The 55,449-nt window shown below is 41.1% G+C and overlaps 1 protein-coding gene across 1 annotated transcript; it reads right to left on the reverse strand.

Moving 5' to 3' along the window:
• Positions 1-297: 297 nt before the first annotated feature.
• Positions 298-53,406, reverse strand: F5 (coagulation factor V). The gene is made up of 25 exons (XM_060234621.1): positions 53,123-53,406; positions 46,427-46,518; positions 44,600-44,722; positions 42,137-42,349; positions 40,585-40,728; positions 38,835-39,056; positions 35,623-35,788; positions 29,420-29,597; positions 28,269-28,371; positions 27,634-27,845; positions 26,699-26,849; positions 25,827-26,039; positions 20,986-22,954; positions 17,934-18,093; positions 15,746-15,982; positions 15,211-15,412; positions 13,472-13,651; positions 12,661-12,777; positions 10,146-10,217; positions 9,142-9,230; positions 7,251-7,403; positions 5,034-5,178; positions 2,930-3,078; positions 1,730-1,912; positions 298-612 (listed from the first exon to the last, which is right to left on the reverse strand). The coding sequence occupies exons 1-25, from the start codon at positions 53,296-53,298 to the stop codon at positions 466-468; spliced, it is 5,796 nt and encodes a 1,931-aa protein (XP_060090604.1). The 5' UTR covers positions 53,299-53,406; the 3' UTR covers positions 298-465.
• Between the last annotated feature and the right edge of the window lie 2,043 nt (positions 53,407-55,449).

Consider the following 55,449-nt stretch of genomic DNA (forward strand, 5'->3'; position numbering starts at 1 on the left):
GGGAAAAAACCCAGTTATAGATCAAAGCTGTGGTGTTAGCATGCTAACACACTAATATATTAACGCATACTAACAATGCAATCTTGACTTTAATGGACTTAGATGGGTGTAACTGCTTAGGACTGGACTGTAAGGAACACATTCTAGATGAAAATGGCAAATATACAGCACATCCCTAAGTACACTGTCTGGAAGTAAGTCCCATCGAATAGCTCTGAGTAGACCTGCTTAGGGTTTCTCGGATAATTGTACATGATCCTTGTATTATGTAATCTTTAGTGTAATATGTACAAAATGTATTTTAATTGATATTTATTTACAAAAGTATTTCCAGGCCATGCCTGAAATTCCCTTGGTTATACACCAGAGAATCATGACAAGAGTGTTGTTTTGTTCTTTTTATACTGAAACTGGCTACTGCAGACTTAAAGCTTCTTCTTAATTTGACAGTCCTCTGTCCAACTGCTAAAGAATATTGCAGCCAAAAAGTTCCACCCGAAGAGCAATACTCTGATTCCACATTTTGGGAATAATGCGAATGAACCTAGAAAATATAGGAGGGTTGAAAAAGTGCTTGATATGTCCATGGCTATTAATATTACCAGTGAACACCTGAAAGTAAACAGAAAAGATGTAATTAGTGAGACAGTAGAAAATGTGTAAAAAAAAGAAAGAAAGAATTCACACAGTTTAAATATGCTTATAAATTCTTGCAACAGGACACTCGACAGAGTGGACATCTCAAGTTTAAATAAGGTCTACCTCCTTGTTGCAGAAAGGGGCAGTGCTGTGTGGAGTTTGCCACAGATAAAATGTCAGTTCCAAGAACCTCACACAGACACTCCTTCCCTCCTGGCCCCTTCAGGCCACAGCAGGCAAGGGCTTTAACTGGATGTCACCACTCTGGTTCTAGGGCTTTACTAAAGAGGCTTTATTATAGAGCTTCCAGTGATTTCTAGAACACCCCTGCATCACCTTCAGGCTTCCCCCAGATGTGATGTAGCAATGTCCCCAATATCTTCACCCCTAGCCCTCCAGCCAGTCTTGGCTTGGAAACCCTATGGATGCCACTCTACTCCCTAGCCTCATGACACTTCTCCAAATTAATATGAACCTATAAAGCTGTCTCACACAGAATCAGACCTCTAGGCTGTTCTATGAGCCCAATATTAGCTACTGAAAAGTTCCTCACCTTGCTTACCCTTGCTTTTTTTGAATTTTGAAAACAGGTAGCAAGTGCTGCATCAAAATGGCTGCTGGGGTGGAGCAAAATCAATCACAAAATGGTTGCATGTTGGGATTGTCCAAGCCCAGTAATGTCCTATGATATATTCGAAAAGAACCTTATCTAATTACTCTAATGTTCTGTGCATATAATTATTGATTCCCAGTTGGCTGGTAGCAATACATCTCAAGTTGAGAAATTCCTGGAGATCTGGAGAAATTCCTGAAGATTTGGGGTTGGAGATTGGGGAGGGCAGAGTTTGGAGTGGGATGTAATGCCATAGAGTCCATTCTCCAAAGCTGCCGTTTTCTCCAAGGGATGTGATTTATGTGGTCTGGAAGTCAGTTATAATTCCAGGAGGACTCCAACATGGAGGCTGGCAAGTGGCAACCATACTACTGAAGGACTTAGCTATTTGTAGATGTTGGGGGAGGGTAACAACATTTTTGAAGCGTAACATGCTCCTGAATTTAAACTAAAAGCATACATAAAGAAAAAAGGCACCTTTTCCATGGAAGTTGAGCTATCCAAATAAGACTTCCATGTTGAGTCATTATCACTGTAATGAATGGAGAATGTTTTGACATACATTTCAGTAATCAAAGATTTGGCCCCTTGGGTTATAATTGCTGTTATCTTCTTAGGTTGATGAAGATCGATCTGCAGCCACTGATTATTGTTGTTCGACTATAAAGGTAATAAGTATAATAATCGTATTATGTAACCTAATAGCCAAATTGGTAAATATCCAAAATATGCAAATGATCCAGTGAGTTCTACAGAAATGCCAGCGCAAAAGAATTATAATGACAGGATGAAAAATGCTGCCCATCATTGAATACCACTACAGACTGGGGGGAAAAAACATATGGACATAGGATGGAAAATTCAAATGACCAAAGGCCTGGATCCAGACCAGGGGTGGCCAAACTTGCTTAATGTAAGAGCCACATAGAATAAACATCAGATGTTTGAAAACCACAAGACAGGAACATCAGATGTAGGAGAGAAGGAAGGAAGGTAGGTAGATGGGGAGAGAGATGTGAAAAGAAAACAACTTTAAATGCATTCTCCAAGCCACCAGCTTGGCTTCCAAGCCACAGTTTGATCACCCCTGATTTAGACTAACCTTTCCATGAGCAAGGACTACCCTCCATGGAGTGTAATTTTTACACCTCCCTGCTCCAGTGGCAGCCCAAAATGCTCCCCCAAATCCTATAAACAAGCAAATCATTATCCTTGAGTAGATATCCTAAGACACAAGGAAATTGATCCAACCCTAGGTTTCTATTAGAATGGTCATATGCTGAAGAATGATGCCTTGGGAAGGGACAGTGGTTCAGTGACCAAGCTTGTGCTTTGTGTGCAAAATCTTACAAATACCATCCAGCTGAAAGATGCCAAGTAGCAAGCACTGGGGAAAATAATTAAGTACATACTTACAAGTTTTTATTGCTGATTGCCTTTTTGGCTTTAATGGTTTCCTTTTGGAAATAAATAGTTAATATCTATCACTTAAAATAAGGGTGGTCTGATGGTAAATTGTACTCCAATGGCCAATTTCTGCTGGGGTACCTAATTGTTTATGGAATAGACCCTCTTTCAATGATAGCCATAAAAATGTTTTATTTTTTTTTAAAAAATATGCATTTAGCTTGTTCATTATCAGCAGCAGAAGCATTAATTCCACAGTTTTATCTTTACCTTTGCTTGCCAGGCATTCACTCGCCCTTTTCTATTGAGGCGGGCAAGGGATGGCTCCCATGAATATAACCAATTCTTCTTATAGGAAGAGGCTGTAATCTGTGCATCCTTAATAGCTCCATTTTCTAAACCCAGTGGCATAGAGCAGCCTGTCAATAAAACAGCAACGCATTATTGTTTGATCTCTCAACCATCAGAACATGTATTCCCAGCCTGAGAACCCCATTTCTATAGCTGATTTCTTCAAATAATTCTACCACCTAAACTTCACTTTTTTCTTTTAAAATCTTTCCTATTCCTCATACTTAATGTTTCTGCCACAAGAAAAGGAATATGAGAATTGTGTAACCATAGCATTATCTAGCAAGAGCCCCCTAACCTTTCCAAATGCATGTGGATCATCAGCCAAACTTTCTCCCCCTCCATCTCTTGCTCCAAATAGAAATGTCAGACAATGGAAGCTAAGGTGAAGAAAGGGAAAAGGCACTTGTATGGTGTGGGCAAGTGAGTGACAGAAAACAGGAAAGCAGTGCCAATGTACATCTGGAATTTTCCTCCTGGCCAGTTTTCCCTACATATGATTTCTAAACATGCTTATTCAGAAGTCTTGAAGCAGTTGCCTTTAATTTACTCTTCTGGATCCCTTGCCTCTACTGAGGTAGGAATATAGTTGGGGTATAACATGTTGATCTGCATTGTGAATTCTCAGTTTAGAAGATGATGGAAAATCACGGAAAGCTAGCTTGTGGCATTCGATAGAGCCTTTTCTTTTTGTTTGGGCTAAATCTCAGTGCAGGATGGCTGCAGGTGATGCATCCATGGGGATGCTCCACCTGCAGCCCATCCAGTAAGGAAGTGGAGCTGAGCTCCGCATTCCTTTGTTCAGCCCTTTAACTGACGTTTTTCCCCTCCTCACAGCTGAGTGGAGGTGCCCCTTTAATAGCAGGTCAACTGTGATAGGGGAAGGGGGCTGTATCAGTAGTGGGCTGCTTGGGAATGTTGTTGTTGTTTGTATCCCACTCTCCCTGAGCCTGGCTGTGTGGGAGCAGTCTTTATTAGGTCCATGAGAACCATGTTGAGTGATATACCAAAGGGAATTTCCTTCCTTTTTCATCAGGTAGATGTATTTCAGATGAAAGCTCAGTGTTCCTGGTCTGAACCAGAGGTGGCCCCAGAAGTAGAATTTGTGACCAACTGTGGCTAACGGCATAAAGTCTGGCATAAATGAGACTGGTACTTGCAAGATATACTGTTGCCAGAGACTTCCTGCTAATGGTAGATTCTGCTGGCCAAGAGGAAGGACAAGCTCCTTTTGGTCCTTAAGACAGGACAGGGCTGCATTGAGGAAAAAAACTGAGAGACAGTACCCACCTCCCTCTTGTGCCTGTGGAAAATATTGTAGAATCCTAACCACTGTTATTAGATGCCCTCCACCATCATGCCAGAACACACAGGTTTGCTTATCTCACCCTTACTCCAGTACATAGTTTTCTCTTCCTCCATTTTTGCATCAAAACAATCCTGTATGGTAGTTGAGGCTGACAGAGAATGACCGGCTGAGTGGGAAATTTGATCTCCTAAACCCTAGTCCAACCACTCTAATCTACCCAGAATTTAGAATTAAACATAAAGATGCAGTCCAAGATATAAGAAGCAACACATAATTTGTAACGGAAGACATTTGCTTTAAATATCACAGATAGGCATTTATAGCTTTGCTAGTTACAGAAGATCTGTAGTCTGAGGAACTGCAATTCTCTCTCTCTCTCTCTCCGCCTTGTTGGCAAATGATACAATAAGCCCCGAACAATAGCCTTGGCGACATTCATATCAGCAAACTGGGCTGGGAACTCACCTGAAGGTACAACATGGTTTGGGAAACAGGAACAAGGTTTCAGGGCAAATTCAGGTTTTTCCTAGCAGGGCAACATACATCTGAGATGATTTGCTGGAGTCTGGAAACAGCAGGCAGGACACACAGTGGGTATGTGACACCCACCTTAGTAATGGAAACATGCTAGTTGTGTTTAGGTCTATGCAACCATCTATTTATTTTTCCCATTAAATTGATAGTAAATAGATAAAATGAATTTTCAGGCCTTACCTTCTATTTCACACCCCAGCAGTTCCATACGAAGTGTAGGTCTGTTATAGCATACAGTTGGATATACCCTAATATACCTAGCAATTATAGGAGGATCAATGTGATTTTCTTTTATTTCAGTGCCATCAGAGTTACCTTCAAAAAACTAAAGGAAAAATGTTTGTAAATAATTATACAATATTTGTTCATTTTATTGTCAGCTTCCAAATCACTGGCTGCAAGTCAGCTTTTGGAACAACCATGTCTGCAGTCAATATGCATGAGACAGTGGCAATTTAAATACACATGCAAGATGAACATCTATATCCCCGTTGGATATATGTGTAGATCATTCTAGCAGAATACTGTATTTATATTACATGGTTGGCTGTATACAGGACACTGCATTATACTGAATGAGACCAGTGGCCTATTGAGGTTAGTATTGTGTACTCTCATCACCTGCTACCTGATCCGTTTAACTGAAGATGCTGGGGACCGAACCTGGGGCTTTCTGTATGCCAAGCACATGCACCACCACCGAGCCATGGCCCCTCCTCTGCAGTGACAATGAGAACCCTTAGCTAGGTGAGGATTAGAATTTGTTACTTATTTATGTAGTACCGTAGACAAGTAATACACACTCAATGGCTTGGGAGCCACGTGTGGCTCTTCGACATGCCACCTGTGGCATTTCTGAGTCCTGTTCAAGTTTCAGTAAAATTGGACAAGGCCCTTGCCCAGCGTGGCTTGTAGTCAACAGGTGGTTCCTACCTTGAATACCTACACAATACCTATCAATGGGCTAGTAGTAAAGTGTCCTGATGTTTGATTGGGAAATTAGACAGGAAAATTACCCATCTACATGAAATTAGTTTGAAGATTAAATCCACAGTTTAAAAGCACTGGGATGGGTCTGAGATATGAGAAGCAACCCTGTGTTGTAGGTCCTACTCCCTATTTCAGCAGGTTTCTTTCTCTTCTTGCATGATTGCTTAGGTTGCTCACAGCTAACTGGAACTTGGAGAACAGGAAGTGTTACCTACAGACACTACAGTCTTCAGGCTGCCACCTGCTGGCTGTTCTTCCACTTAGGGTGGCACTCCTGGCATTAGCCAGAGTTTGGGCCCTTTCCATTGTGGCTCCCCAGTCTTGTTTGTTTGCCAGGGCTTTTGATGACTATGAACAGCAGACATCTGTTAGGTAGGGGAGGGAGGCATTTGGGGATTGTTATTTTATTTTGGATTAATCTGTAATGCTTTAATTATTACAGCAAGTTACCTTTACCAAAAGGAAATATAGGGCGCAAATATTTTAATAAATACATTTACTTCCCTAGGAATATTGTTTTAAAAAAGAAACAATTTAAGCTGCTTCCTATAGCTAAGAGTGAAGGGCTAGCCATAATGCAAACCGGCAACACTACGTAATGGGACCAGCCACAGCAATGATTTCAGGTTCTGGAAACTTGAGCCATTTCCCAGGCTTGCATAAAGGCCTAATGAAGGGACTTGATAGAGACACCTGTACATGGCCAAACATCATATCCCAAAAAAGCCAGAGACCAGGAACATTTTGCAACCCCACAGGGCATACAAACACTGGGTTAAATCCAACCATCCTCCAGGTAGCTTTCCTGCCCAGCCTAAAAGCGGAAGAGGCACTTAATTTGGAGGAAGGCTCATTAGATTGGAGGAAGACTTTAGACTTGAACCAAGAAGAAAGAGGGGTATAAATATTTTAATTAATAAATACATTTTGCTCAGAGGAATGGTAGGATAGGATCCACCCTACTGGCAGCAGCCAGGCAGTAGCAAACAGAAGGAGGGGGAGATGGAGATGGGAGAAAGCAGGGCTTTTTTTTCTGTAGCAGGAACTCCTTTGCATATTAGGCCATACCTCTCTTATGTAGCCAATCCTCCAAGATCTTCCAGAGTTCTTAGTTCAGGGCCTACTGTAAGTTCTTGGATGATTGGCTACATCAGGGGTGTGTGGCCTAATATGCAAAGGAGTTCTTGCTACAAAAAAAGCTCTGGGAGGAAGAAGGTCAATGGCCAGCACTGATGGCAAGTGGACATGGGGAACAGGAGAGCTGAAGATGGCAGGAGAGGAAGGAGTAAAGGGGAGTTGATGGGATAGCACTGGGGGAAGGAAAGGCAAACAGGGAAAACTGAAGCTGATCGCAGGAGGGAGAACAAAATAGGTTATATGTGCTTCAAATCCAATGAGCATACAGACCTGTGCCCCAGTACTGTTTCCTCTGAAGGCAATCCACCTTCTCCCATTTTTGCTGTACACAATAAAATATTCCTCTGTATACAAGTGCTTTGTTAATTGCTTGGCTCCCTGGGTCTGAATCCCTGTAATTAGAACTTCCCTTTGTAGGTCCACCTGTACAACAACAAAATAATGGACCCATATTATTCCAATTTGATTCTCTGTGCTCAGGTATCCTTGAGAAACTGTTGCCGCTTGATACGTGCTGCTGATCCATGGCTATTTATACACAAGCCCTGCCATGTAAAGTGGAGTTAGGGTGTCTAATCTTTTTTGTACTGAAAATGGAATGGACAAATGAGGGGAGCCAGACCTCATCCTTGCCTTACCTTGTTGCACTTAATTGTTTGAAGCAATTTTCTGACAATCCAACTCACTTCTAGTATTGGAGCCAGAGTAGGGGGAAAACCTTTCAAACACTGGAGCATAGGTGAAGGAGGGGATGGGGATCTTCTCACTCCATACATAGCCCTCTGAAAGCCAGGTATTTCCTATTTAACATGTTATGTGAATGGGCAGAGATGTGAATAAACAGATTTATGCTCCACCCCACCAGTTTTGACTGTAGTCAATTTCTTTGTTAGAATTATCCATAATTACAGTAATAAAAACATTTATTAAGAATAGCATATCACATGCAAAATCAGCCTTTGCTACATCAAAGTGTGCTGGTTCCTTAACCATTCTTATTCAAATAAGCAAAAGTCAACACATACACAAGATGCTACCTCTTGGTCATACCTTAGACACAATTCTTTGGATCAAAGTCATATGGTGTTAAAAGACGGGGAAAGCCTCCATAATCACTATGCAAACTGAATCTCTTTTTTATCTAACAGTGCAAAATCTTAGAACTGGATTGGATCACAGGACAACTCTTGGTCAGTGCTGTACCTCGTGCCCACATTCCACATAACTTGTGACATCCCACACCAAACATCATCTGCTTTGTATTGTGGCCTGCCAGCTGCTTTACAACCTCTCCCAGCAGCAAACATAGTAGTTCATTGAGCAGCTGATAGCTGATGGGCTTTGTATGCTTTGGTTGGTTAGATCTTGACCACCACCATGACCACCAGCATCCCAAAACCACCATCACAGATCCAATCCATGGCGCTAGTACAGTCTCATGAGCTATAAACTATACCATTACTAGAAGCCCAGAAGAGGTAATGCTCACATGGCCCATACTGATATAACCTTTGGCTATTCCAACTGATTCTGTCCTTCAAACATTACTGGAGCAGCATGTGGATCCAGCCACGCAGCAGTTATACACCCCCTCAAAATGTATTAATGAGTGAAGAGTTGTTCTTAACTATATCTGTTACAGGTGGAATCTGACATGAACATAGATAAGCACATTGACACCCAAACATTTGGTTGGTCTCTATGGTGCTACTGGACTCAAATCTAGTTGTTGTACTACAGACATGGCTGCCACCTGAAACTATCTTGTTGAGACCTTGGAGACACAAGGTTCAAATCTCTACACTGCTATGGGCGCTCAATGAGTAACCTTGGGTCAGTCACTTTCTCAGCCTACCCTACCTCACAGGGTTGTTGTGAGGATAAGATGGAGGAGGGGGAAATGAAGTGTGCCACTCTGAACACCTTGAGGGAAGAAGAGGATATAACATGCACGAAATAAGTGTTCTATCCCAGCTAAGAATGCTTTGGTATACCCAGAAAGTGTATTCACCCCTTTGGCTTCAACCAATCTAGTATCTATGAATAGCCTTATAAAATGTGCATTATGTATGTTTCCAGGTGAATCCAATGGAAATTGCTCAGATCAATACTGCAGAAAATCTAGACTATCCTGCAATGCAAACATAGCCCAAACGCATACCTGGACCCAGGAACCATTTTCCTTCTCGGTGCTCCATGCATTGTATTTCCCAGTATTGTATAATCTTGCCAGTCTGGGCTCCCAGTAAGCTGGGTAGGAGCAAAAGAAGGAAGGATGCTTGTAAGAATAAAAGAAAATAGAAGCACTGTGATCTTTTTGCATGCCTGCTTTTGTTTTAGAAGAAATCAAGGCCTTGAAATTGACTGGTTGATTTTTCAAGGGAGGAAAAAAGGCATTCTTAGAGACAGTCACTTGTAAATCCATTGCTAGAGTAAAAAAATGTTCTTGAGTGCAATCTAGGACATGTTCACATACATAGCCTGTTGAATTTTTTATGCCATCTTGTATGCCTGCTAATTAATGTATGTCACATTTCTGTTTGTTTTTGCTTGGTTAGTTCTGCAATTAAGGAAGACAACTTTTTCCAACCACAGTGAAAACTTGGAAGTGAAAATATTAAGCCACACTGAATAAACTCTGCTGAGGTGTTCATTAAGTAATGGCATGTGGTATCATGGACATTTATTTATTTAAATTATTTCTTTCTTCTCTATCCAAAATGTTTGAGGTAGCTCACAACTTCAAAACCAAAGCTAAAGCAATGCTGAAATAACAACAAACAGCAGATTAAAAACACCATTCAGGCAGCAGCAAACACCATGAAAGCAGTAACAATCAAAAGAGTGATGAAAACCACCAAAAAAAAAAAAAGCCAAAGCACAGGCTTATAACATGGACGCTAACCAAAAGCTTGACTAAACATGCATCACCTAAAACTGAACACAGCTGGGGCCAAGCAGACTCTTGTGGCAAGGCATTCCACTAGAGATAATGTTGCATCTTCAGATGCCACTCACTTCAGAAGATACAGTGGCATCTGAAGACCCCCAATACCCATTGGGAGGGGAGAACCTGTGTTCCTGGAAGGGTGAACTAAAAAGGTAGAGCAGGTGAACATATTCAGTATCCTCTCAGACATTTCATAGCTGTGACACTCAACTTACGTTTGTGATCAGAAGCACTTATTTGTGAATCTTGTACAATGCCACTTGCCAGACCAAAGGGTAACTTGCATTCTGTAGAGAAAGATCACAGACATTTTACTAGCCATATCTGCAAGGTTTAGGAATATTGTTCCTTATTCCATGCAATAAAAGGGGTATTTCAAACAATCTTTTTGTATACAAAAATCCACTGGGAACCTTACCTCTGCAGTCCATACAGGAAGATACATACACAAAACACATTTGGAACATAATCCTATTTTATTCTACTTCATTTATATCCTGCCTTTCTCCCCAATGAGGATCAAAGGTTGCTTACATTACATTATTCTCATTTCCTCCTTTTTAACCTTCACAACAACCTGTGTGGGAGGTTAGGCTGGAAGTTTGTTGTGACTGGCCAAAGGACACCCAGCAGGTTTCCGTGGCAGAGAAGGGATTTGAACAAGGGACCCTCATCCTAGACTAACACAGTAACCATGACACTATACTGACTATCAGGCTCTTGGAAATGATGCAAAAAACATCATATGAGGCTGTAGTGGGAACAGGGAATATGAGCTCTCACATGAGTTTGTGCAAAGGTGGGGATGACTGATTCACTGTCTAGATACAGCCCCACCCAGTTCTATTCTGTCTGAAGTATCCGCCAACCTTTGGGAGTGGCTTTTGGGGCAACACAGAAGAGGTCCAAAGTGAAGGTACAGAAGAGACAAATAAGCTCTCCATAAACACTGCTCAATTTACCTCACAGCATCATTTTTGCAGTATTTAATGCTACTATAAATACTCAAAGTGTGTCTGTTTCATGATATTGTTGCTTTGATTATGTGACATTTTATTTAATGCATAATTTATATAAAATGAGTTGAGATTTGTTTTTTCTCATGTCTGTTGACATTTGTAACATATAGCCATTAACTTTTGGATTAAAGCAGGACTTCCTTTGTGGTGGTCCTCACCGGTACTAAGTTTTCTCACCTGGGGAGGGGATCTCCCAAGTCTTGAGGGGGGAATTGGTGAAAATCAGTGCAACCTAGTATATGAGTACTGGCAACTCCCCCCTCCCCCCAAAATGAGTCATAGTATGTAGCACTTCCTTTTTCCCTGGGGCAGTACTATAGGTTTTTGTTCCCTTGGAATGAAAGAATATTGAAGAGCTCTGGGGTTGGATCCAGCTGCACTAAAGTTTACAGTTGCACTAGTGCTCTTAGATGAATTTGAACTTAATGTATCCACATTTGTGTTTCCATTTGTAGAAGATGCTGTGCAACCAATTCCCAAGCACTATAATATATAAGGGAAGATGTGCTAGATGTTTGCACAAGTGGCACTGCACTGCTTATGTTTTCATTTGTGCATCATTGGATCCTGTTCCTAGCCATGGTGTTTTTGCAGTGTTTGATTATTCACATATGCGGAGTTCATCAGAAAAAAGCACATGCCCAAAGCCAGGCAGCTAACTGCTAGTTTCCCAATTAGAGCAACTGAAAGCCAAGGTATTTCATTTGCAGCCAACTCATAACTCTTTGTTCCTCTGCCCAAATTCATATTGCAAGAATTCCTTCTAGCTGTCTGCCTTTTCTTTCTCCAACTGTGTTGGGTATTGTATGCCAAAGGATGGCACCATCAAGAAAGATTCAGCCCTCTGCTGTCCTTGATCAGCCATTAAGTTTGCTGGGCCAAGCCACAGGCCTCTTCAAGCAGACCAAACTTGTAAGAATACTGATCTCTGTGAATTTTAAATGGAAATCTCTATATAAGTACTTTAGTTTAAAGCACTGATTGTGGCTTGGATCCTGCCTAGAATTTCCACAAGTTCAAAGCAGGCAATTCTCCTCTCCATGCCTCCCTGCACAGCTGCTTCCAATACATATTCCAGGGAACACAAACTCCCAGGAATACCTTGGGGGGAATTAGAAGTCTTCCACAGAATAGGGAATCAGTTAAAAGAACAGCCCTTGAGCCCATGGAAATTCTAGGCAGGATCCAAGCTATATCATTGGCTGCCATTGTTTTTTGATAACAAAGCAGAGATATGCCATTACATCAATATGACCTCACTGTACTCAGCTTCCTCTATTTATTTTCTGTCACATGTAAAGCATGTAGCAACTACATGCTTAGTAAGATGTTCCCAAGAGACACAGGAAGAAGGCCTACATCAGAGGCTGCCATGCATTTGAAGCAATTGAGTAGGTTGGCCCTGCAGTTGTGACATTCCTGCATTCTGCTGTATGCAAATAGAGCCTCAGTTTCCTTGAAGCATTCCTCTTCAACAAGTAGTTTATTCATTTCTGCAGCTGAATATCTAGTCTAAAGTAGACCTGTTAACACATACTAATTCCTCCTTGCCCTCTGCCACCTCATTTATTCTGGATGCATAATTTGGGGATGGAGAGAAACAGAAGTGGGGATAATTTACGGAATTGGGGAGAACAGAAATATGCATAGCCATTAGATAGCTCAATACTTCCCAACTGTGCAATGAAATTTGCAGATTACGCTCTGTTACCTTTATCAATAACAAGAAAAGCAGTCTGCATTCCAGCTTGCTGATATTCACCAACTTCTGTGTCCAAAAGCCACACACCAGCTTTTGATGGCTTCATTTGAACAGTGCGGAATGAACCTTGAAAGGAAAGAGAACATATTTGAGTATATGGTTGAGGACTCATGGTGCGACCACCTTATAAAGCCCAGCAGGCATGGTTCTAGTTAGTGCCTACAAAAGAGACATGCATACCCCAGCCTGGGAATCTGAGGCATGTTGTCTTGAACTTCATGAGGGAGGAAAATCAGGCTATAAATTATTATTTTCATGTAGTAGCACATTGGCAGCAACATTTATTGCATCATCAGTGCACAATAGGCAGGTCCCTGTCTACTAAGAGCTTACAGTCTAAAACAGGCAATATTGAAGACAATGTTGAGGACATGAAAGGGGAGAGGGTGGGGAGAGAGAAGTGGGGTGTTTCACTCCTTTGATATTTGCAAGCATGTGAGTAGTACAGAAATAAGGACTTTATCCCTGATCAACAAAGTTACATAATGCTGGTCTTGTTGTCTCATATGAACACAGCCTTTTAACAAAAAGATAATTGTTAATTCTCATACTGCAGAGATGAAGAAATTGAAAACAGAAAAGAGAAGATGAGTTGCCACTGCAACAGAGAGGGCTAGTGAATGAGTTGGAAGCAAAACCCACTGTTGTTGCAATAAGCCAAGACAGCTCATACTGATTCATATGGTTAGAACTGACTGGATTCATTCTAGCATTATACAGAACAGCAGTTACTTCAAAACATGGATTGGATTATATTTACCAGGAAGAAGTGGGTAAATGCCAAGCTGATGATTTTCCATTCCCTGTTCTGTGAATGTCTGACCATGAAAATGAACCACATGAATATCTTTTGGCCCACCAGTGTTCAGCAGATGCCAATTAACTGTCTCATCCTGATACATCCTCAACCCTGGCAGTTGGTACTGGATCCCATTAATAGCTGAAAGGAAAATATTTCAGCAAAGATCAAAGAAATTGCAAGCAAATATAGTACATCCTATGGTAATCAGATATCTTGATACACATAGTATCACTACAATTGTCTGTAACCCAATGAATTTTTCAAGCTTCCAATACTTATGAAACTCATTGCCTTGATTAAAATATTATCTTTATGGCAGAAACCAGATAAATAAAAATATTGTAAATATATACTGGAGATCTAAAAGTTTCATGGTTGTTGAGGGAAAACCACGTCCTGCTCTTCCTGATTGCAGCCTCCCATGTTGTATAGCTTTTGTCCATGTACATCCCCCCAACTTTCAGCATCACCATTTCAACACACCCAGGGGGTTGCTGGGGAAAGTGGAAACAAACTTCTGCCAGAACTTTCTGCTGGCAGTACACAGGATTCAAGCATGATATTCTGGATCAAATCCCTAGAGAGTAAACTCCAATTTCATGCATGGAGTTCAATATACAGTATTATTTGTTCTCACGAAAAACAGTATTAAAAGAGTGAAAATTCTGGTGGGAATACCTAACAAATATGCAGGAATTTCAAGGACACTGAACAATCATAATCTCCACTATTTATTTATCTACTTCTCCCACCTTTTCCCCCAAAGGAGACCCAAAGTATCTTACATTGCTTTCCTCTCTTCCATTTTATCCTAATAACAACCCTGTGAAGTAAATTAGACTGAAATTATGTGACTGGCTCAAGGTCACCAGCAAGCTTCTATGGCAGAGTATAGATTTCAAGCTGGGTCTTGTTGATCTTAGTTTAACACTCTAACCACTATACCACACTGGCTCTCTTAGAACAGAATGCCATTTCTTCAGTGTAGTTATTCTCAAAAGAAGTAGCCAGGATTTGTGTTTATTACCTGCTATGATTTTCAAATGTTTCCAAAAAATATCATACTTAGCTGTATAAATCTCAAATTGTATATATGGATTCAAAGTGAGTACAATCATGCCAACAATAAGAACTTCAACTCCTTCAATTTCCAATGTGAAGTAAACAAATGATCAACCATTCTGCTGAAACAGAAAGGAGTATACACATGCTTAATTCAGAAGAATTGTGCCCATCTTTGGGTTACAAAGACTGCAGTCTTCCTCTTAAACGGAGAGAATGGATTATGACGTCTGTATGAAGTGGACTGTAAATAGTGCTCTGCAAAGCAAGTTCATAATTTTTTTTTGTTTTACTAAAGAGTGTATTATATTAGTGAATACAGATACACTTAAAAGTCTAACAGTAAAAGAAATGAAGTAAGAAATGACAAACCAGTTTGATTTAATAGTGGAACTGGTTGTGATGACACAATAGAAAAAACAGGGATCTGTGTTTGTAAACTGCAATTATTTGTAGCATAAATGATGGCACATTAAAAAATCACCTGCAAATTATTCATGTACACAAATTATTATCATGTAGTCATCTCCCTTTCTCTTTTCTGTTGTTAAGGGCTGAGTTATTCTTTACCACCATTATAAAAGACAAAGGTTATAAAAGACAAAGATTATAAAAGACAAAACATTAATCTATACCAGGATATGTATGGCATCTTTCAGCATCAGTTTTGTCTGAACATGTCCTCTTAGCCTGTTTATTGAAGTACCAGCTCTTCTTTTCATCAAAGACCATAAACAGCAGGACAAATTCCCGCATATCTATTGGCTTATACTCGTCCAGCATTCCTTTTTTACAGATCAAAATTGGTCCAATCAAGCCAGAGTGTATATCTTTTCCCTGCAAAATAAAACATGACAAATAAGAAAGTGGTTCTGCAAATTAGTTTCTAATTGCTAGTTTCAAGTGATTTATTTTATATATTTTTTTTAAAAAAACATAATTTTGATTCATTTTGATGCAAAGACTAATGAACAAAGTTAATGGAAGTTATAACGTAGTCACTCCCTTCTGTTTCATACACACACAAGAATCTTCAATGCAAGATATGTCTACAAAACAAACTGCATGTAAAATAAAAAATTGAAATACTTTGTTAAGACTGGGGAAAAAAGCATTTACAGTCTAATTCAAAGCAATCTGAACTTTATTTTTAAAAATAGATTGTCTTACTGGGTTTACAGCAGAGTAATAGGCCCAGGACCTACAAACTTTCCCATCTTGTACAGGTCCTGACTGTTTGGTTACATGCCAGACATAGGTATAGGTGCCATTTGGTTGGATTGCATCATCCTTCTTGAACCATTCTGGAGACTGATCATCATAGCTTCTGCCTTCAGAAGATTTCTCATAGGAAAGTCCATGAGCGTGAAGAGAATATGCCCTGGAGGCCAGATTTTTAAAATGAACCTATAGAGTTGAAGAGACAATGATTATCAGTGATGAAGAAGCACCCCTCCCAAAACAGCTTTTAAAATATGAAGGTATTGCCCTGGGTACCAGTTTTGTAGCCTGAGGGTACAACAGTTCAAGTCTAGATGGTTGTTTCAGCAGAAGAGTCCTTTGTCACATGGACTATTTACACACTACTTTGCAACAACTGAAGAAAGATTTATTTACAAAATGTATACCCTGCCTTTTTGTCTTCATCAGGGCCACCAAGGCAACTGACAGTGTAAAAACATACATAATAAAATAACATCTTAAAAACTAACAGCACACACACACACACCATTAAGACAATTAAAATCAAAGCTAGAACAAATTAAAAAAAAACAGATTAATAATTCTGAAATCCTGTTGTGGGATTTCAACTACAGCTAGCTGTCTGAACAGATCAACTGGGCACAGGTCATGTCCTCTCAGACAGTTGCTGCTCCCCGTAAAATAATAAAGAACAGTTCCTTCTGACAGTACTCAAGTTGCTTAAGATTCTATTTTTTCTTATTTTTTGTAATTTCCTATTAGTGAAGTCTCCCTTACTCTTAAATCTTATGGTAGTATTATAATCCTATAATGGTGTCAGTGGAAATTTCATTCATCTCCATTTGACCCATTTAAGAGATGGGCAACCAAGACAGAAAAGAAACTTGCTCCTTCCCCAGAGTTCAGAGATAGGTCCCTTCAATTACATATTAGCTGAGCCTCCCCAAATGGCTTGTGGGTGGGAGTAGGCCATGTACGCAGCTGCTTAGGGCACTGCCTGGCCTACAGGGCACCACTAGGTGCCTCCTCCCCACATGCCGCCCGATACCTCGCCGCCTCTTTCACCCACCTGGGACCCGGGCGGATGAAAGAGGCAGTGTGGCCTCACTCTGTGAGGGAAGGCACCCTCAGAGTAAGGCAGAAGCACCGTATCACCTCTTTCATCCGCCCAGGACCCGGACAGACAAAAGAGAGGTGGTGCAACCTCACTCTTTAGCTGCCTCCCTGCAAGGAAAGGCAGCCTCAGAGCAAGGCTCCCCAATAGCTTGTTCCTTTTTTCTCTTCTGTTCTCTTTTTTTCTTCTTACTTGGCTTCCTGTACTGTACAATGCTCTTCTAAGTAATCTGCACCACCAGAGGAACATGCAGTATTGTGCTGGATGAATCAGAGGCACCTTTCTGCTGAGAAAAGGAGGAGGAGGAGGAGAAGAAGATGATATTGGATTTATATCCCACCCTCCATTCCGAATCTCAGAGTCTCAGAGCTGCTCACAATCTCCTTTATCTTCCTCCCCCACAACAGATGCCCTGTGAGGTAGGTGGGGCTGAGAGGACTCTCACAGGAGCTGCCCTTTCAAAGACAACCTCTGCCAGAGCTATGGCTGACCCAAGGCCATTCCAGCAGGTGCAAGTGGAGGAGTGAGGAATCAAACCCGGTTCTCCCAGATAAGAGTCCACATACTCAACCACTACACCAAACTGGCTCTATTCAAGGAACTACAGTTTTATACTGCAGCAGTGTGTAAGAAAAGTTAAACTAGATCTCAGTATGTATTTCCACTTACACAGTATCTTGCACAAGCAAAATAAAAGAACTGCTATAGAACCTTTTATAACACTTCACAAATTCTTGCATTTGTAGAATCTGTCTAGCAACTATGTTCCTTCCATCCACCGGGTTTTTTAAACCCAACCCACTGAAAGCATATTAGTATGCAATTTCCAATTGGATTCAAATTAATTCAGGCTTCTAGAATTCTGTTATTGTACCATATATATATAATTTCCATTCTAGAGTTTAACTACAAGATACAAAATGTGTTGGTACTGCTTTAGGAATGCTTCATACACAAATGAAAAGGAAATCCATCCTTCCCAGATGGCACAGTTTATCCTCTATTAACCTCCCTCCTTATTCTAATAGGAAATGGACTTACCAAGATGACGTCACCTACTTCCGCTCTGATTATGGGGCCAAGGATGCCAAGGTGATCTTCATATTCCCTTCTAACTTCAGGCGTTCTAAAAGTGCTGTCTTGATAACCTCGGAAAACCACTTTTTTGTACACTGTGCTGGCTGAGCCACTTTTCACTGTACTGAGGACATGGAGCATTAAAAAACAACCAAACTGTAAACAAAACAATTATTTTCTTATGGCTAAAATGAATAGTAAACAGTTCCCTGGAAACTTGGTCTGGGAAGTGACAAAGCTACTTCATGATCAACGAATAAGCAATATGTATAAAGTCTAGTATTTAGCTCTTGATTCCATTGAGTTTATTGGATAGAATTCGGAGAGCTACTTTGTATATGTCAAAGGCCTTGGCTCAGCCCTTTATAAACTCTCATTTTTTCTCCTGAACAACATGTCTCTGTACTACATCAAAAACTTCAAAAGTCAGAAAGAGTAAGAGTCCAGCAGCACCTTAAAGACTAACAAAATAGATATGAGCAGTGACTCACAAAAGCTTATACCCAGTGGGTTGGGTTTAAAAAACCACAAATTTTGTTAGTCCTCAAGGTCCTACTGAACTCTGCTCTTTTCTCCTGCTACAGACAGACTAATACGGCTACCCAGGGCTTTGTTGGTAGAAAAAGCCCAGCAGGAACTCATTTGCATATTAGTATACACACCCTGATGTCACCATTGTTTCACACAGGGCTTTATGTGGGAAAAGTCCAGGAGGAACTCATTTGCTTATTAGGCCACACTTGCTGGTGCCAAGTCAGCCAGAACTGCATTCCTGTGCGTTCCTGCTCAAAAAAAGCCCTGTGGCTACCCATGTTGATCTACAAACTTCAAAAGATAGTCATATTTAGTACATGGTGCTGTTGTTTAACAAATACAAACACAAAGTTATGCTGGGCATACAGAAGTAACTGCACTGTTCTTTGAATCCTGCCCAAAGTCCGCATTATACTCATGAAGAATAAAGGCTAATACACCATAAAGATTTTAGTTAAGAAATTTCAAATGTTTATAAAGATATTCAGCCTTTTGCAAATGAAAACTGATTTTCCTCCTTTCCTTTTCACCAAGCCACCTCTTGTGCTCCTCCCCTGAAGTTCCTACTCAAGGTCAGGGGATTCTCCTGAACAAAATATCATGTGATGTGACATATGAGGGGGGCACTCCTATAGAAAGAACTGGTCGAACTTGCCCCCTCAGTCTCAGAGCAAGCTCTAGGAGTCTATATTCCTCTTGCACAAGTGTCACCAGGAAGGTCACCATTGGCTAATGAGGGGTCACACAGGCTTGCTGGGGGAAAGGGAAGTTTGTCTCACAAATTCCTTGTGATTGCAGAAGACTGGATCCATATCATGGTTTTAGATCTTGTGATTGTTTTCTAATGGCTGGACCAAGTGAAGAACTGGTCAGGAAGTAGAAATATATAAATTAGGATGTATAAATGAATAGTCCTGACCTGGATGGCCCAGGCTAGCCTGATCTTGGAAGCTAAGCAGGGTCAGCCTTGGTCAGGATAGAGGGAGACCACCACAGAAGTCAAGGGTTGCTATGCAGAGGTAGGCAATAGCAAATCATGTCTGAACATCTCTTGCTTTTAAAACCCTACAGGGTCACCATAAGTCAACCTATGACTGATGGCATTTTTCACCAAATAAATAAACAAATTATGATTATACCCCAATTGAGCATAGCATTTATTACATTGATCCTTAGCCTTTGGAACTACTAAGTTAACTGTATTAGCAACTGATCAGGTCTTCTTTCTAATGATTGATTTTTAGGTTAGGCTTGTCAACTCTGGCTTGGGAAATTCCTTGGGTTTTGGGACAGTAGCTGGGCAGGGTGCTCTGTTTCTCCTAGACTATATGGTATATGTTACAGACTACTGTCTGAAGGGGACAGAAGTTTTATTCAAGGTATAAGCTGTCACACACAAGCACACTTCTTCAGCAAACGTAAGCACTTGTGTTCCTCAGCTAAGAGGTGCTTCATCACCTCCTGATACAAAGAGAACAAAGCTGTTGAGCTTTAATTAAAAAGAAAGAAAAGTCACCTGTGGAGCCAGTTTTAGAAAAAGGCTGTCTGTGTCAAGCATTGTGAATTTTCTAGCTGTTATAATTGTTAGATCATAGAATTGTTACTAATCATGAAATAAATAAACCAAATCACCAAATCAGGCACATCAAAGCAGCAAATCCCCTCCATTGCTTCTTTCACTTTTACTAACAAATGCAGGAATGTTCTCTTTGAAGATAAGACCTCCTGGGACTCATTCCCAGGCCAAGCGAGGCCTGGACCCAGGATGAGCCAACCACAATAGAGATAAGGAAGTTAGAGTGTGAATTTCACACGTGAATGTAGAATTGTTTATAGAACCTTTGATGTGCCATTTTAAAGCTTGTATTCTGTTGTTACTAAGTATCAGTTCCAATACCTAGCTCAACTGAGCACATGGATTATCAATAAACCAAACTTTGTTTCAAAACCCAAGGACTGGTTATTTTGAAATCTCATGCTTGACAGTCTGGGACTTATAAGACCAGACCCTTAATAAATGTGTACAAAACAACCTTATCCTGCGTCACACCATTGTCCATTTAGCTCAGGACTGTGCACTGCTCTCACTAGTAGAAGCAGCTTTCTGGAGTCTCAGGAAGAGTTATGTCTTTCCCACTTGCTACTTAAGAACTTCCTGTGTAAATGCCGGAGACTGAACCTGGGACATGCTGCATGCAAAGCTTATGCTCTGCCATTGAATCATGGTCCCTCCCAGTGGGATCTTTTTGTGATCATAGAGCACCCAAAAATGTTTAGCATTGATTAACACCAATTGATAAACACTGGCACAAATTTTGACCCATATTCCCTATCAGCTCACTTATTTCTCCTTCCTACATCTCAAAACTTAATGGCATTTAATGTTAATTAATATCACACTAGTAAGGCCTATCTAACTACAATAGTTAAGACAGCAGCATGAATCAGTCATTGGTAAAAGAGAAAAAAGCAACAATCAAACCTTTTTCTAAATGCTGCATAGTCCCACACATCTTCTACAGCAGCAATGTAGTATGTCTTTGGCTGCCCAGCACCACGTAAATAGTGCCCAGCTATGTCATCAGGGTTACGCATTGAACTAATATTAAGTCGGGAATCTGTCGTATATGGGTCATCATAGTGTACTAGTTCATATTCCAATGAACCACTGGAACTCTCTTCACTGTCTGAGTATATTGGGTCAAACTCTTCATAGTCTCCATTTTCATTGGGAAGGCCTATCTTGACAAAAGGCTTAAATTCTCTTGGTGTCAGAGTATAATTGGCTTCATTCAGTAACATAGTATGGTTAGCTTCATTGAAGGCTTGGGTATAGTTGAGTCCTTCAGATGACACTGGAGGTTTGAAACCTCTTGGAGTCATTGAAGCACGTAGATGTTCCTTTTTCTTCTTTCGTCGGGCTTTCAGTAAAGTCCCAGATGTCATCATTGTACAGTTTTCATTTTCAATCAGGGCTCCACTCTTGCTGCCTATTTCCTGTTGGCCGAGTTCAGGCGGGGAATCTCCTTTATACATCTCCTGTTTTTCCTTACTAGGGAATATGTTATTTTCTTGATCCATTGTGGCATTTCTAGAGCTGTTTTGAAATCTGTCACCAACAGCATTAATAAGGTCTATTCCTATGTCATAATTCTCTTTCTTAGAGACAAAATTCCACTCATAATTTGTCTTTTTAGAGAGACACTTTTGCCTTTTCAGAGGTAAAACTTTTGGTCTTTTTTTTACTGGCTTTAGAATGACAGTAGGGACTAAGCTGTCTAAAATATCATCCAAAGTTGAATTGCCATTTTGCTGGACTTTTGAGAACACTAATTTGGAAGTATGGGGTGGTTCAAATTCATCACTTTTGACTTCTTCTCCCACAGCCAAAGTTAAATTAGTTGAAAGGATGGGAAACTCATCTTCATCATAATCATCTGAAATGTAATCAGTTTTTAACTTAAATGTTGTATTATCTAAGGTGGTGGTTTTTTCTGCTCTAGGTATGCTAAGAAAGGGCATACTCGAAGTTGTGTTGCCTAAAGAGAGCTTTCTCTTTTCTTGCACATAAAAGAGCAGAGCACGCATCTTTTTCATGGCAAAAAATGTTGCCTCTGACAGACCATGTTTCCCCTTCTCTCTATCCAAAGTATCTTCTCCATCTGCATTGTCTTCTTTTTCCTTCTCTGGAGAGACTTGTGAAAATGTGGCCACAGTGCTGGTCTCTGTTTCAGCTAATAATTCTGAAGGATCTTTGCTCAGTGCTTCCTCAACTCTTCTCAGGAGTTCTGCCCCATTTGTTTGGTTATATCTAATTGAGATCATAGTAATATTCTCTCCATCACCACTTTGACCTTCTTCAGATGATAAGATGCTAGTTACTGTAGTGACATCTGAAAACACAGCCTCTTCAGCCAAAGAGGAGTAATTTGGATGGAGTGACTCAACAGTGGTGGGGTAAAAAGTGGTACTTTGAGTTTCCAGCATTTCATTACCATGCAGTTTATCACTATTATTTGTAAATACATGATCTAAGGTTACAGGTGTGTCATAGTCCCTCGTAGAGCTGGTGCCATAAGTGTCTTCCATTGCAAGAGCAGTAAGATTATACTCCTCTTCCTCAGCAGCTGAACTGTTAAAACTTCGAAGCCCCAGCAATGAAGCTAATTCTTCTTGGTAATCCTCTTCCTCTCTCTTTTCTCCATACTCTTCTTCTTGGAAACCATAAACCGTGGCTAAGTTTTCTTGATAATCATCACTTTCTGTTACTGCTCTTCTTTCTGTTTTTGCAGTTGATTCTTTAGCAGTTGTAAGAAGCACCTCAGCAGGCACAAAGGCATTATAAAGTGCATCTTCTTCTGTGTAATCATTTTCACATTTGACGTCCCTAAACCTTGTTCTCATGCCATTGCTCATTTCACGGGAACCCCAGGAGGACAGAAGCCAGGTTCCTGCAAAAGCAGAACACCACCGATTATATTTTTCTCATACAGATATAGTTCAACTTTGGTATCAAAAATATGAATTCTTTGGTTCGCAGTAGTGGTGGCAAGGACTGATACAAAGTCATACTGCATTACAGTATTACAAAGTCAAACCTAGCAGAGCTTATGAATAGTTTAGCCATAGGAAAAGTAGAAGTTCTGCCATTAGGTTAAAACAAAGCCTTATAAAGGTAAATTATGGAAAACAGACTCCTAAGGATCAAAGATGGGAGGTGATAATGGCAACTCCATGCAAAGATGCTGCAGCATCTTTAAAGGGTTTGTGTGGGACAAAAATGACAGTTCACATCATCATCCCACAGTGCCTTTCTCATTCACCATCAGGGACAGGTCCAGGGTTTCGGGGGCCCCTGCCTACCATCAGGGCTCCCATCCCGAACACCTACCCACCTACGTGCCGTTACCCTGCCTGTATGTCCTTCTCCTGTCTGCTCTCAAGTTTTCCCATCACCTGTGCTCACAGTCACCTGCACACCCTTTCCTTGATGGGGCTGAGCAGTGTGAACACCTGAGACTGCCAGTTGTTACCCCCATGGCTGCCAGTTGTGCCACAGCTGTGACCACACATATGCACTTCCCTGGCAGTACTAAGCAACACATGGAACTGGGAGTGTAAGTGACAGAGGACTTGTAAGCAGGTGGGGGAAGAACATGTGTTCAGGCAGTAAGAGAGGTGTGCAGACAGAGGAAGCTGGTGGCAGTGGGGCTGCCAGAAGTCCCCAGCAGCATCTCAACATAGGATACATTAACACAGGCCCTGTTCACCGCTGCTGTCTGGAAGAACCAGACACCACAGACTCTTCATCTACCTGGGTGAAGAAAAATCTTTCTCGAAGGAAAAAAGCATCTGGCACTACCTGGCTCTGGTTTCTAGACAATGCATATCTAGAGTGGGGGCTATTTTCCTCACAACCATTGCGGAACTTTTGAAGACTAACCATTAGAGAAAGATGACAGGGAAGAGGACATTTCAGAAGATCATCACCCCACAGCACCTTTATTTGTACCATTTTGCATTCTAAACCACTGCCTACCAGCTATATATAGCCCTGCTCACTGTACCTGATTCCTCATCTGATTAAGTGTGCTTGAAGCACACGAAAGCTTATGTTCTGAATAAAACTCTGTTGACCTTAACGGCGCACTTGACTCCTAATTTGTTTTTTCAAAAATCTTATTAGTTATTGTGTCTCTGGTTTGCTTACTGTGAAGAGGCCTGCTGTCAGGTGGAAAGCAAGCAAGCAGGAAAGAAAGAGCAAACCTAGATGGCAAGTGAAACTGCACCTCAGGACATACTGGTGAGGTGTGGGTTACAGTGGCCATGATTTCACATTCTCATAGCAGGCATTGCATTATTGAGCATGGATCACAGTATACAGAACAGCCTTCTCTTCTGAAAAGAAAACTTCAAAGGTTGCTCCAATTGCAAGGTGTCTGTCTGAGCCCAGCTAGTCATGCTGGCCATTCTTGGCAATCTGTTATTGAATAGATTCCACTGACTGCACTGGTAACAAACAGGGAATGCGTTCTACCTGATGTTGGTCATTGAAAGAATTTGCAAAGAGGGAATCAGTGGCAAACTATTCGGTATACAAGTCATATAATGATCTGGATAACCAGGACCCAAGGGGATACTGTGGTTCCTGTATTAATAATCTCCTTTAGTCTTGGACTGGAAGAAAGCAACTTCAGGCTTCAACAGCCAAGGGGTTATTGTGCAAGCTTCTTGACATGGCTCAAGAGAAATTTCACAAGGAACATTCAGGCAATCCAATCAAGGGCATGCCTCACATGCAGATGAGCAGATCTGAACAAGATATGTTCACCTGAGAAGTATGTTTGCAACAAAGTTCTCTGCATGTTGACACTGGACTGGATGGTGAGACAGATGAGATATGCAAGTATGTAGAGAACTATGTGCAAGTCAACCTCTCCAGGCTCACCTCACATTTCAATGGAATTTCAGACTTCCACGGCTGCTGGTCCTTGCTGTGGCTATAATGTCTGGAGCCATCATGTGTAGAGAATATGCACATTGGGATGCTTTTTTAGGTGATGCTTAGAGGTAGGCATAGAAATGTGCCCTGTGATTTGGAAAATTCACATAGTAAACAGATGTTATGCTATAAAAGTCAGCAGAGCTTGGTCTGTAAAGCAAATGTTTCACCTGTTCAAAATCATGATCACGAACAGGTTTCAGTGAGACTGCTTTTCAAAGATATTAACATGGAAATGCTTTACAAGTGACACGCACAATATAATATCGTGACAGGTATTTTCAACATACTAATGAGAATCCAACATGCGCATTTGTACTTGAAAAATATTGTAGCTGTCCAAAAGAATGGATTACTGTTGTTTATGTATATGGATGAAATGCATTATTTGAGGTGCAAAGTGGAAGTGAAGTGATTCTTTCATCGGACAACACGAGCCCTTTTATTTGGTTTCCGCACTCAAAACCCAGTACACCATCTGTATTTTTAGATGGAAGAAAATAGCTTGGCCAAACTACTAATTCTTTCTGCGCTGATAACAGGGACAGACAATTCATCAGAATCTACCCTGAAGGTTGATCCAAGGCTTATTTGTGAGTAAGTAAGCGAATATTTATTTATTGGCTTCTTTGTTTTATTGCATTTATATCCCACCCTCCCCTAATGGGCTCAGGGCAGCTAACAACAGTTAAAAACAGAGTGTTAAAATCGAAGTACAATAAAATCATTAAAACATTTCAACAGTTCATACAATTTAAAACATGTAGTACAGTTCCAGGTTCAGTCCAGTCACTCACCAACATCACTTACCAGTCACTTACCAACATTGTTCATGGTCACAGTTGCAGATTCACCACTCATGGGGAAAAGATTTAATATATCTTGATCTTTTCCTTTGTTCAGAAAAGTGTGACCCAAAAGATGTACAGGCACTGTCACATCTTGGGTGCCTACACTGGAGAGATGCCATTCAACAATGGAATCCTGGCAAAATCCCAAGATATTTGTTCTATCAGATGCGTAGCCATTGAGAGCTGGAAGAGGGGGAAAGCTGTAGTTAAAAGTAATAGCTTCACCAACAGCATGTTGACTATTTACCCTACAAAAAGATGAAACTGACTCAAATTCACACACAGCTTAAAATATATGTAGGATATGTAGGCTATTACCCTACATATACAGGATCTTGCATATAATATATCAGTGCATGAAGAAAAGGGTTATATTAAACCTTTCTCTCTGATGAGTTTGAGACATTTCTCTCTCAGAAAGGCGGAAGCAGCCTTGAATTCCATCCCTTCAGTCTACCTACTCATTCTGTCTAACTTTTGAAACTGTAGACCAGACAAACTTAGCAATAGGAAAACAACATACTATCTTCTATTTTTAAAAGTGTCATCAAGTCTCAGCTGACCGATAGTGGTCCTGGAGGGTCTTCAAGGCAAGAAACATTCAGAGGTGGTTTGCCATTGCCTGCCTCTGCATAGCAACCCTGTAACTTCCTTTGTGATCTCCCATCCAAGTATTAACCAGGGCCAACTCTACTTAGCTTCTGAGATCTGACAAGATCAGGCTAGCCTCAGCCATCCAGGCCAGGAATTTTTGTAAAGTACACATTGTATTAATTTACACAGCATTAACAATGCCAGGTTCTCAGAAGCTTAGCAAAACATTGGCCTAGGAATATACTCACTGTGCATGACATTAGACTTGTAGAATTTGGGGTCATCTCTTTTGACAGTGGAGGGGTTGCTGCAGTACTGTTTGATGTTGTCCTCCAAGTACCAGCTTTTGTTTTCATCAAACACCGCAAAGACGGCATGCTGCTCCTCATCAGCTTTGTTCTGCAAAACAAGACGTGCCCTAGTTGCTGATAGCATGAAGTACGCTTCACTTCATCTTGACTGATGGTTAAAGAACCCAAAAGATGGGCAGAAGGTATCCCAAGATATCCCCTGGAAGAGGAAAGGTTTTTAACTTGTTGCATGGAATAACATTGCAGTCACTCTCTATTCTCACGCTGTGGCTCACTGCATAGCTGTAAAGAAGCTGGAAGTTGATCAGCCACAGAGCTGGACTGTCCACCGTTTACTGCTGTAAATGCTGAATCACTGCTAGATATCCCACCCCCCCCCCCCCGGCTTGAAAGTCATAACATTGCTATCTATCTTGGATTTCACTGACACTGACTCACCAGAAGACAGGATGGTATCTAGATCTGTGATTTAGGCTCAGTAGGACAAAAGTTACACTGCAGCAGCTCTTGTGATCATGACAAAGGGATAAGGGATAAAATTCCAGGTAAAAGGGATAAAATCCCAGTTCGAATTCCAGCTGGTAAGTACATCAATGTGATGCAGCAAATAACCAAAAGAATTGTGGCACCTAAAAGTTTAATCACTTTATGGCAGCATAAAGTCTCATGCTGATAAAGACCAATTTTTCTTCAAAAACCTGCAGAACCACTTTGACTAGAGAGAGTAGTGGAACCAAACTCCATGGGTGGTGATTCCTCTGTCATACCATCTGTAGCTCTAACATCTATTGTTGTCTCAAGGCAGAGAAGGAACAGATCAACAACTAAACTCTGCTGCTCTCTGCCTCACAGTTTGCAATACTTGACTGTACCTGCACTCCCCTCTGATCAAGCGCCCTGCCTTTACAGATCAGAAGAGGTCCAATCAGTCCGGAGGCAATATCCCTTGTCACATCCACAGCACTATGATATAACCTGGTGACACACTGAGGATCTTCTGCTGTGGGACCATCTGTGTCAAGTACCGTCCACTTGTATGTGTATGTTTCTCCTGGTTGGACAATTTTACCATGTGTGCTGTTCTCTGACATAAGCATAAAGAAAACAAGATTATAAGCAAATGGAAGACAGTCTGTATAGTGAAATCACTAACCACAAATTTGTTCAGATTTTTCTACCCTTTTCTGCTATACAGTTTTAATACATCTCCTTTTCTGTAATAACGTGTGAACTTGCTCCAGGCCACAGAATACTGCATGATTTCTGGTATCACAAGTGAGTAAATGGAGTCCATGCTAGCTCTCCTTGTGTTGCATTGCTTCCCTAATTGTCCTTTCCACTTTGATGTCTATTGACTCACTTTATAGTTGCTTTAAACACGCTTGACAGGACTGGCATTTTATGAGACTTGTGGGACTTCTGGGTGGGACTGCCACAGCAATACATAGAAATATTCTACAGCGAAAAAGCAGGAAAGAAATCTAGGCCAAATAATAAAACTACTGACCTTTGGAGTCTGAAGGATAGACAGCTCCTTCTGCCTCTTTTGAAAGTGTTACTCCATGCACATAAATGCTGTAAGGTCGACTGGCCATATTTTTGAATACAATCTGTTTCAAAATGCAGGTGGGGGGGGGAGATGAGTTCAGTATGGCAACAATGCTATTTTGACACAAGATTTTAGAGCTTGGTTAGGGCTACAGCACTGTTTAAAACCCTGCAGACAAAAGCTCCTGTCAAGAAGAAGCCCAATATTAGTACTTGTATCTCGAAAAAAAGGCATTATTGCTCTTGCATGTCATTCACATAGCTTCCAGAGGGTGGAGCTCTTATTTGAAAAAAAGGTGTCTTGTGGCACTTTGGAGACTAACAGATGACTGCGGTGTGAGCATTTCTGGATTAGAGCCCATCAAATGCATGATGTTTGTTCTCAATTGGCAAATATATGTTGGCAAAGAAGAAAAAGAAACACTAGGAGTCTGTGACATTTCTATGCAAGGCTCAAATGTATATAAGATAAGCAAAGCAATTCCCGACAGCATTATGAGATGACTACTACTTTGACTCTTGTTATTTATTACTGATATCAACAAAAAGAGAGGTTAGTGAGTGTACATATACACTCACACAAAAGCCCCATTTACCCAATTCAAATCTACTTGCCAATTAAAGAGAGAGAGACAGTTTGGAGTAGTGGTTAAGTGCATGAATTGTTATCTGGGACGGCCAGGTTTGATTTCCCACTCCTCCACTTGCAGTTGCTGGAATGACCTCAGGTCAGCCATAGCTCTCACAGCCCTACCTACCTCACAGAGTGTCTTTTGTGGGGGAAGAACGTAAAGGAGATTGTAAGTCATTCTGAGACTCTGAGGTTCAGAGTGAAGGGCAGAATATAAATCCAATATCTTCTTCTAAATATACACTTCAGTTCAGTACCATCTTTACCTAATGAACAGTGCCCATAGAACGTCTTAAGTATTTGGCTACTGAACTGCACAGATGAACAGGAAAATTATGTTTGTAGGGCTACCTAGATAGGAAGCTGCATAGCAAAATTAGGAATAACTGCAATTTCCTGTAACTAGGACAACAAATGCTGTGAATTAATGAACTCAGTAAAATGGGACCTTTAAAGCATATTTGATGCTCAGAACTTACACTGATTGTGTCTCTAACCTCTGCTCTGACAACAGGGCCCAAAATTCCACGATCCATTGGCCAGGTACTTTCTGCATGTTTGCTGAAGCTGGCATCTATATACTGCCTGTAAACAGCCTTTTTGTATTTCTTCCCAATGAGATTTGAAAAACTGTCCAGATACAAAGCCCTGTATAGTCTTGAAACATGGAAAAGGGGGGGGGGGGGGGAGGACATCAGTAAAATCTCTCCAGTAGAGATAAAAACCTCTATATAAGCAGTTTGTTACAAACAAATCTACGTAAGACGTGATTATGTACAATACAGTAACTAAGCAAAGGGGTGTGTATAAGTTTCCATAGGGATATATATGGAGCAGCACATATGGTTCTTCTGTACGTGTCACATTACAAGATATAGTCACTTCCTGTCCCAACATACATGCATCAAGATTCTGAGCATTCCACATAGCTTATCCATATGAAGACGCCAGTTTTTACAACTAGATGGAAACTGCATTACGCTATAGTGATGCAATACCACAAAAGTAATCCTACATGAGGTTCTCCCACACCAGCAGTTCCATCCTAAACCCAGTTGTACCCTGTTGGAGTAAGCAATAATATCTGGTGTACACAGAAAGAAAGAGAAGAATCCTGCATGGAGTGGCACAAGAGAAGGCCAGTTAGATCATGGGACTGTCAAATCAGCACCATCTTTCTTGATAAGTGTCATTCATGTCAAGACAGTGTGCGATTGCAATAAAAAAGGCCAATGCCGTGCTGGGAATTATTAGGAAGGGAAATGAAAACAAATCAGCCAGTATCATAATGCCCCTGTATAAATCGATGGTGTGGTCTCATTTGGAATACTGCATACAATTCTGGTCACCGCACCTCAAAAAGGATATTATAGCATTGGAAAAAGTGCAGAAAAGGGCAACTAGAATGATTAAAGGTTTGGAACATTTTCCCTATGAAGAAAGGTTAAAACGCTTGGGGCTCTTCAGCTTGGAGAAACGTCAACTGCGGGGTGACATGATAGAGGTTTACAAGATTAGGCATCGGATGGAGAAAGTAGAGAAAGAAGTCCTTTTCTCCCTTTCTCACAATACAAGGAACTCGTGAGCATTCAATGAAATTGCTGAGCAGTCAGGTTAAAACAGATAAAAGGAAGTACTTCTTCACCCAAAGGGTGATTAACATGTGGAATTCACTGCCACAGGAGGTGGTGGTGGCTACAAGCATAGCCAGCTTTAAGAGGCCATTGTGTGACACGGAGTGTTGGACTGAATGGGCCATTGGCCTGTTCCAACATGGCTTCTCTTATGTTCTTTGTCTGTCTCCAGATTGCTAGTCTTAGGGTAATCTCTTGCTTCTTCTTTGAAGTTCCACAACTCACACCTCTCTCTTGCTCTTGTTACAGATTGTTTGTATAGGCTAAAGAATAATTTTATCTCTTTGAAAGTAACTCAAAAAGGAATAAAAGCAAGTTTTGGAGATAAATGTTTTATCAGAAATAAAGGTGAATTAATTGCAACTGGTGATGTGAGTGAGGATATGTACAGACTTTAATGTCACAGAGAGAAATAACTTTGCAAAGCAGCGTAATCACAAGAATTGTTCCAGATTGTGGCATAGGAGATTGGCTCATAGAGACAGTTATGCAATAAGCCAACTTGAAAGCAAGAATTCAATAAAAGGAATGCTAGTGACCAGATCTGCTGATGCAGACAAGTGTGTGTGCTACATCAAAGCAAAGGAGACTGACCAAGCATGGCACAAGCCAAAGACAGCATTCCCTAGAGCTAATAACAGTGGTATTTGTGGACGCATGAAAACTCAGACACCTAGTGGAAGAAAATATGTGCTAACCTTTACTGATGACTGTACAAAATACACCGTGACCTACCTAGTTAAAGAGAAAAGTAAAAAAAATTAAGGCATACGTGACAATGACCAGTAATAGATTCCAAAGAAAGCTATGAGTAATATTCTGGACTGATAATGGAGGGGAATACATGGTGCGTGACAAATTACTTGGCAGAACAGAGCACCAGTTTATAGTCTCATATATTCTAGAGAACAATAGTATAGCAGAAAGAAAGAACTGCTCTCTCACTGAAGTGTCCAGATGTCTGTTCCTTGAGACAGAGCTACCTGACAAGAATTGGAGAGAAGAAATCAGTAATACTACCATCCTACCTACAAAACAGATTACCTGCTAAGGGTACAACTAGTACACCAAACTCAGCTTGAATCATCTAAGAGTGTTTGGATCAAAATCCTGCACTTACATTTCTAAAGAAAAATGGACCAGGACGGGTCAGAGCAAGAAAAGGCATATTTGTCAAGCTATGCACTAGGATGCAAAGAATACAGAATCCTCAACCCAGAGACAGAAATAGTTCAGATCGGCAATGTGATCTATATCAATGAAAGGGAGAAATCAAACATGGAAAAATACATGTCAGTGAATCTACACCAAAAGAGAAAAATGAAAACACACACACACACACACAAAACAGTGAATCTGAGAAGTGTCAGACATTCAATCAGATCAAATAAAGTAGTATCATCAAGAAAGGTTTCCTATTGAGCAAAAGCAGAAGCTGTACCTGAACCTTCCACATGGGAAAATATAGCAAGAATGTCTCAAAAGTATCAAAAAGAGAAAAGCTGCAGAAGAAGAAACTGAATCCCTAATGAAATATCAAACGTAGACACTTACAGAATTACCACCAGAAAAGAAGGTAGTAAGATGCAAGTGGATCTTCAAAACCAAGCACAATTAAGAAAGATAAATACAAAGACACAAATAAGAATTAGTTTGCTCCAGAGGTGAGACATACTTCAATAAGAATGTTCCTGAACATCCAGCAGCAAGGAAGATGCCTGTGGAGCATCTAGACATAAAGACTGTCTTTCTACATGGAGAGGTAATGGAAGATGTTTACATGGAACAACAACCAGGATCTGAACAATCCAAAGATGAGCAACTTGTGTGTAAACTTCAAAAGAGCATCCATTGGCTGCAAAAGGCTGCTAGACGTTGGCATGAAAAACTCCATCAAATGCTAATCTGTAAAAAGATTTGAACAAGGCAAGGTAGAACATTGTCCACACTAAAAAACAGAGACAGCAAATGGACTTAGATTTTCACTTATGTGGAGAATCTGATTTTATGCTATGAAGACAAAGAGGACAGTGATGAAATAGTTCACCATTTGAATCAAGAAGCAGAAATGAAACAATTAGGAAACATCAACTACTATCTTAGACTGCGGATATAATGAGAGGAAGAGAAAAGCTGTCTTCTAAACCAGAAGCAGAAATTCCTGGAATTTGTTGACTACAAGAACATGAAAGGAGCAAAATCAGCAAGCACTTCTATGGAGACAACTACCTGAAACAGTAAGGAAATAGTGAATTTCTGCCAAACAAGAAGCAACACAGAGAAGCAACTAGAAAACTATCAAAGATAAACTGCCACTGTACTCAAACTTAGTTCTTGCATGTCTTTTATTATCTGTATTTGCTGCTATTCACAGACCTTACCAACTGTGTTATTCCAATCTTAGCTGTACTTATGCATCTTGACTCTAATTAATGGTTAATCCTTCCTGGCAACTAGTCCCCTCCCACCTATATGTAGCACTTGAGGATATCTGTTTCAATGTATCTGAGGAAGTATTCATCTACACATGCTAAGTCTCTCAGTTCTCGTTTACACCCAGAATTAAACTTTGTTGGTCTTAAAAGTGCTATTAGAGTCAATCTTTATTTTATTGCTTCAGACCAACATGGCTACCCACCTGAATCTGTCACATATATGCTCATTGATAGGCCCTAACATCACAACAGCTATGGGTATGTTACCTGAATGGCACTGCACATCTGAAACTAAAGATACCAACAATTGACAATCTCAGAGTAGTGGGATACAAGGATGCAGACTGGGCAAGAGATACTACAGACAGGAAGTTCACCAGTGAACATGTATTCTTCAATGGTGGAGAAGCTGTCAGCTGGAGCAGCAGGAAGCAAGAAACTGTAGCTGTGTCCTCAGCTGAAGCTGAGCATGTGTCTGCATCAGAACCCTGCATATGACTCAAATAGCTACTGAAACTAATGCAAGATTTTGGGACAGATGGACCCCATCCCATACAATTCTCTGAAGACAACCAAAGATGAATAAAACTTACAAAGACTTGCAACAAATTAAACACATAGATATGAAACATCACATAGTAAGAGATATGCATGAAGAAGGGCTTGTTGTAAACCTTAAGAAGATTAATCTTGTGGACTTTGTACACTAGACCCTGAGAAGGGGTGCTGGACTAGGTCTGATGTACAAAGAAGAAAAGAAGAAGAACCCTGCAGAGGCAGCAAACAGAAGTTAGATAGGATAGTGAGGTCAGCACCTTCTTTCCTGATAAGTGTCATCTGTCTCCAGATTGCTACTCCTAGGGCAATAATCTGCTTCTTTTTTGGAGTTTCTCAACTCATTCGCTCATTCTTTATCAGCTATTGAAGAAGCTAGAACTATCTCAGTCTCTGCTTGTCTCTATCAATTATGTTAATTCCTGAATAAAGCTTTCTCTACATTTTAATCCGCTTGTGCAGCTCTGTTGTAAGTTAGTCAGCCAACACCCTTCTAAATCCATTGAAGTCAGTGAGTTTAGAAGGGTGTAACGCTGTTTAGGATGGCACTACAAATGATTTGCTGTTTGGGTGGGAAAAACAAGACGTTGCACACAATTTTTAAAATTCAATTATATTTTTAAAATTAAAAGATATCTTTGGAAGCTGAAATGCTGAAATGGCTATTCTTTGGCTACAACTGCTCCCTGTCCCAGGGGAATACACAGCTCCTCTAAGAGGCTCTTCAAGGACACATATGAACAGAAGTGAATCAGATGTACAAAAGGCCTGGGAATGAGGTGATGGAGAGTTTCTAGGAAAAGAAAGCTACCTCTTCAGTGCTTGGGACAAATGTTACTTCAAAGTTTTAAAATGTCGATCTGCCAGGCATGCTGCATACCCTGTGCTTCTGTTCCTCTTTGGTTTACAGGATACACAGTTCACAGTTTGTTACAGGAATTAATGTTTGAAACCCCCAGGCTCACTTCCTTCTCCCTTTCTCTGTTTCTTTCTTCCCCCTCCACTTTCACTCAACTTGGAAAGTAGTAGTTTCTAAAGCAAACCATAGTCTGTCAGACAGCCATGTTGGTCTGAAGCAATAGAACAAAGCAGTAGACAAATTGCACCTTTAAGAACAACTAAGTTTTATTCAGAAAGTAAGCTTTCATATGCTTATAACTATAATGTATAATAAAAGAGGCAAACTATAATGATGTTATAACCTCTTGAGATACTAATGCCCTCCATTTAAACCTACAACTAATGAAGCCAGAATGACACCCAGATTTATGGCACCTATGACATGTCTGCTTTTTATCACCCTCCACTGTTGTTACATCCCAGTTAACAATACTAACAAACACAGACCCCAATTTGTGATTCTTTTAATCTGCTAAAAACTTTCCTATGACTCTACATACCAACGCACTGTGCACTTTCTCTATATTTAAAGATGGCTTGCCATTCCAATTTTGTCTGATGAAGTCTGCTTAGAGCATGCGAAAGCTTACATTCTGAATAAAACTTAGTTGGTCTTAAAGGTGCATTTGTCTACTGCTTTGTTTCATAGTCTGCCAGTTTGTTTAAATTCCAAAATGAACTATACTTTGTCCACTTGTCTTTAAGTCAAGATTCCAGGCCATGTTTTAATTCTGAGATGAAGAATAAAACACCATTTTTGGTCCAGATTTAATAAACTACAGTTAACTGTGTAATTGTTAAGTATTAATTTCTAAACCACATGGAAGGGAAGGAGGCAGAGGGAGGAATGTGCAATCCAAGGATTTTCCAAGGATTATCCCTGTGGCTTCTTGCTACATGTGAATTACGCTTGACAAATTTCTATAAAAACTAAGATGCTCATTAGCAGAGAGAGAAATTCAAGAGCAAGAGGCTACTTCACAATAATAAAAGATACTTATTTACAAAATTTGACAAAACCCTGTTGTTGCTTTTCCAATACTTTCTCAACGTACCTCACCAACCTTCTGGCATTTAAGTCACAGTGTTCAAATCCTTGGGCACCAGACTCACTACACCCCTCAGGTCCCAAAACATTTCACACATTCACCAATTTACCTATCAACACTCTCAGGGATTTGTGGAGCATAATCCCAGATCACTTCTTCTGCAGCAATGAAATACTCCCACTCTTTAATCATTCGTCTTTCTTTATAGGATAATTTCTTTGTTAGTATATCTAGATTTCCACATTCTTCTATCTTGAGGTAACCATGCATCCCAGCTGGTTTGAAAGACAGAAAGAACCATTATAACTATTAGTCTTTTTCTTTAAAAAGCTGTAACCAGCTTTACTGGCCCACAAAAAAACCAAAACAAAATAATAAAATCCATGTAATACCTTCCTGTTAGGATCAACCAAAGCAACACAAAACATTTTGCAGGGTGAAAAGGTAGCAGTTCATAAGCGACTTTGTAGATAAGTTGCCCTTCACATTACTTTTCAACCTTTTCCCCCATCAAGTTACAGCTGCCTTATGGCCACCCTGTAGGGGTTTCAAGGCAAGACACATTCAGGGGTTGTTTACATTGCTTGCCTCCATGTAATAACACTTATTCTTTGGTGGTCTCCTATCCAAATATTAGCCAGGATCGACCCTTCTTAGCTACCAAGATTTGACAAGATCAGCCTAGCCTGGGCTATCTAGTCAGGGCAGCCTAGTTGGAATAAAATAAGTATGCCTTTTAAATCTGTAATTTAACGATGAAAGATCTGGTCTTTAATGTTCTAGAAATTTCTCAGTTTATCCCACAAGAAAGACTCTATTAGCCCTTTGCTACTCTTTTAGGGCATAAATAACAGCCATGAGCCATAAACTGAATTCTACATTTGTATTATATTTTATAATGTATTTCTTTCTGTGGAATAGGGCCTTTTTAAAAGCATTTATTTATGTATCTTTTCCCACGGTGTTGCATCATGCATGTCTTCAACGTTCTGAAGAAATCTCAAAGAGTTGCTTATTCTTAATGCACAAAACTGCTTGGAGAACCAGTAATTGCTACGGATAAAATGAACCTTCTGGTTTTTTAGTTAATTTAAATAAATTTATGTATCATGAAAACCTCATATGCCTGAAAGAAATAGAAAATAATTATAAATCAATAAACAAAACTATCTTTCATTGTTAGAAAGAAAGGTCATTTGTATTTTTGTCTCATTCATACTATGGTATTACACTAGAATCAATGTGGCCCCCAACAAATATGCTCCTAACCTTCAAACTCATCAACCTAAATTCCTCCTCACCATCTAAAATTGACTAAAGCTTTATTTAGTCAATCTACAGACCAAATCATTTAAGACTGCAGTCCTAATAAATATATTTGTAACTAACACATGAGATGGAAAATCTTTCTGAAATCTTTCCTTATCTGGAATGACCAGTGTAAGTAATACTTCATTAAAGAGTTTAATAGAGGAATTAGTCACATGACTGGGTTTTGGCCACTATGTGACACAGAGTGTTTGAACTAGATAGGTCTGATCCAACATGGTTTCTCTTATGTTTTTATGATTGACTAGACACATGGTAACCACTTGAAATCACTGTGTACACTGGCTCTTTGCTCATGAGAAGCCAGTAGTATAAAGGTACTACTTCACAGAACATCATGCTTTGCACCAGATGCAGTATCAATAGTGCACTGAAGTGCCCTTGCATCACCCAGGTTACAGTAAGCACCAGCAGTCATGGCTGGTCCCACCCACCATATCATTCTACTTTTTGCTTCTGAAAGCAAGATTGACCCTGCCCAGAAGAGTAAATCAATGCTTTTCTCAAATCAAATTGGAAACCAAGAGGCACATTATTCTGCAGCCCAGTTCTTTCTAGCAGGTTTTGTCCAGATGTGATCAACTCACTCTTGCAAAACTTTTACAGACTTTATTAACATCCCAAGGCATTTTCAGAGTACTCACTGCTTCCTGCCATCAGGTGGGATGTGCTTGCTGAAATGGCTCTTACAAGTTATGGATGCAAGGTGAAAACACAGACACATCCCCTTGGGTCACCATGTTGAGCAAATAGCTTAACAAAGGATTGTAAAACAGACAGGAAAGGGACAGTAAACTTTCCCAGGTCCGCAGAGGGGACTGAACCTTCCACAATTAGCCAATTAGGGGGAACTATATAATCCCACCTGACCTACAGCATCTAAAGAACTACAAAACCCATAATTCCAAGCATTTAAAGGTATAGCATTTTCTTCTTCCCACTGAACCAATTCTCTGCCCTCTAGCGCAGGCAGAACCCACATGCTAGAAGAAGGTAGTCCCCTGTACAAGCAACAGTCGTTTCCGACTCTGGGGTGATGTCCCATCACGACATTTTCACAGCAGACTTTTTATAGGGTGGTTTGCCATTGCCTTCCCCAGTCATCTACACTTTACCCCCAGCAAGCTGGGTACTCATTTTACTGACCTCAGAAAGATGGAAGTCTGAGTCAACCTTGAGTGCACATGTTATTCTAGCAGTATTTTACCTCTGTATTTACCTCTGTATTACCATGCTCTGCATCCAAACTCCATCTTGAACCTCAGAACTATCCCTTATTGCTCCTAGCCAAGCCTCTACATGAGGACACCAATACTTCCTCCTAATGGACTACCTTGTTTTGTCTTTTTTACTGGAGAGCCAGTTTGGTATAGTGGTTAAGTGCATGGACTCTTATCTGGGAGAACCAGGTTTGATTCCCCACTCCCCCACTTGCACCTGCTGGAATGGTCTTGGGTCAGCCATAGCTCTTGTAGGAGTTGTCCTTGAAAGGGCAGCTGCTGTAAGAGTCCACTCAACCCCACCTACCTCAGAGGCGGGGGGGAAGGTAAAGGAGATTGTGATCACTCTGAGATTGAGATTCAGAGTATAGGGCAGGATATAAATCTAATCGCCTCCTCCTCCTTCTTCCCCATTAAGTGAGATAACACAATCACTTTGACAGCAGAAACAAATTTACATTTTCTGTTCCTTATGTATATGTGCTGTTGCAGTAGAATTCACAGTTGGTTTGAAGTCCCAGCACCACCACCGCATTTTTTGGCTGGACAGAGATCACAATAAAAAGTTTTCTGGTGCAAAACTAACTAAAGCAGTCATCAACCTATCCTTATGGCTTTGAACATGCTGCTTACAGATGAACCGCTGTTCTCTGTAAAAGCTTTCGCAACTTAGATGAAACCAAGAGTTCTGTATGCTCTCTACTCAAAGGGGAAAAAACCAACAAGCTTGTGGTCAATTGCACAACTGCCTGCTTAATAAAGATTTCCTTGCCTTGCAGATGTTTTTGGACAACAGATGATATTAGCCACTTTCCTGTGCGGCTCACAGACATGTTTGCTGTGGTTGATGCCCCTCCAACAAGGTTGACAGTTGACACTTTGTAGTGGTTTTGATCCAGGGTTTGACCATTGAAATGGATGGAGAAGATCTCTGGTGCAGAACTCATCCCTATCAAATGCCAGCTAATGCGATCATAAGCACACACTTCTACCTCTGAAATAAAAAGGAGAGACACAGAGAGAAAACAAGAGAACTATCTTAAAAATCTGTCAGTCTCAACATGATTCCCTTCTAGAATCTGCAGTGTGAAAAGCTCATTATTTAATGAATGAATAACAGTAGAATGGAAAGTCCCCTTTTGTTTGTTCAATAGATGACCTGCAATAAGGACACTTCTATACTTGCCATGGTTCTCAACCTGGGGAGGGAGACCTAACTCACAAAGAACAGTAACAAACATGACTGACAGCTCTAGATAGAACCAATTCATATAACCAAAGTGATATGTGGAGAATACAGGCTGGAAATATCAGCATAGAGCATTGCAAGTGATGAAACCAGGGCTTTTTTTGTAGCAGGAACTCCTTTGCATATTAGGCCACACACCCCTGATGTAGCCAATCCTCCTGGAGCTTACAGAAGGCCCTGCACTAATAGCCCTGTAAGCTCTTGGAGGATTGCCTACATCAGGGGTGTGTGGCCGAATATGCAAAAGAGTTTCTGCCACAAAAAAAGCCCTGTATGAAATTGTTTTGCTTCATCATGTAGCCAGCTCAGCTGATATTTAGAGGTGGTACCACTTAATCACCTCCAGTACAGTAATTACAGTTAAATGAAGCATGGAGAATAAGTCTGATTCACTGATTAGCAGTCTATGAGTAGCTATTAGCCATAATAGCTAAATGAAACCTTTGCTTTTAGAGACATAATTCTTCTGATTACTAAATGATTGAGACGAATAACACCAAATTATATTTCCTCTTTGCTTTGCTTTATCTGCATCCAGAGGATGGTATCTATGGAAAAAGAATGCTAGTCAGTTCCTGCTACACAATTCTTACACTCTTATGTTTAGGAGCTCTGCGCTAGGATTATTAATGCAAAATAAGTTGCAAACTAACTTCATGGAGACAATTCCCATGACTACCTCAACACGTTAAGTAGAGATCCCCACAACCCACGTTTTTCTGCTTCTCAGTATGATTCTGTGAATTGGTTCTGGCTGTTTAGAACGCTAATCTACTCCAGCCACATTTTATAGACACTGAGTTATGTGAACTGGCCATCACTCTGGAAGGATGGTCCATCCTTTTATAAAGGGAAGGAAGAAAGGTAGGAAGACCTGTGTCTCTTATAGTGCAATCCTTTGCATGCTCATTAAGAAAGAAGTCAAACTTTGTTCTGTTTGGCTATTCCCATATAAGTTTGCATAGAATTGTAGCACCACCACCAATAACCCACATAGTGTGGTTTGCAGAGGAGTGTATAAATCCTAACGCTGCATATACAGCACTTCCCCATCGTTTAAACATTCTAGAAAACTGCAACAGAAACAGAATTTCTGCTTTCTCTGGTTCTGTTTTAATGTACAATGCACATGCTTGAAGAGCACCATGAGTCCCACAAAACTTCTGGAACTCATGGAAATATTTGAAGTACAAATTGGAAAATAAAAATACAAATTAATTACATCAAGTGTATCTCAGCTTTCCTTGCTCTGTCAGACAAGCTCATGCAGTACCTGGAAGAGTTCCATTAGCATAACCATTGATGGTGTACATGAGAGACGTAACTTTTTGCCAGCTTTTGCTTTCATCAAATACAGCAAACATCAACACATATTCCCGGTCAAACAATTTCTGTGTTCCATTTTCATATAAACTTCCTAGAAGAGAGTGGGGAAAGGGTATCGATCAAAAAGAAACTTTTAAAAAATCAAATAGGAACAGATAATGAACACTCTAGTATGTTCCTCCCAGGGTGACATAATTCAGGTTTTTCACACCCCAGTCTCTCCTTCGCTAGCCAAAGATTAGGAAGGGTTAGCTTTTAATTTGTTTCTTTGTTAATGTTTGTTTCCTGTCTTTCTGCAGGGAACTTAGAATTGCATATGTGACACTCCCATGAGATTCCCAGTAATATCCAGACATATTTTCTATCAACTATGGCTTAGACAGCTTCAGAAGATTCCCTAGTTCCAACATTGAGCTTACATTGAATTGTCATTGTTAAATAGAATCCTATTTTTAAAAGCAATTGTATACCATTGTTCTTAATAGTGCAAAGACAGCCTAGTTTGATGAGAGTTGTTTGAAAACCCAATGACAAATGGGGGCATTGCATTCAATCTTAGTTGCTTCGCTGGGGTCATTTTTAAAAAGTTATCAAACCATTTATTCCATGCCTAATTTGCAGAAGTTATACTCACCTGGGAGGGGCTGAAGCCGCACCTCCCAGTGCAGAAACTATGGTTCCCAATTCCAAATACTGGTGGAAACAACCTGAAATTTTGTTATTGTAATTTTTTTTTATGACAGCAGTTTGTTTTATTTTTGTTTTTTCAAGGATTCTATTGTATTTGAATTTGGGAGCTGTCATGAATGCTGTGTTTCAGCAGAAAGGGAGGCCAAACATGTTAATACTAAAATTATTTTTTTAGATATTAGCAGAAAACATATAAATGCAGATAATAAATGTATAGTAGGCTTGCCAGCCTCTAGGTGACGGCTGGAGATCTCCTGAAATTACAACTGGTCTCCGGTCAACAGAGATCAGTTCCCCTAGAGAAAGCTGCACTTTGAAAGTTGGTCTCTATGGCATTAAAAAAAGGGTAAAGGTAGTCCCCTGTGCAAGCACCAGTCATTTCTGACTCTGGGGTGACGTCGCATCACGACATTTTCATGGCAGACTTTTTAATGGGCTGCCTTCCCCAGTCATCTACACTTCCCCCCCCCCCCCAGCAAACTGGGTACTCATTATACTGACCTCAGAAGGATGGAAGGCTGAGTCAACCTTGAGCTGGCTACCTGAACCCAGCTTCTGCTGGGGTCAAACTCAGGTCGTGAGCAGAGAGCTCGGACTGCAGTACTGCAGTTTTACCACTCTGCACCATGGGGCTCCTTCTATGGCATTACACCCTGCTAAAGTCTATCCCCTCCCCAAACCCGACTGTCCCCAGGCTCCACCTACCAAATCTCCAGGAATTTCTCAGTCCAAAATTGGCAACCTTAAGATACAAATAAGCCTCAGTTATAACATCTTGTGATTTCATCAGGTTTAAAGTATGTGATTACCTTCTTTACATATCAGCAAGGCACCAATAAGGCCAGAGTTAAAGTCCTGTACCATGTTTTCATGTGAGTAGTAGGTATAGGTGAGACAGGCGGGGTCAGCTTTTCGAGGACCAGTTTCTGCAGTGATTGCCCACACATACTTATAAGTCTGGCCTGAAGGCACAGCATCATCCAGTGTCTCTATAGGTGATGTTCTGTCAGAATATGAGGCACCTTAAGCCAGTGGAGATAGGAAATAGTAAATATTTGATATCCTAATAGATAGTCATATACCAATAAGGCTTTTATAAGATCTTTATAACAAAGAGGATATTTAACTTTTACCATAAATAATAAACAAACACCTCTACACACACATACTGTTCCTGGAGCTATTAACACAGACAACATACTCTGCAAGCTTGAATTGACTTTTCTTATTTCTCCTCAGACAGTAAAAATGAGAATAGATTTAGTCTCTCTCTCACACAGCTTCATTTGTCTTCTTCTTTTTGCTCAGAGGTGTATGAGTATATACTGTACATGAAATTTATTCCCAAATAGGCCTATTAATGTATTTGGTATTGCCGTGTGAACAAAGAAAACTGTGAACCTTTTCAGATCATGGTCTTTCTCCTCTGCTGCTGTGCTGACAAAATTCATGATGTGTTTTTTTTTTTTAATGAATGTTATGTGGAAGAGCATCTATGTGCTTGAATGGCAGGGAATCTAATTCTAGTTTTAATGGAGCAGAAATCTCATTTCAAACACAAACATCAAAATCAAACAGCATGACAGCAGTGTTTAGAAGGGGACTTGGATATTCTGACACAGCAACTTGGATTGAATGCTGTCCTGATACCTAGTTTTCTGTGCAGTGGATTGTAGCCCTGCCACTGGGATATGCTCATGAAAGAAGGTATCATGGTACCCAGAAAGAAAGAAAAAAAATCTGGGGTGAGAAGGGGGTACATACTTCCTGCATTTCTATTTTATAGCAAAACCAGCTTAAGTGTGTCCACTTTTAATTTTCCAGATAACCTGAGGTCATACAAGAGCCTGAGGAAAACTTTAGGTTCACAAGACTGGATACCTCCTCTTGGACAGACATAAATGAATCTATCTTTTCAGTAGATTTCTTTCACTGGCTGTCCTATACCACTTGGTCAGCTCCCTTAATCCCTCAGCAGCATAAATAAATGTTATTATTATTATCTTTGGAGGTGATATGAGGGTGGCAGGTGAGAAAGTCCCATTCTATAAGCATAATTCTCTAAATCACACTCATCTGATCTAATTTGTCTAACCCTGGCAGGTGATGAGGTCAGGTGTATGGAATGTCCAGCCATTTTCAGAGAGCCGTGAGATGCAGCGGCTCATTTCCATGCCTTCCAACGTTTTCCAGAAGAATGATGTTGTATGCAGTGGATGAATAATATCTCTCCTTTAGGTAGTTCACTGTAGCATGTGTGTCCACAGACACAATTTTTAAACCTCTTCAAGAGGAGTGGGGGATTGTGGCTCAGTGGTAGAGAAGAGGGGCCATGACTCACTGACAGAGCATCCTCCTGGCATGCAGAAAGTCCCAAGTACAATCCCAAACATCTCTAGTTTAAAAGGATGAGGCAGTAGGTGAAGTGAAAGGCCTCTACCAGAGACCCTGGAAAGTCGTTGCCAGTCTGAGCAGACACTATCGACTTTGATGGACCAATGACCTAATTCAGTATAAGGTAGCTTCTTGTGTTCATAGCTAGGAACTAAATAGGGATAGTGGTTTGTCAGGGACAGCTACCTGAAAATTGGAACTCTGGATGGTAAACCAAGATAGCTGGATCTACCACCCATTCTTCATTCCCCCTTGCCTGCTGTTAAGCTCCATGGGAAGGTCTATATGTTATTCATAGATTTATTTATTATATTTATATCCCACCCTCCCCTAACAGGCTCAGTTCTTCTTGTATTAGCATCAAGCACTCAACAAAAGAAATGGGTTTTTTTAATGTCATTCCAGTCAAACACTAAGTAAACAGCACACAAGCAAGGCAAGCTAATGGACAGATGCTGAGTACATAAACAGTCCCAAATCAGATCCAAAGTTCAGAGGGATCAGGAGGCCACTGTGGTTTACCTGATTATTTTTTACTGCCTTCCTTCTCTACCATATACTTGAGGCAGCTAACTTGCTGTAGGATTGCCAACTGAGATAAAATTGCCAGATTTTTTACACTAATGTCAAGATTTTGTTTGTTAGAACAGGAGGACCAGAGGTCCCTATGAGTATCTTATAAAGGCAGCACCATTCACTTATTAAGTCTTATTTCTTTTTTTTCTCACATGACATTCATAGGCTCTCTCACATTATCTATTCAAATGTTGTGAACATGAGATAAATAGATATTACACTGGAATTACAAGTGCAGGGGGGAGAGACTCCATTCCAATCAACAGTTACAGAAGGGGACCAGAACATCTCACAGCACTTACCTTCTGATTGTTTGCTGTATGATATACCTTGTGGATGAATGCTCAGTGGTTTGTTTGCCATGTTTTTAAAATGAACGATGAGAGTATCTCCCACTTCAGCATGTAGTGTTGGCCCCAGAAGCCCTACAAAAATGCAATGCTTTTTTAAACAAGAAAAAACTTGAATAACAAAATGGCACTTCTTGGCAAAGGAGATTTGGCCTCCCCTGGTTGGGGATGGTATTATAATACAGGAAGCAAAGCATATGTACTTTGGCTAGCAGGATATACCATCATCCTACCACAGATCTTAAAAGCAAGGAAAGTTAAGCACCAAACATAGTTTGTACCATTACACCCAGGGCTTTTCTTGTAGCAAGAGCTCATTTAAATATTAGGCCACTCCCCTTGACATCACCATGGTTTCACACAGGGCTTTTTTGATGAAAAAGCCCAGCAGGAACTCATTTGCATATTAGGCCACACCCCCTGACACCAAGCCAGCCAGAACTGTGTTCCTGCTTTTAAAAAAAAAGCCCTGATAACGTCTGTCAATAAATCTATTCAACCAGTTCATGTGGCAGGAATCTTTACAGCATTTTATGTCTTGTTAGAAGTAACCATTAAAACAAATCAGCATCTGCTGCTTTGATCATATCAGCCCATCACAGAATAAGGAAAAGAAGACTGGGATACAACATGTTCATGAATTACTACAGTTCCCTTCTTACCCTGAAACTGTGAAGAGCTTCAAATGGGTATGCTGTGAAAAGTACACCACCCCTCATGTGTATCCCCTCATAAAGTTTATTCTTATAACTGTATATCTTGTACATTTCAATGGGATGAGGTAGTTTTCACGAAGTACCAGGGTTTTTTTTTAAAGAAAAAGTCCAGCGGGAACTCATTTGCATATTAGGCCACACCTCCTGATGCCAAGCTAGCTGGAACTGCATTCCTGCTCAAAAAAAGCCTTTCAAAGTACACTCATTCACCTCTCCCACATGCATATTCCGATGGCTGAAACTTTAAGGAAAGGCATATGTGCCAAAACCCCTGGAAAAATACAGAAGCAAAAGAAGGAAGTTCCATCCCAGTCAGTTTGGCACATGCAATTAAGTTGAGACCTGCTTCTTTAAACAGATCAAGATGGGTAGCCATGTTAGTACACTGTAGCAGTAGAAAAGAGCCAGAGTCCAGTACACTAACTAAAGACTAACAAAAAATTGTGGCAGGGTATGAACTTTTGTGAGTCACTGCTCACTTCTTCTGATACAGCTAGGATGTGAGTCCATCTGTCCTATATATTGGAAAGTGGAGTGATTTTAGATGCTGAATGACATTAACAGGCAAATGACAATAGCAAGCATGATTGGATTAGGCGTGATATGCAGAGGGATAGTAGGCACAGAGACATCAGCAGTGGTTATGAGACAGAAAACCTAGGTCTCAATTCAGCCCAGGTGAACGGATTGTCTTGAGCTTCATTATCAGTTGCAATTCAGTACTCTCTTTTTCTAATCTTCCTTTGAAATTCCTTTGTAGAAGAACTGCTTAGGATTGGTTTTTCAAGCAAGAGAATGATATGGGGATAAATTAGATTTAAAAGCCTTCTTTGTAAACCTGCAGGCAGGGGCGGTGTCTCATTTCCACTTACATACAAAGTCTGCTAGCAATATTGTGTGCTGCGCTACAGTTTCTGTGTAGTGCTTTGAGAGACCATTTGCGTCTGAAAAGCAAGCTAAAAATATAATAAACAAACTGGTTCAAAACTGTTAACTTGGGTTCATAACAATGGGGAGGTTACACTGATGAAAACATAGCTTCTGAAAATAATGTTCTCTTCACCTGACAGAGCATCCGGTGGTTTTTCTTTTTGGAAACCAGCTTCATACTCCCTGTAGACAATTTTGTTGAATAGAGAGCCTGAATTTGGTAATCTGAAACAGAAAGGATTTTTGTCAGGTAAAATCACTTCTATGGGAGAGGAAAAAGGATGTACACAAATTCTATGATATACTGTAAATAAATTGTTCAAATTAGACAAAGGTGCAGAAATTAATTTGTATATTTTATTCCTGTTGACATTTCATAGCCCTTCTAAGACTATGGGCGATTTCCCACACAGCTTACCGAGGAGCGAAGTCCCTCCTCACCGCGCAGCGTCTGCTCGGATTTCCCACCAACTGCTCCGCGGATTCAGGAAGTGCCGCACCTTTTGTGTTGCTAACGTAAACTAGGGTTTTAGCGATTTCCATTTAAGACGCAAAAGGTGCGGCACTTCCTGAATCCGCGGAGCAGTTGGTGGGAAATCCGAGCAGACGCTGCGCGGTGAGGAGGGACTTCGCTCCTCGGTAAGCTGTGTGGGAAATCGCCCTATATTTTAGAATTTGCCATTTTACAGTCTGATCTTTGGTCTTGGTTGGATTCAGTCAGGAATGGAACAACAGAAAGAAGCATAGCAAATTGCCACAACACAACTAAGTTTTATTCCAAAACCATACAGGTTAGAAACTTGCTGTGTTTTAAAATGAAAGCTGATAATCTCATGATCTGGGAGGAGGAACCAAGATCTGGATATTAGATTTATGACTGCAACCCTGGTGCGACGGACTACACTTTTTAAAGAGACTTAAAAGTGCTATGCCAACAGCAAAAGGACTGTGGTGGGTTAATTTTTCACAGAGCCATAGGCTGCTCTAAGCAAGCTGATTGGTTGATATGAGCTGAGCTGAAAAAGCCTTGAGAGAGCTGGATGCTGAGGAGAATCAGCCAGATTCCTGCCTTAACTGAGACTATCTGAAAAATAGCCCTGACAGAAATAGGATTTTTGAACTCTCAAAGTCAGATTTCAGCTTTGAGTGGACACAATCTGAATTCAGCATTAGCTAAGAGCAGTTTGTGCGGAGAGTTTGGCAAGAAATTTGGCCAATTCATGGCAAAAGAAAGATCTTCTAGAGAAAGAAGAAGATTCCCTACCCAGTAAAACAGGAAGAGTTATCTCTAAAGAGTACTGAGGTCACTGGTCTGGTATGATTAAGATTCTGCCTTTGAGAGACCTTATAAGTCAGTAAAAAAAAAGAAGAGTACTGGTGTTTCAAAGTGAAGGGGTTTGGGTACTGGAAAGAGGGTAGCAGCCTTCTGTAGGGCTGCCACACTCCCGCCAGGTTGGGATGTGTGTTGGGATGTAGTGGCACCCTGGCTGCGTGCCTGGTGGCTTCACAGAGAAGAAGAGGGTTACACTTCTGTGGCTGACACTCCATATCATACACTTTCTGCATAGCAGTATTCTGTAGTCCAAAACCAGAGCAGGCCGCCAGAGGGATCCCCACCCCCAAAGAGCCCTGTTGTCACGTGATGTGCCCTGCGTGATGACGTCACTTCTGGGTACGTTATCGCACAAGGAGTCCCCTGCCACAATGGCAGAGGGACTTGGCAAACCTAGCCTTCTGGGCACCAAAGACTCAGTGGTTACTCAAATTACTTGCATGTTTGGAAGCACTGGAACAAAAGCCTTTCAAAGTAACAGAAGAATTTAAGAACCTCTTGTTAGCTGTTATATAAGAACAAAAGTATGTGCTGCTTGTACTAGTTTAACGACAGTAGTTTCAGCCCCTGATTTCTCCCGGCCTTTCCCTTTGATGTTAAAGAAAACCTTCCCTATGGGGATCATTCTCCATAGGGAATAATAGAGTGCCCAGTAGATATTTCCTTCCCCCCCTCTGGCTTTCTAAAGCGGGGAGGGGGGAGGGCCTTCAAATCAGGGAATCCCCTGCCCCCACCTGGGGATTGGCAACCCTCTCTCTCTCACACACACACACTCTTACTGGATCTGGTTCCCCCACAACAACATCTGAAAAGTACAGGGGTTACAAGCTGCTCTTTTACACACACTCTTACTTGCTCTGAAAATGAAAGCAAAACAAATGGAAGGGCTGTGCTCTGACGAAGCTACTGCTGACCTTTCCCCATGAAGTGTTTCCTGTTTCTTGCTTCCTGCTCAACTTTAAAGGCACACAAACACACACACGCATTTTAAAATGGGACCTGTTTTCAGGTTTCCAAATCTGCCAGAGCTCTAGAGGTACATGGTGGCTTTGGGGGAAGCCTGTAAAACCTGGGGATTCCCCACTGGGCCCTGGGGATTGGGAAGCCTACCAGTGGCTTCACAGAAGAGAAGAGGGTTACACTTCTGTGGCTGACACTCCATATCATATACTCTCTGCATAGCAGTATTTTGTAGTCCAAAATACTCATAATTTGAGATTTCCTCCTCCCTTTTCATGAAGATATTAAACTTGGACCATTATAGCTATTCAGAGGGGAGGTTAGAGGATCACTCTCGGTAGCAGAGAACCCTTTCCTGTGCATTATAGAACTCTGTTGCAAAACACGTTACCAGTAGGCTTGCCAATCCCCAGGTCCCAGCAAGGGTTCTCCTACTTTCCTAGACTCTTTCCTAATATGTAGGGCTTTTTTGTAGCAGGTGCTCCTTTGCATATCAGGCCACACACCCCTAATGTAGCCAGTCCTCCTGGAGCTTACAGGCTCTTAGTACAGGGCCTACTGCAAGCTCCAGGAGGATTGGCTACAACAGGAGTGTGTGGCGTAACATGCAAAGGAGTTCCCGCTACAAAAAAGCCCTACATATTACATTTAACATGTGGTTGCTATGGGGACTTGCAGCCATATGGCTGCTGTGAGATCTCTGTGCTAATTTAATTCTAAAATGCTGTGTGTGGTGTGTGTGTATGTCAAATACCATCAAATTGCATCCGATTTATGGCAACCCTATGAATTAATGTTCTCCCAAACATCCTGTTGTTAGCTGCTATTCTCAGGTATTGCAAACTGAAGGCCATGGCTTTTGTTATTGAATCAATCCATCTCATGTTGAGTCTTCCTCTTTTCCTGCTGCCCTCAACTTTTCTTAGCATTATTGTCTTTTCCAGTGATTTGGCTTCTCATAATGGGGCCAAAATACAATAGCCTCAGTTGAGCCATTTTAGCTTCTAAGTAGTGTTCAGGCTTGATTTGGTCCAAGACCCATTTGTCTTATTAGCAGTCCATGATATCTGTAAAACTTTGCTACAACATCACATTTCAAACGAATGAACATACTATCAACTTTCTTCAATGTCCAACTTTCACACCCATACTATAACATGAATTAACTTGATCTTGGTCGAAAATGCTGCAGAGGCCCAATTCAGATTAGCACCACAGTGTAAGGGAGGAGGGGCTCTAGACTTTAAGACATTCCACTTTTCTGACCCATTTTGCTCCAGGAGGTGATTTGCCTCATTAGGGGAGCTACACATACATTGAATGCTTCCATGTGCAGCCCCTTAGGGCCATCTCAGGTAGGGTTGCCAATTCCCTCCACCGCTGCAGTGGGGGATGCAATGACATCATCCGGAAGTGGTATCATCACACTGGCAGCACCATGCTAGGGACGCTCTAGGACTAACAATAAAACTCTATTATACCATGATTCCTAAAGTGCCACACCAGAAACGCTCTAGGATTTGCGGTAAAACTCTATGGTGCCATAGAGTTTTTAGTGCGAGTACTAGAATGCCCCCAGTGTGACGTCCCTGGCACAATGACATTACTTCCGGGTGACATCATCACACTGGGTCAGTGCACACTGATGGGGCTCTTTGGAGGCAGGGATCCCCCTGGTGGCCTGTTCCCTGCCAGCAGGTTGGGGCCCTCCTGGGCAGGGATCCCCCGCCCCTGGCAGAAGCTTGGAAACCCTAATCTCAGGCTAGGAAAATGATGCAGTAGTGTTTTAGAATTGAGTTCCCACAGGACACCTGCATCAGGCATCTGGTTGCCAGTCCTGGTTGGGATCTCATGTTAAATATAACCTGTAGTCTCTGCCTAAACACCAACAATGTAATTATGTAGCCTCTCCCAACTGAATATGGAAAGTGCTATGTACATGAACCTCATTTACCATCTTCTCTGGGCAATGAATTCTGGGATCAGATTCTATAAACCGGAAAGTTTAGGAGTTTGCATGTGGGAAGAATCTCCCATCTTTCCTCCTTGATACAATAATCTCCTTCTCCAAAGCATTTGTGGAGTTCCTAAACCACAAAAGCTTTCACATCCATATTCAGGGCTTGAGTGTAAATTTTTCTGAGCCTAGTACAAACATGCTCACAAAAACAGTTCATTCCCAACTGATTTATACAATCTCATGAGTCATGAAATGAGCAGTCCCATTGTTATTCTGAAATGTAATAAATAGGTCATATCAAGTAAAAAGATTACAGCCTGGGCAGCTCCTCCCCAATAAAGTGCACCCATTTCATCATGCTTGGACCCTGAGTGGTGGATATAAGGTTGTCAAGTCCAATTCAAGAACTATCTGGGGACTTTGGGGGTGGAGCCAGGAGACACTGAGGTGCAGCCAGCAGCAAGGTTGTGACAAGCATGATTTAACCCCAAAGGGAGTTCTGGCCATCACATTTAAAGGGACCACACATCTTTTAAATGCCTTCCCTCTAGGCTTCCCAAATCCCCCACCTGGGCAAGGACCTCCGATTTGGAGCCTCCTCCCCCTGCTCGCCAAAAATCCAGAAAGCGGGGGGAATGGCGGCCCTTCCCACGCAGCCTAGATCCCAGCAGCTTCTCCTCTCCCCTTCCCACCGATCCCCGATGCTTCTCCTCCTCCCTTCCCTTCTCACCTCAGATTGCAGCAGCTTCTCCTTGCCCCTCCCCTTCCCACCCAGCTCCATAGCAGCAGCAGGAGCTTTCCCAGGCTGCTTCCAGCCCCGCCCCAAAGGACCATGTGCCTTTGCACCTCTGGAGGTGGTGAAAGGCTTCAACTTTCTGTGTCTGTGTCTTTGTTGCTGTGAAGAAGCTGGCTGGTGAGTAGAGAGGCCAATCCCCTACATCAGATTTGCAAGAAGGGGTGTGTGTGTGTGGAGGAGAGGGAAATGTCTTCATTATTCCCTATGTGGAGATCGTTTCTCATAGGGTATAATGGGGAATTGATCTGGAGGTTTTGGGGGCTCTGGGGGAGCTATTTTTTGAGGTAGAGGCACCAAACTTTCAGTATAGTATCTAGTGCCTCTCCCCAAAATACCCTCCAAGTTTCAAAACGATTGGACCAGGGGTCCAGTTCTATGAGCCCTAAAAGAAGGTGCCCCTATCCTTCATTATCTCCTATGGAAGAAAGACATTTTAAAAGGTGTGCTGTCCCTTTAAATGTGATGACCAGAACTCCCTTGGAGTCCAATTATGCTTGTCACACCCTTGTTCTGGCTCCGCCCCCAATGTCTCCTGGCTCCGCCCCCAAAGTCCCCAGATATTTCTTGAATTGGACTTGGCAACCCTACTTCCCTCCACTGGAAATAATGAAAGAGAGGGGGGGGGGGGTCCAATCTTTTTGAAACTTGGAGGACGTTTTGAGGAGAGGCACTGTATGCAATGCTGCAAATGTGGTGCCTCTACCTCAAATAACAGCCTCCACAGAAACCCAGACACCTGTGGATCAATTCTCCATTATACCCTATGGGAATAATGGAGTGCCCAGCAGACATTCCCTCATCATTGTCTGAAACTCTAAACCAGGGGTGTCGAACTCATTTGTTATGAGGGCCAAATCTGACATAAATGAGACGTTGAGGGGCCGGGCCATGTCGGGTTGGGCCAAGCCATATTGGGCTGGGCCATGTGTGTACCTATTTAAGATTAGGTAGCAGAGATATACATTTAATAAAGAACACAAACACAAATACATATTTTTTAAAAAAATTAAAACAAGCTTAAACTTTAGCGCTCATTGGTCTTAAAGGTGCTTTCTTTGTATTTCTCCCATGGGATTCAGGGAACTGGGCAAAGGAAGCTCTGGCTCTTTCCTTCCTTCCCCAGGGACTGGGGGGGGGGGAGCCTCAGTAAATAGAAGGAAGAAAGGTTGGCTCAGTAGCTCTACTGTACGACTGAGAGAGCCTAGCAAAGCATGCTATTCTTCCCCCCTTCCTCCCTAAGAGGGGAGTCTCAGCCAATGAAGAAAATAGAGGTTTTGCTCTGTAGCTCCTTTGCAATTGAGCAAACCTGGGAAAGCAAGCTATTACGCAGAAGGTAGCAAGAGAGAGGGAGAAGGAAGCAGATGACAGCCAGCTGCTCGGGGGGGCTGATAGGAGCCCTCTGGGGGCCTGATTCAGCCCCAGAACTGCATGTTCTGCTCTAAACACTACACCACACTGCTCTCTCTCACATAAACGTCATTCATCCTCAAAAAAAATTCCTCCTTGCATATATAACATAATACAGAATTCCTTCTTCCTAGTCCAGTGTATATTACTTTAGCAGTACTAAGAAGAAAAGGTATATAGACAGTAAAAAGGTATAAAACAACCTAATTAGAATATCAGAAGAAAATAGCCAAAATTCTTGTGATTTAAAGACATGCTCCACTTCTATTGAAATGAATGCTAAACTCCCACTGTCCTTGGTCAACATACTATTGTGTGCCACTCCTCCACCTTCATATACCCAGGAACTATATAAGCCCCAAAGTTTTATTACCTGGATTGTTCCTTGGATGGGGATCCATAGCTCCAACTGGTGACTTGCGCTGCTATGTAATGTTCTCGAAGCTGAGCTGCTTTCACAGTGGGAATCTTCAAATCCAACCAACCCAAGGCCAAGAATATCAAGAGAAGATGCTCACAGGAGTTTAGGAACATAGTACAAGCTCCCATGGATATTGTTCAGCTGGGAGACAGATGAGGTATATACAGTTCTTCCTGCTGCAGCTTGCAACTTCCCCAGGAAAAATATATCCTCTGTGGCTGGTGTTGCAAGGGAGAGTGGTGCTGGTGACGCCTAGGTCATTGCTCTTTTCCTCCTCCCCTCCCACTTTTGAGACGGTCACAGAAGAATCAGCTGCTGAATTTGCCTTGCTCCAGTCCTTTCCAGAGTTTTCTCTGAAGAGGGTCAAATGGTGCAAAGCATTTCCTCTCCTCTCTGCAAGGCACAGCAGGTGATTTAACTGGGCCATTGCCCACTAGAACATGTGGATCTGTTGAGGTCAAGAGGAATGCAAAGCCCACTTTGATAAAAGTTCTGGCCATTTCTCCTGTTGTTAAACTTGTATTCTCAAGTTGCTTTTTTATCCTCTCAACAGTGGTCTGTGACAGAAATTTACTAGTCTTCCTAGGGGTGTTATATTGAGTGGAAAGGTATCCACGTGCATGGGGTGTATTATTAATTGCACATTCATAAATAAAAAAATAAAAAAGAGATGCAGCATCACGAGACAGGATCACTCTAAACCTGACCACTTAAACGTATTTTTCTCTCACTTGCACAAAACTGAGCAAACAGTGTACCTTGTTTTATGTTTGGCAAGGATACTCTGTGTGGTTTGGCAGGGGCACAGTGTCAGATAAAGACTGACTTGGGACCCAGAATGGCCTGCAGGCAGCCAGGTGACTATCCCTGCAGGAACCCATCATCTCAGTCTTATGAAACAACTGATAACTTGCCATCGAGGAGCAAACAGAAGCTGAAGTTATGTCCATTGACTTCAACAAAGTTTCCACTTAAGATGTTCTTTGGTTATATACTGATGACCAAAGGAGAAATCAGCTTTCCAACAACGAACAGATGCAGTCACTGGAGCTTTGCACCTTAGCTTAGTTGTTGTTTTTAATTACTTAAGGAAGGGTTTTGCACATGGGTAGTTATTAAAGGATGTTGTACAGAACTCTTGGCATTATCAAATCATCTCTATGCTTCAACGTTTTTTTGCATGGGAGTTGTTGCATCAGTTGAAGACTAAGTCAGAGAATACTCTGTCTTAAAACTAAGTTCTGTCTTTGGAGCTGGGAGGCTGGTCTAATCTCCCACTGACCACTGCAGGAAGCCTACTCTGGTATGAACCTTCCTGTTTTTAAGAACCTTCCTGTTTTTAAGCGAACCCCTGTGCAAGATTCCATCTTGGGTAGAAGCAGTATTGTCACTCAGCCTTTCATATTAGATAAGATCTATACCAGACAAAGAACTGAGAAGTGTCTGCTTGTTTATAATTTTATTGGGTTTATTGTTTGAGTCTTCCTTGTCTCACTTTGAGAACTTTCAGCTACACCAGTTACAGGGGAAAATCAACTCTGGAAAAAAATCCAAGATGCTCATCTTATGAATCATACAGATAAGGAGGCAAACCTGATACCTTGTTCAAAGGCAAACCTTGTTCTATACGCATAACTATCAAAATAATCTTTAAAAATATTTGTTCTAAAAGAGGCAAGAATCCACAATGGCCTTTTTAAAAGGAAAAGTTGATTTCTGGTCCATTTTCCTTACATATGTAGTTTCTAAGATACTAGAAGAGTTGTCTCTACATGCTGTCTTCTTGGCACCATATTCAGAATAGCATACATCTTTTTTATTTCTCCATCCTCAACAATGTTCCTCTTTTTCTTTGGTATTGGTTTGTGTATTCCCAGGCTGAAGTGAACTAAGCAGAGTAGCCTTTAAAAGGCTCTGGAGTCCACACAAGGCTTTGTAGACCTTGCAGGAAGCCATCTATTTTATACCTGAGCCCTATTCTGCCACCAGTCTGTATAACAGAGGTGTTTCAAAACTTTAAAAACCAGATCGTCTCATTCATACTGAACAATCCACATGGGGAACTCAGTAAAAAAGTAATTTTTATTGGATCCTGCAATGTGGAAGCAGAATAATAAATGGATGTAGCACCGTTTGCACAAGATTTCCCGCAACATCTAGTGCTTCCCTCCCTCCATATAATGCCCAGAAATTAATTGCACAATATCCTGAGCAAGGGGAAACAACTGGGGATACAATATGTTTGACTTAGTGCCAGTGGCTACTATGGTCACCGCCTT

The sequence above is a fragment of the Heteronotia binoei genome, chromosome 3 (assembly GCF_032191835.1).
Source record: "Heteronotia binoei isolate CCM8104 ecotype False Entrance Well chromosome 3, APGP_CSIRO_Hbin_v1, whole genome shotgun sequence".
In the NCBI taxonomy this organism is placed as follows: domain Eukaryota; kingdom Metazoa; phylum Chordata; class Lepidosauria; order Squamata; family Gekkonidae; genus Heteronotia; species Heteronotia binoei.

Bases quoted from the DNA above. Each gene is read 5' to 3' on its own strand.
- F5 (XM_060234621.1), bottom strand. From the start codon at position 53,298: ATGGGAGCTTGTACTATGTTCCTAAACTCCTGTGAGCATCTTCTCTTG. The intron at 44,723-46,426 runs GTGAAGAGAACA...GCATTTTTGTAG, and splicing joins ACCACCGGATGCTCTGTCAG to GGCTTCTGGGGCCAACACTA. The intron at 42,350-44,599 runs GTAAGTGCTGTG...CACTGGCTTAAG, and splicing joins ATACAGCAAACAATCAGAAG to GTGCCTCATATTCTGACAGA.